Consider the following 72,089-nt stretch of genomic DNA (forward strand, 5'->3'; position numbering starts at 1 on the left):
AATAGAACTGCCGGTTGAGGTCCCAGTGACGAAGCTTTGCCGACGAGTTAATGCGCCCGCAAAAGAATTGGCGCGCATTTGGTGCCAATTCCCAATTTGGCACCGACTCTTTGCCGGCACATTAACTTGCCGACAATAGAATTTAATAATAAAAAAATAAATACTTTTGCCAGCAAGTTACCCGCCGGTAAAACATTTAATATTAAAAATATTAAAGACTTTTGTCGGCGCACTTGTACTCGCCGACAAAAGTATTTTTTTAAAATTTATAAATAAATTTAAATTTAAAATAGAAATAATCATAAAAATAACATCAAATATATTATAAAACCGAAATTTATATTGTAATTACAAAACTACATTAAACGTCATAAACTAAATGAAAGTATTTTTAGTTCATATATAGTAATATTATGTACACTACAGACTAAAAAAAAATACAAATCGACATCAACATTGTCATCATTGTCGTCATCGTCGTCTTCACCGGGATGGGCAGTCTGTGAGGAGGACCCAGTAGCATGGCCAGGAGGCTGAAATGGTGTAATCGGTGGAATTGGAGGCATCTCGAACATGTTAAATCCTGGAACGACGTTGGCCAATTGGATCATTTTTTGTTAGAACGTACTCATAATTTGATTCTCAATGATCATCATCTGTTGTTGCGACTCGTTCCGTGCTTCCTGCTCTTCCACCATTCGATTCACTGCCTTATATTCCTCTTGAGTGACAGTGGGCTTCCCGAAAGGACCTGCCCTGGGAGTTGCTCTTTTTACCCCCGTCTTAAGCCTTGGCAACTGGCCCAGTCCTCTTAAGTAGCGTGATCGCTCACCCAACACATGTGTCATAACATGCATATCTATAGGAAATTAGGTGTGGTCAACATTGTACTAGCACGGGATATTGGTTGGCACTGGTTGAGTTTCACGAATCTCAACCATTTTGGCTTACAAAAAATTTCATGAAACTATTAGAGTTAAATAGAAATTCAAATATAAAACTAAGTTATGAAAAATATAAAATTACTTACATGCAATTGTTGTGTGTGCTCATTGCGCCATTTGTTGTTCTTGTAGTGGAACTTTGCAAAAGTATCCACAACATTGGGAAGTTCTCCCGTCTGGGGATCAGCCTATTTTTATACAAAATTGAAAATTAGAAAAATATTATAAAAAAATTTCTTATTAACAAAATATTACTTTGTTGAAAATATCTACCCCGCTCACAATGTGACCAACTATGGTCTTAGATCCCCATCCACCTTGAACATTCATCTGTCCTCAATTTTTTGCATTTTGTTCAGCTCTTGTCTGTAATTTAACGTATATTTATTGTTAGCGAATTGAGAAAAAAATTATTAAGTATATAGAAATTAAATATTAAAACTTTCAATTAATACCTATTGTTTTGGGTCTTTTTAGTACGCGATAACCTCTACCCACACCTTTGGTGTCACTATATCTAGACGTGATCTCCTGGTCGCTTCTTTCTCCCCGTATTTTTCAATATTCTCCTTCCAAGCCTTCTTCGTATTTGCTCTCCAATCACGTAATCCTTTTGACATTGATTTGGTAACATAATCCGTGAACATAAGATTATTAGTTGGCAACTCAAACTTGGTCTAAAAAAAACTAAATTCGTATATATATTGTATTTTTTGTATAATGATTTTGTTTGATCTATTACAAGAAAAAATTAAAATGTTACTGCTATTCTATCTCATATATTCTAAATGACTATATCCTCAACGTCCTCGAACTCAAACTTGTTCATAAGAATGGTATTGCGAACAAGAAACTTGATGTAATTGTTAAACTTGTTTCCATAGTCATCTACTGGGGCCCTAGTCGCCATATGAAATCTAAATTTCAATTTTCGACCTGCAGGGTGCTTGGCCAGTTCTTGTTCAATATTTTTCCCCTTATACTTTCCCCTAACTCTCTTTTTTAACCTCCACTTGAACCTGCATCAGCCATTCTACAAATACAAGCTACGAATAATTAATTAATCAAACTATTAACAAAAGAGGCATGTATTTGATTTAATTAATGGTGGGTTTAATATTACAATACTTTAAAGTCTACAAGTCATCATAATCATCATCATCATTAACAGGTACATTAATTTTATTATCATTATCACTAGTGTCTTCGTCATCACTACAAACAATGAAGTCATCTAAATCTTCACGGTTAGGCTGCTCACGACCCCTATTGGTCACTTGAATTTGGTCAACATCATCACGGACATATTCGACATCGTCCAATTGTGCAAGTTGAACGACTAAAGGGATTCCTGAAGAGCTTCTTTCTTGTATAGCCTTGGTCTCATTATCTTCCTCATCTGAAAAATCCTAGACATTGCGAAGGGTGTAAAAATTGACAAGCTTCGAATCAACTCCATTCTTCAGTTCAAGAATGTAATACATTGAATTTGCTTGGGATGCAAGTATGAATGGTTCATTTTGGTACCATTCACGGGCAACGCAAACTCTAGTGAAAAAACCATCACTTTCTATCCTGTTACCGTTTGTGTCTCACCACTTGCACCTAAAAATTATAACACTACAATCCTTCAAGTAAGTGAACTTGTACACTTGTTTGAGTACGCCATAAAAATTGTTACCATCCTCTCCAAGCACCAAAATACCACTATTTTGGGTGTTGCGATTTTCATCCCGATCCTCAACTAAGAATTTAACACCGTTAACAACACATCCAGGATAACAATAACATGTTGGATTAGAGGGATTTGCGATGGCGTACAACTCATCTGATAATTCTATAAGATTATCTACTCAGAGTTGATTGATCTATCATTCGGTAATAAATTTAATCAATACTAGAATAATAAACTGTATTTGAATAACGCAACATGCTTGAAAGCATTACTTACTCGAGACTTCAATCAACTAGAAAACTCATTCTCTTGAATTGTGTTAAAATTTTGATCACTCCTAGGTTGTAGCTCGTTCCTATGCTCACTACACACAAAATGGAGAAAATGTTAGAGAATGTCATTAGTGAAGATAACTAAATTGAGTATTCAAAAAGTATCTTACATGATATACTTCTCAACTTCATTAAATTGTTCAGAATGTATCACTCTGCCTTTAGTTTATCTTGCATTGGTAAAGTAACGATGGTCCTCTAACCAATTGGTCGCCCAACATGCTTAAATACAGAGAATTCTCTTTCAGGATTATTTGGGAGGACAACACTATTTCGATCTTGACGGTTAAATCGAGTTTCAACTTCTCAGAAGTACATTGAACAAAAGGTTAAGGCTTCATTAACGGATTCACAAATAGATCCTTCCGATCGAGATCGATTTTTGAGATATTGTTTGTACACAGACATGGCTCGTTCAATTGGATATCCACCTGAAGTGCACTGGTCCCCAAAGTATCGCTTCTTTCGGTAAGTGCATCACCGAGTGAATCATTATATCAAAAAATGCTGGTGGAAAAATAAAAAATAAAAAATCCTAAAATATATTGTATGAAACCAAAAGTCTAAGTTTAAATTAAAAAAAAAAAAGAAAAAAACTGTGAGTTTAGCTATAAAATACAAAACAATACAATAATTTTAGAAACGGTATAAAATCATGTTAAAATTATATATTATTAATGCTAAACTACAAAAAAACGTGTATATATATAAATTAGGGCCAAGATGTAAAATGATCCTAAATCTAACAATTAAGTTAATAAATGTCTCTTTTTTAAAAAAATTAACAAAATGTCCTTTTAGTTAAAAATTTGATGATAAAATTACAATTATAACCTTGAATAATTAAGTGTTTGGTATAGTTATTTTACACAATAGTATATCGTTTTTATGTGCAATAATATATTAAAAAAAACTGAAAGGTAGTATATATATATTTTGAAATAACTGAAAGGTAGTATATTAGTTTAAGATTGTAGTATATTATTTTAATGTGCTATGGTATATAATGAACGAAAGACAGAAATTAAAAAAAATATAGAATATTAGTTTAAGTTTGAGGTATAGTTATATCACTAGGAAATATTGTCTTTATGTTCATTAGTATATCATGAAGGAAAGAAAAAGAAAAAAAAAACATGTGGAATATTAAATTAAGTTTTTAGTATATATATATTCCACTATATTGGTGGTATATTAATTTTTCACTATAGTATTTATGCTTATGATTGCATAATATAGTTTTTATATGCTATTATATATCGTGGAAAAAAAATCATTTAATAGTATATTAGTTTAAGTTTATGGTATATTTATATTGGTCTAAGGTATATCGTTTGTATGTGATATGTATATCGTGAAGGATATAAAGAAAAAAAAACTATTAAATATTAATTTAGGTATGAGGTATAGTTACATTTGACTGAGGTATATTGATTTTATGTTCATTGGTATTTCATGAAGGAAAGAACAAGAAAAAAAACTTGTGGAATATTAAATTAAGTTTTTTGTATAATTTTTTTTTCACTATGCTGGTGGTATATTAATTTTTGACTATGGTATATCTACTTATGATTGAGGTATATAGTTTTTGTATGATACTGTATATTGTGGAAAACAATTCATTTAATAATATATTAGTTTAAGTTTGTGATATATGTATATTGGTTTAAGGTATATTGTTTGTATATCATACGATATATTAATAAAAAATTAAATATATGGTTAAATAACATATTAGACAACAAAAACAGCAGCAAAATCTAAAAGAATAAAATAAATAATACCTTTTATATAATGAAAAAATAGTTTACAAAAATTCAGTAGATATGTTTTGATTTATTGTTTTTTATAATTTCTATTAAAGGAATAAAACATATAATACCTTTTATATAATGAAGGGTATTTTAGGTATTAAAAAGTAAAAAAAATGACATTTGCTTAATTATTTTAAAAAAAGGGACATTAACTATCTATAGAGTTAGAAATAGGGTCATTTACTTACATTTCTCTATAAATTATCTTATATTTTATTATGTTTATTAGAATGGTTTAGATTTATTAAATATTTTAGATCTTATAATTTTTTAAATTGAATCAGATGCCGATATTTATTAGATTGGATGTAATCCTAAAAAAAAAGTAAAATTTTAATCATAACTTCCATTTATATAAATATATATATATTTATATATAAATATTAGGAAAAGATATATATATATATATATATATTTATAGGGGTAGACAATATCCAATCTAATTGAACAGAATCAATTTATTCCAATCTAATTATAAAAAATTAGATTGGATTGGATGTTAAAAGTTAGATTCTAATTGAATTGAATTGATTATTGGATGTCATTCTCAAAATTCAATTAAAAATCGATCTAATTCAATTACATTTATATATATTAAAAAATTATTTATATATTTATGTATAATAAAAAATATATATTTAAATTATATTTTTGGTGGACTTTTTTTTTGTTGAATTAGTAACATTTAATTGTTTAATATATTTATTTTTATGATATTTTGTTCTATTTCTTTACTTGGTAATGTTGTCGTTTTACTCATTTTAAATTTTTAGTTGCATTACACTTATAACAATGATATTTTTATGGAATGTTAAACTTAAATAAAAAGTGATATTTATTACATATTTTTTCTCTTTATATTTTTATGCTAATATAAAAAATTAGGTGTGTAATTAGATATCTATTTAAGAAAAACCGATCCAATCTTATTAGTAATTGGATTGGATTAGATTTTGAAGTCTAATTGGATCAGATTGTATGATAATTTTTCAAATCTAATTACTAATTGGTTGGGTGGGATGTGGAAAATGGTTGGATTGGATTGGATGTCTATACCTATATTTTGGTACTCAATGTTATGTATATATGATTTGGAGAACTAAAAACAAAATACTTTGGCACAAAGAAGTGCAAAAAGTTATAAGTTTTGTTCAATTTGCTAAATATATTGTAATTACAAGAATTTATAGTCTAAATATATATATATAAAAAAAAAAAATAGGAGACAATGATAGAACTTAGTTTGAGAACTTATGTCAAAATGGTATAGTGAAGATTTTGAGACCAAAGTAATATTGTAAAATATTGTATAGCAAAAAATAGTCATGGTGTATGTTGAAATTCCTTATGTACAATATAGAGATTGTAATATAATTGATTTATTTGCTAAAAAAAATATGTATATATATATTAGGGTATTTTCATGTACAAATAAATTTGTTTAAAAAAATATATAAAATACATAATTATACTAAATTTATTAATTTTTTTTATGAATCAGCTGTGATATTATATATTTTTCAAATTGTTAACCTTACAAACTAATTCAGCACCTATTCGACTTGAAACAAAAAAAAATATAATTATAATTGATCAATCCATTCATTATCTATGTGAGTCGCCTTTTTAAAACTAATCCCAGTAAGTCTATTTTTAAAATTAGATGTGATATACGAGAGAAGCTAGCGTCAACAAGAAAGTATGCTTCATCATTTTTCTTACTTTTGCTCTTCACACCATCTTTACCCTGAAGTTCAATTACTCTTTACACTGAAGTTCTCTATTGCAGCCATCTTTTCACACCATCAAGACAATAGGCACTTTTTGAATAGAGAAAAAATAAATGCTCTGTTGTTTGAGAACCTAACCCGCAATCTCCACAACTAGGATCAGTACAAATATTGTGTTTGTACAGAAGGTCCTTAGTTTGAAGCCTTCACAACATGGTCAGCCATAAAATAAATCTGTGTTTGGGTATGTTCCACCTTCCCCACACTTCTCTCTACTAATTCAACAACCTGTTGAGAAGGCTTAAGCAATTTGTAACCTCTAGCAATGCTATAACCAGTATTAATGAATTCTTGAGTATTAATAGCTTCCTTAAATCTTTTTTTGACAGCTACTACCTACTTCCAATATCGGCTAGCTGCACTTGGAGCGTTATAGGCCCACCAATCTTGACTTTTTATGTAAACATCACGAACCCATTTGATCCACAATCAGTAGTCTTGCTTTATGGAAATCGCCCATATATACTTTCCAATGGCTGCAATATTCCTTTTATAAACATCTTAGAAACCTAGATCCCCTTCCTTTTTAAAGGAACAAACTTTGTGCCATGCCACCCTTCCTGGACCAGAATGATCATGTAAAGATCGCTAAATTTTTAATGTAGTAAATTATTAGATAGTTAGGGTTTAATTATGGAATTAAGTTATTAAGTATAATTTATGCATTTATGGAGATTTATTTGGATTCAGAATGTGTTAATTATGTTATGTATGAAATTTCTTGTTTTCTGTAATTATTCTCAGTTGCATTGGAACGCGACGTTGGGCCTTTAGAGAGTCACGTCTTCATATGGTTTAAGATTTTATTGGTAGCAGGGCAACATGATTAGACGTTGGTACTGTTGGAAAATTGTCGGGGTTTGGAAATGACTAAATTATTGTTAGATAGGATGTATGTCTTGATGTGTGTGAGGGGCAAAATGGTCTTTTTTTCCTTGAAATTCTATTGTCCTTCTGTGGTTTATTTAAGACTAATAATCTGATTTTCTTTTAATAAAAGATTTAAGTTTTGATAATTAGACATTTATCCTTTTCATGAAAAATCTAGAAACTCTCTCTCTCTCTCTCTCACATCAATTCTCCCTTTCTTTCGAAGCATCAAGAAACCAGTTAGGGTTGTAGATTTTTTAGCTCATTTCAGTGAATCCTAGCAGAATTTGAGTGCTTCACATCAAGGTATAACCTCTTAGTCTCTCTTATCTTGATTTTCTTAAGCTCAAGGTAGGTTTTAGTGTGTGATTTTCTAGGTTGGGGTTTTGTGTTGAGAATTAATATTTGAACTTGTATTCTGAGGTTAGATTGAGGTTGTTCGAGTTGAAATATGTTAGATTGATTGCTCTCTAATGGTGTTTTGGATTTCTTAGTTATTTGTTGGGTTCTATTGCTTGAAATGAGTCTATTATGGTATACACAAGTGTTTTGGAGATTATTGGAAAGTTTGGGGTTGATTTAAGGCGTTGAGAGCATTTTTGGTGCTTCTTGCACTAAACCGGTAAACCAGTTCAGTGGGACCTGTAGGAGCTGGTCGACTGGTTGGTCCCCAAGAAATCCCACTGAACTGGAATTCCGATTAAAGAACTAGTCTATCGGTTGGGACAATTTTGTAAACCCTAGTTTTTCTTATTTTTGCAATATTTAGGGTATTACCATGCTATTCATCGATAGGGAAATCTCTAGTTTTGATTTTAAGTCTTCGAAAAGCGCGTTAACATGTTTCTCATCAAATTTACAAATATTATGATATAGGATCCTGTAAAGCGTCAAGCTGCTGTTCCACTCAGGCTGACTGGCATACCTGAACTCAAAAATAAGGTAAGATTAGCATAAAATATTTATATGTGCGAATGAATGCATGTAATCATTATTTACACTTCTAACACTGGAATAGTGGTAAGAATAAGTGTGTTAGTACAATGCAAGATATTATGGGTAGTTACAGTGTTACCAACACGAGTACAAATGGGTACTGAGTGCATGTGGTACAACACCTAGTAGCTCTTGGAAGTATAATATGGCCCTACTATCACTAGTACGGAGTAGGTACTTCTATGCATGTGGTATAGAGGTCATACTTTTGTTGAGAACTTTCTTAACCATTTGGTGAGCTTTGCATTTAGGCCCAAGAAGGCCAAGGTGCAAGCTGATATTGCATTATATACATAATTTATGCATATCTTACTGAGTCTTTCGACTCATCAATTTGCTACCTTTTGTAGGTAAGGGAAAGAATAAAGTGGAGGAGTAGTGAGTTGGGGTTCAGCAAGGATTGTACCTATTGCGACAGTGTAACCTGGAGGGTTTTGATCTTATTGTCTTTCGAGTCACCCTTTTGATATCGCCACGCGGCTTGTAAATAAATGTTATGTAAAAATATAAGATATATTTATTTTCATAATGGTTTTTAACTCGGGATCCCGACTTATGAGCTTGTATAAGTATAATTATATATGTTTAATAATAGTTAAATTTCTTGAAAACTAAAATTAATTAGTTTTTAAATACGTTTGTGAAAATTTTGGTATCAGAGTCACTGAGTTATTCACCGAAGATCGTCAAGATATGTATAATCAAGACCAGTGTCGAGATTAACTCATGGTTCTGTAAGCTTTTACCTTTTAGCAAACTATTTAAATTATATTATTATTATGTGTGAAACATTGTTTGAATCCAAAATGGGTCTTTGAAATATTTTGACCGCTGTCTAACCTACATGCCTTGTGGGTTCGCAGGCTAAGTCCTAGATTATGGACGCCAAGCAAAACGTTGAAGAACAGGGTGAAATGGTTGAGACCGGAGGTGGTCGGTGTGGTAGAAACTCCAAAAACTCTCGTGGATGCAGTAGAGGTTGTGGTCGTGCTCAAAGAGGTGGCGAAGAGAATCCACCTCAAGCTCTGTTTAATTGGGAGCATAGGTTTGTAGAGATGCAAGCCCAAATTATTCACCAAGAGGAAGAGATTTAGAGGCTTAGATAGCGAGATGCTCCATTGGTGCCTCCCCCACAACCACCTACTATTGTGGTTCTTGCAGTGCCAGCAGAACAGCCTGTAGCTGGCAACCATATGGAGCCTCTGTATGAGCGGTTCTGAAAATAAGCACCTGTAATATTTTTGGGGGGTCTTGATGTCTTGAAGGCAGAACAATGGTTGACGGTTATTGAGAGAATCTTGAACTTAATGGGAGTTACTTGAAATGACAGGGTGGCGTGTGCCACTTTTCAGTTTCAAGAAGACGCTTTTGTGTGGTGGGAAATGGTGTCCCTCGCTCGAGACGTCACCAGAATGTCTTGGGAAGAATTCCGGGATCTGTTTAATGCGAAGTAATATATGAGGCAGTTTGCAGTGCCAAATGAATGGAATTTGTTAATTTGGTTTAGGGCGAGAACATGTCAGTCACGGATTACACAACTAAATTTGATCGTTTGGCCAATCTGGCTTCCGGAATAGTACCTACAAATTTTAGCAAAAAAGAAAAATATTTGGCAGGGTTGAATTCTAAGATCAGGCATGATCTAATTATCTCCACCAACGAAACTTTAACCTATGCTGAAATGGTTGACAAGGCACTTCGAGTAGAAAGTGCGGTAAAGTTTTTGTAAGAAACTTGAGAGATATCCCTATTGCTGGTGGGACCACTACTCTCCCTATTTTTGGTCCAGGTAAGGAGAGTGGTCATTCTACCATTAATCAGAGGAAGAGAACTTTTCTAGCTACCGGAAGTTCAGGTTAAAGTAAGAAGTTTTGTGGAAATCAGGAAAAAGGAGGACGTCGAACTTACTCCTACCCTGAGTGTCCGTGCTGCAAGAAGCATCACCCTGGGGTGTGTAATCGAAGTGCTTGTTTTCAGTGTGGATCAGTTGGACACCTCAAGAAAGATTGTCCTCAATTTAAGAAGGGGGAACCTAAGCTAGAAGCCAAGCCTACTCCAGCACGGGTCTTTACTATCACCCAAGTTGACGTTGCAACCAGTCCTTTGGTAGTTACAGGTCAGCTTATTCTCAATGGCTTCACTTGTACTGTTTTATTTGATTCTGGAGCTACATGCTCTTATGTTGCATCAAGGGTACTTAGTCAGTTGGGTAAGCCTAGTGATGTCTTTGAAATGGGGTTTGGAATCCTGCTACCTAATGCTGAGTTGATTATCTCTAGAAAATGGGTTAGATATGTGCTAATCAGAATTGAGGGCAGAGAACTAAGTGCTGACTTAGCAGAGTTACCTTTGGCCGAGTTTGATACTATACTTGGAATGGATTTTCTGTCTAAATACTCTGCTAGGATTGATTGCAAATGGAAAATGGTAACTTTCAACTGGAAAATGAGGAACCATTTGTCGGATCAGTTTAATGTTTTCCTAGAATTTCAACTCTGAAGGCTAGGGATTTACTACGTAGTGGGTGTGTAGGATTTCTAGCGGTTGTGATTGATTCTAATAGACCCGTGATACTCAAATCGAAGAAGTTCAAAGTGGTTAAGGAGTTTCGTGATGTGTTTCCCGAGGAATGATCAGGGTTACCACCACAGTGGGAAATAGATTTTATTACTGACCTTGTACCTGGGGCAAAACCTGTTTCAAAGGCACCCTATTGTATGGCTCCGAAGGAACTGAAAGAGCTGAAGATACAACTTCAGGGGATGTTGGATCTAGGGTTTACATGGCCTAGTGTATCGCCCTGGGGAGCTCCAATTTTATTTGTAAAGAAGAAAGATGGGTCTCTTCGAATGTGTATTGACTCGGTAGCAGTGAAACGCGACGTTGGGCCTTTACAGAGTCATGTCTTCATATGGTTTAAGATTTTATTAGTAGTGGGGCAACATGATTAGATGTTGGTAGTGTCGAGAAATTGTTAGGGTTTGGAAATGACCAAATTACTCTTAGATAGCATGCATGTTTTGATGTGTGTGATGGGCAAAATTGTCTTTTTTCCTTAAAATCCTTTTGTCCTTTTGTGGTTTATTTAAGAGTAATAATCTAATTTTCTTTTAATAAAAGATTTAAGTTTTGATAATTAGAAATTTACCCTTTTCATGTAAAATCTAGAAACTCTCTCTCTCTCTCTCTCTCTCTCTCTCTCTCTCTCTCTCTCTCTCTCTCTCTCTCTCTCTCTCTCTCTCTCTCTCTCTCTCTCTCTCTCTCACACACACACACACACAGTATCAAGAAATCAGCTAGGGCTTGTAGATTTTTCAGCTCATTTCAGTGAATCCTAGCAGAATTTGAGTGCTTCACATCAAGGTATAACCTCTTAGTCTCTCTTATCTTGATTTTCTTAAGCTCAATCTAGGTTTTAGTGTGTGATTTTCTAGGTTGGGGTTCTGTGTTGAGAATTAATGTTTGAACTTGTGTTCTAAGGTTAGATTGAGGTTGTTTGAGTTGAAATTTGTTAGATTGGTTGGTTGTGGTAATGTTCGAGCAAGGTTTGAGTTTAATAACTCAAACTTTGCTCTCTAATGATGTTTTGGATTTTTGAGTTAACTGTTGGGTTCTGTTACTTGAAATGAGTCTATAATTGTATATACATGTGTTCTGGAGATTATTGGAAAGTTTGCGGTTGATTTAAGGTGTTAGGAGAATTTCGGTGGTTCCTGCACTGAACTGGTCGACCGGTTCAGTGGGACCTATAGGAACTGGTCGACCGGTTGGTCCCCAGGAAATCCCACCAAACTGGAATTCCAGTTGGGGAACCGGTCTACCAGTTGGGACCATTCTGTAAACCCTAGTTTTTCCCCTTTCGGTAATATTTAGAGTATTACCATGCTATTCATCGATAGGGAAATCTCTAATTTTGATTTTAAGTCCCCAAAAAGCGTGTTAGCATGTCTCTCATCAAATTTACAAATATTGTGATATAAAGCCCTGTAAAGCGTTGAGCTGTTGTTCGACTGTAGCTGACCGGCACACCTAAACTCAAAAATAAGGTAAGATTAGCATAAAGTATTTATATGTACGAATGATTGCATGTTATCATTTTTTACACTTCTAACGCTGGAATAGTGGTAAGAATAATTGTGTTAGTATAGTGTAAGACTTTAATGGGTAGTTATGGTGTTACCAACACGAGTACAAATGGGTATTGAGTGCATGTGGTACAACACCTAGTAGCTCTTGGAAGTACAATATGGCCATACCATCACTAGTATGGAGTCGGTACTTCAGTGCATGTTGTACAGAGGTCATACTTTCGTTGAGAACGTTCTTAACCATTTGGTGAGCTTTACATTTAGGCCCAGGAGGGCCTAGGTGCAAGCTGTTATATCATTATATATACATAATTTATGCATATCTTACTGAGTCTGTCGACTCATCAGTTTTCTACCTTATGTAGGTAAGGGAAAGGCTAAAGTGGAGGAGCAGTGAGTTGGGGTTCGACAAGGATTGTACATATCACGACAGTGCAACCTAGAGGATTTTGATCTTATTGTCTTTTGAGTCACCCTTTTGATATCACCAAGTGCCTTGTAAAAAAATGATATGTTAAAATATAGGATATATTTATTTTCATAATGATTTTTAACTCGGGATCCCGAATTTTGATCTTTTTTAAGTATAATTATATATGTTTAATAATAACTAAATTTCTTAAAAACTAAAATTAATTAGTTTTTGAATACGGGTGTTACAAATCAGCCACCCCTTTTCATAAAAAAGCTCTACAAACAGAGTTAACTTTTTTCAAAAGAAACTTTGGTAGCAACATAATCTGAGATATGTAAGTATGGAGAGAAATAAGCACTGAGTTAATGAGGGTTGCCCTCCATGCAAAAGATATGTTCCTCGAACTCAAAGTTTTGATTTTAAGAACCATTTTATCCACCAATATTTCACAATCAACCTTAGCAATTTTCTTTTCACTTATTAAGAGACCCAAGTATTTGATAGGCAACTCTCTTTGGTAGCTAGAAACATCAAGGATTCACTGCACCTCATTACTATCCATACCACAACAATAGACGCAGACTCGTATACATTAGGAAATAGACCAGAAGTTTGCCAAAAAAGTTTAAGTCTTTGAAGTAAGTAGTATACCGATTTGAAATTGCATGGTAAAATAGAATACATCATCCGTAAAACTCAAATGATTCAAAGCAAAATTAAAGGAACAATCATGAAATTTGAAATCCTTCTTGGGTCCTCCTTTCTTCATTATTCGGGAGAAGTATTTCATTTCCAAAATCAAGATAAGAGGTGAAAGAGGGTCACCCTGCCTTATGCCTCTTTTAGCCTAAAAAAATCATGCATTAAGCCATTAAATATTAATGTGAATTAGGGAGTAGTGATACATACCATAATGAGTCAAATTATTGCTTGCAGGAATTGAAGACCTTTTAGGATTTCCTCCATGAAGCTCCATTTAACAATATCGTATGCCTTTCTCAAATCAAGTTTGATCTAAAATTCACTTTAGAGCTCTTCCTTCCATAATGTCGAACTATATCTTGACACATCATGATGTTATGGACAATGTGTCGTCCGTGGATGAACCTACCTTGATTTTGAGCTATAAAGTTAGGAAGAATAAGTCACAAACAAGAACAAATCATTTTCATTGCCACTTTATAGAGCATATTGCAACAACGTGACAATACAACTCGCATGTCCCTCAAATATAGTTTTGTCATTTGACAGAGAACTGCCATCACAAAAAATATGAGTATAGTCTTGTAACACCCTAATCTATAGGGACGCCACGTGTAAGATTTTATAAACTATTTTAATACTAATGGATTAATTAATTATTAAAAACTGTGATAATATTAAAAACTTGACCAAAGTAAAACACTATAAATGGACATTATAACGACATAAAAAGCGTGTTCTGGGAATCCCTCTTATTGCTAAAGAAATATATACGACAATTATTTAAACACAAAATCAAAGTACACAGTAGATACAACCAGCCCAAAACAACTCCTGGCAACTCGGCGAGCAGGCCGGTGAGGTCAATATGTACATTGCTGGAGAAGACTCTAACTTCATGGTTGATCAAGCTTTTATTTTCCTTTACCTGCACCACATAGCACCCGTGAGTCACAAGGACTCAGCAAGAAAAGCAATAATAATAATCAGATATTTTATTATTCGAATATTGTCATTTATATACAATAAGAATCAAACCATCACACATTGCTCATAAGATGAAATCCAAATCACTACTGGCATCTGCCACGAATAAACATGAGTATACAAATATTTGGTAATACAAAACCATTATACCAATAAAGGAATTCATATTCATTTAATCATATAAATAATATATATATTACCTCATAAAGCAACCATCTTCATAACATCACGTTGCCTAATCAGGCAAGTCGATGCTTTAATTTGATAATCTTGTATTGCATCGCCTAATCAGGCAAGCCCGTGTCATAGCCTGGCACCCATATGTCGCATAACTGCATCACCTAATCAAGTGAGCCTGTGCCAAAAACCTGCACCCATATATCATATAATTGCATCACCTAATCAGGTGAGCCCGTGCCATAATCTGGCACCAATATATCGCATCGTCTAATTAGACGAGCTTTTACCTACACCCGGTACTTATCATATGTCACTGACGCCCGTACTTACGCCCAGTACGTCGCTAGGAAAATTGCATCACCTAATTAGGTGAGCCTATACCTACACTCGGTACTCATCATATAACACTGACGCCCGTACTTACGCCCAGTACGTCACCAGGAAAATCGCATCACCTAATCAGGTGAGCCCATACCTACACTTGGTACTCATCATATATCACTGACGCCCGTACTTACGCCCAATACGTCGCTAGGAAAATTGCATCACCTAATCAGCTTAGTCCATATATCACATGCGTAATATTATCACATTATCGTTACTCAACCGATTAGTCTTTATATTATATAACAATATTAATTATATCTCAATATTAATCAATTCATAACAATACTAATTGTATTACATACAACGTACTATACAGTACAATATACTTTTCTTACCTTAAATCCAGGTTCATACATTTCAGCCAACCCAAGTGGAGAACTATTCCCGATGATCTCGACCCTATGTCACAACAACGATAAACCAATAAGTGTTTATCCCAAAACACTGCTTAATATTCACATAAGACAATCTACGATTTTCTACCAAACTCCGTGGTATAAATACACTAAAATAAAACTTATATTTTGGCTCTAAAACATACACCATATTGTAGATCTCGTTGCAAGCTTCGAAACGGTATATAGAACGTCCAAAACGGACACTCGAGTCAAAAGTTATGACAAAAATACGATTTCTGATATCCTAGGAATTTCTAAAAACTATGAAATACGAAAATCTCAATTTTTGCACTCACCGAAACACTACCAAAACTTATCCAAATCACTCCAAACTTCACAGGGCACATATATGCCATAAATATTACCATCCTTACGTAACAAAAATTAAAATCGAGCCCTTAAATAAAAAACGCCATTAACGTTCGGACTAAACTTTAAAAAGTTCCAAACTCGATTTCTAACAAAAAATCATCTCAAATTCAACAAGTAAACATATAGACTAGCCCTATATGTAAAGTCTTTTTTTGGCAAGTTAGTTGACAAAATAATTTTCTTTTATGGTAAGATTGTTTTGCATTCATACCCGATTTCTTACCTTGTATATTCGGTTTTTAGTTGCTCTTTTCTATGTTAGGAAAGATGCACTTTTCAGCTGGACTTTCCTTTGTTTGGAAATTTCTTGTAAGAGAAGCAATTCTCTTATGGAAAGTTGGTTTTTTAAGGAAACTTTGATTATTGCCTTTTCCTTATTGATCTCGATTGTATCTTGATACAATCAGAATATCTAATCTGTTTTTGGTAGGAATCAAGAATTAATAGAGGATCGGACCCGATTATAGCAAGTTTCCTGTTTCTGGTCTGATTTGCTGCGTCAGGATCGTGTTTTTCTTTGGAAAGTTTTGTACATCTGTAGATTCGATCATGTAGCTGTCTCTAGGCTTTCTATGTTCTATAAATAGAGCCTAGAGAGCAACCATTCGAATCAGCTCTTCCATTATTCATTTTTTGCACTTATCTTATTTGAGAGAAGAGAGTTTCTTTGTTTTGTGAGAACCTAGTTGTTCATCTAGGTTCTAGTAGTTTATTTCTGTTCTTACTCTGTCCTAGAGTTTGTGAAGAACGACTTGATTGAACAAGAGATTGGTCTTCGGGAGAAGACTTGATAAAGCCTTACTTCGGGAGGAAGTAAGCACTTTGGTCTTCGGGAGGAAGTAAGCACTCACACTTCAAAGACGAAGGGAGTTCGGGCTTGAAGGTGTTTCAGAAGTCAGATTCATAAACTGGATTACAAAGGATTGCGGCAATACTTTAGAGGGAGTCTAAACTTGTTTAAGTCAATTGTCTTTGTAATTTTGATACTTTATTAATTGATTTCATTCTCTGGGCGTGGCCATGTGGACTAGGAGTGTTCGGGAGAACACTGATACCACGTACAAATCTCTTGTGTCAAGTTATTTAAATTTCTGCAAACATTTTTATATTCTATCTGTTCTGTTTTGTCGCTGCAAAACTGGTTTCTGCAGTAACAAAATTACATTCTGCTTCTGCAAGCGTATACAGTTTTATATTTTCATATAGAGTAATTTGCGGCAAAAATACTTAAGTTTTCTCCCGAGTAGCAGATAAATACCTAAGTCGTATTTTTGGCGGTAAAAATACCTTCTGTCACACTTTTGGAACTTCCGTAGGTACCTCTCCGTTATGTGCCAAATTAGTGTCCACGTGTCACTCATTCATTGGCCCATGTCATTAACTTTTTTATTTTTTATTTAAAAAATCTAAAAATTCATTTAAAATCTAATAAAATAAAAAAAAAAAATATCTAGAAATTCATATTTTAACTAATTAAAATTAAAAATCATTAATTGTATTTTTAAATTTCTAATTAACCCCTGATTAAACATATTAGATTAACAAAGTCTATGAACAATGAACTGATTGAACATAAACCTACAATTAATAAAATCCCACAAAAATATGGGTATGAACAATGAACAAGAACATAGAACAAACCCATCAAAAAAAATATGAATAACACATATTAAAATTCATATTCATCTTCAAACTCTAACAATCACATACATAATTAATACTTTATTTGTAGTTTTTCAAAAATCTCAAAAAAGGATATACTTTCCCAGAAATCTCTCTCTCTCTCTCTCTCTCTCTCTCTCTCTCTCTCTCTCTCTCTCTCTCTCTCTCTCTCTCTCTCTCTCTCTCTCTCTCTCTCTCTCTCTCTCTCTCTCTCTCTCTCTCTCTCTCTCTCTCTCTCTCTCTTTTATCTGAATCTAAAGAACCCCAAAACAAGGCAGCAACAACAACAAAAACTTTCCAAAACCAGAAGAGAACCCAGAAAAAAACTAGGAAATACAAATCCAGAAATCTCAAAAAATCATTTTTTTGCTTCTTCTTTTTCCTGCATTTTTCCAACAGCCAAACATATTTACAAGATGAAAATAAATTGGGAGGAGAGATTTCTACTGGCCTCGATTTGCTTTCATCAGATCTCGTCCTCCGTCTTCGGTGCTCCGCCGATCTCTTGAAGTCCTCCATCTTCTTCAACCCTTCGACAGTGGCCAAACCTTGATCCCAACTCTTTCAAGTCTGTCGTTTATGGCTAGAACATGTCATCTTCCTCGCTGGATCAAATCTAAGGCCCCCTTCATCTTTCCCTTTCTTTCTTTTACTCGATCTCTCTCTCCTCTCAATCTCAGATCTGTTTCAATCTCTTACTCTCTCTCTCCTCTCAATCTCAGATCTGTTTTGATCTCTCTCTCTGCATTTTCTCGATCTCCCTCTCTCTCTCTCCTCTCAATCTCAGATCTGTTTTGATCTCTCTCTCTGCATTTTCTCGATCTCCCTCTCTCTCTCTCCTCTCAATCTCAATCGTTCTTGGTTTGGTCACACTCTCTCTCTTTTCTCGATCTCTCTCTCCTCTCAATCTCTCAATCGTATTCTTTTTTTTTTTTTAAAAAAAAAAAAAAACCAATCCTATATTCAATCGTATTCTTTTTAGTTTTTTTAAAAAATTTAATTTAATAAAAATACTTAAGTTTTATGTGTATTTTAATTTTGTAATTTTTTTAATTTAAAAAATAAGTTTTATTTTTATTAAAACATTTTAAATATATATTTTTTATTTTTAAATGATTTTTAAATAAGTTTTAATAAATTTTAAAATGAAAAATAAAAATTAATGATGTGGACTAATAAAAGGATGACACGTGGACAGTTACCTAGAAGAAAACGGAGAGATACCTACGGAAGTTCCAGAAGTGTGACGGAAGGTATTTTTACCGCCAAAAATATGACTTAGGTATTTATCAGCTACTCGAGATAAAACTTAGGTATTTTTGCCGCAAATTACTCTTTCATATATATTATTGACATTTGCAAAAACTCGATTTTTCACCATAGTTACCAAAGAACAATTCTACGAAGTCAGAATCTCCATAACCTTTTTAAATCATAAAGCCCCTATATAAAACCAATCATTTTTAGCTTAAAACGTAATTAAACCATACCTTAAGCTTTTCCTCTTCAAGGATTTGCTATCCGTCTACTACTGGAGCTTAGATCGCTAAATTTCAGGTTGAAAATCAAAGAAAATAGATATATAGAGAGAAAGTTTTGTGAAAGGAGGGAGAACGAGGGTTTCGTTCTTCGTTCTTCTCTTCGGATATCTTAAAACTTATAATATATATATCAAACGAACGAAAGTTTCGTTTTATATGTATAATAATAATATAATAATATATTAATAATATAATAATAATATTAATAAAAACTTTATTATTAATAGTTATTTTATTATTTCTTAGCCACCAAGAAATTTCTATTTCTAGGGTATTTGGCCAACTTCGAGTATCCTAAAATACTCCGATATTTCTAAAATCAACTTATCCTAATAATCCCATCAATAATTCTAACTAAAACCGTCGTGACATTTTTGGCCTCCAATTGGGTCTCCAAGGTCGCCAAACCTAAAAATATTTTTATTTCACAAATAACTCATACTATATCCACGTATTTCAAATAAATCTCCATAATTAATAAATTACGCTTATATATCCACTTATTGAGTCTTCAGGGTCGTCGAACCTGAAAATATTTTTATTCCACATATAGCTCATATTACATTCACAACACATGCTATATAAAATCTTCGTAATTAACAAATTATGATTATTTACTCACTTATAGCAAAATTTAAATTTTATACTGAAATAAATTAGTAGGATCATAATCCCACTTATTACCTGATTAACTCATAATATAAATATAAACCCTAATTATTTACCATTAGACTTATTGGGATATTACAAGTCTCATAAATAACTGATACATGGACCCGGTTCCCAATGAAAAAGGATGGCGTGCCAATAAATAGCTCCAGTAGAGCTGACCTCGCATGATATAAACTTGCGAGAAGGTGCGACCGAGACAGTGTCTAGTCGCACACTATGCCCAGCATAGTCGAAAGATAAGCAGGACTAAGAAAAATTAGTATAGGTCGTGCATATATCGATTATATGCGACGAGTAAGTACATCTCTCATGCGACACGTAAAGACGACTTCTTTATATAGGTTTGGTTCGAAAGACTAGTGTGTTCGAAAACTCGATAGGAACCCACACACTACTACAAAAACCCCTTTAGAGGCGGTTTATCCATTTCAGCGTCGGTTTTGGCAAAATTCGCTACCGACGCTGATCAGGGCGACACTAAAGGGTTACTAAACAACTGACGCCATATGTACCCTATGGCGTCGGTTATTAGCTAGGAACTCACAAACATTCATTAATTAACCAAGTAGGCCCGAACGCCCGTTATGTGGGCAGAACACCCCAGAGCCCACGAGCTCGTGTGTTTGGAATATGGAAAGTTAAACTGCAACTTGACATGTCGCACACGTTTAGGCAATTAATCAAGAACGGACGAAATTGTTCTTACATTTATTCTTTAAACATTTGTATTAATTAAATTATGTAATTAATGTAATAAACAGTCCTATCTAACCGGTTATGTCAGTTAAAAGATACTTGCTTTCTATATAAATGAGTGATTTAAATCAAATAAATTAAGCTGAAACTATTTACAAAAGTAGACTAAGAAGACCGAGCCTTAATTGAACCACTATGCATTTTTGTGTTATTTAGTGTTTACTCTTTGTTTTGTCTATTTCGTGGTTAATTCTTTGAGTATTCATCATTGTAGGTGAATACTCGCATATCTACTAGTGTATATTCTTATTTTGCTTGAATAGTCGCTGCTATTTTTAGTGTTGTCTAATTTTCTTCAGCAACATTAAATATCTATTAAAAATATCAAAAATATATCAATGACATCAAATATTCTTTAAATTATCCCCCATCACATTGGAGATACTCTTGTAACACAAGTCTCATTTCTAACTTTTACTCGGGACTTAACACAATGAGAGAAGGGGAATTTATGAAGATTATTGATGATTATATGAGTACTTGTTATTATAATTACAGTTTAAGATTTATGATTGTATGACGTGTTATTATAATTACAGTTTTAGTTACATTATTCAGTATAAATTTAAAATTTAAAATTCTTTCCCAATTCCCATAATACAGCACTGCCATATGCAAATCATATAAATATAGATTTATATATACACCTGTATACAAAAAAAAGGTCATATCTTTATCTAGTGGCAATACAAAATGATGAATAAATAACACACTGATGTTTATATAGTATAGCACTCTTTGTATTTCTAATACTTATCGTTATTTTCGATAAACGTCATTTTCTTCCTAAATAAACTTATAATTATAATTTTCAAACAAACATAATATTTTCTTAAGTAATCTCAATAATGATAGATTGGTTAGTCTAAAAAGCCTTCTTACGTATAATATTCAATTTTAAATGCCCACTATTATTAAATTAGTAAAATTGAATGAAAGTGGTTAAAAAAAATCTTTAAATCCAACAATTTTAAGAGAATTTTTGACGGCTAGAAAAATTCAGAAGACATATTTTAGTATATATCAAAGTTAAGGAAGTAAAATTCTTAATTAGCTTGTTATTATTAGTACAACTAAATATCAAGTAATTTAATAGAATAACTTTTTAAGAATATCTCTAACTAATTATATAGCTTCACAAAAAGTGATAGTAGACATCACTAGTATACAATATCAATATTCATATACTATATGTGAAACATATAATATAAAATATTGTGATTGGGTACTAATTATACTTAGTTATCGATATTTCTTAAAAATTATTTTATTAAACTATATGAGACATGATATTCAATTATATTAATAACAGTGTTAGGCAGGAGGTACATTTTAACATTTTTCCATAATATATAATTGTCTACAAAACTATTTTACTCGGTTTGACCAAATCGAAAAATCTTAAATATATGAGAGAAAATAAAATAAACTACAAAATAAAATTGACCAAGACTTTACATTGGTATATAATTATTATATACATGCACAACAAGAACCTTACATTAGGAAAATATGAGCCAATAAAGAAAGCATTATTTGGATTTTGAAGCTCCTTTGAACATTTCCATTTTTGGAAAATAACTATTGCTAAATAGCAACTATTGTCAAGCTCCGAGTATAATTTGCATATATAACAGAGAAAGAGATAAATAATGATGATGCAGCTCCTAATCAGTTTATTAATGGTTTCGACTTAAAATATACAGTTTATTAAAAGAAATTTTTAAAATAGAACAGTTATATAATTATATCTTTTTTACTATGTTTTGTATTTTTTACCATTAAAAATTAATAGTTTGATCAATACTAAATTTTACCCTATTTTACTAAAAAAATATTAATTTTAATATTATAATTTTCTATTTTTTTTTTTGAAAAAATTATTACAAGACCTGATAAAAGTACTAAATTAATTAAAAAAAAAAAATTACGTAAAAACTTAAATTTTTCTTAAAAATAATATTTTCAAACTTTGTTTTATTATACACAAATATTAAAAGATTGCCGAACCAAAATAATTTAAAATCCAATAAATAATTTAAAAAAATTAAAATTTTATGAAAAAAAAAAAAAATCAAGCCCATTTATATTTACAAATTCATATTTTAAAAATAAAGAAAATAATTAGAAATTCAATAAATATATATTTTTAAAATAGAAATAAAACTAAAAAAAAAATATGTTATATTTACTTAAATAAATTTAAATTTTTGAAAATAAAAAACGAAATAGACTCAAACTACTTGTTCTCGTAAATTTTTAATGTACTTTTTATATCTAAATAAATTTTTTAATAAAAATAATTAATTGTTTAAATCGCTTAAATGGTTTTTAAAATTTTAATTTCTTTTTTAATTTTTTTAATAATTAAAAATAATTTTTTAAGGATTTAAATTAAAATTTTAAAATATATAAAAAAAGAAAAAAAGTTAAATCTTTCTCGTTTTTATTTAGAAGAATTACGAATAAATAATTATCAAAGTTTAAATAATAAAGCTTGGAAATAAATGTCATTTTCTTCATAAATAAACGGGTAAATACTATTTTAGACTCTTTGTTTTGTAAAAGTTATCGATTGGACCCTGTGTTTTGTTAAATGACAAAATAGACTCTGTATTTTCCAAAATAGTAAAAATAGGATCCTCAGCTTAATTTTTGACAACTTTTTTTTTTAATATAATCAACTTGAAAACAATTCCTTATACGAACAGATACAAAAAATGTAAATAATTTGGTCATAATACTTTTAGATCGGATTATAATTAAATTTTATTTTGACAAAAAATCAATTCAGGATCTTATTTATACCGTTTTCGAAAATACAAGGTCCATTTTGTCATTTAACAAAACAGAGGGTCCAATTAATAACTTTTGCAAAATACAGGGTCTAAAATGGTATTTACCCTAAATAAACTTATAATTATAATTTTAACCAACAAAGTATTTCCTTAAAATTAATCTCAATAATGATAGTTATATACATATTTTTTTTTTTTTTTGAAAGGAAAACACTTTATTCAGCAAATAAAGAACTACAAATGGTCAGGCTTCTCTGCAATTAAAAAGGCAGCAGCACAAGGGTAAAACCTCTGACCAAAAAGAATTACATCTGTGAGTAATAGCCCACTTAGCTAAAGAGTGAGCAACATTATTACAATCTCTATTAACAAATTTAATTCCCACACAACCATCTAAAAGAATAGTAGAAAAAATTTCCAACAAAGGCACCCCCCAATCTGCCCGAGGAGCTTCCTTTGACTGAAGTTGTTTTATAGCAGTAAGGTTATTAGAGCTAACAAAAAACGGTCTAGCCTCCAATCTTTGCACCAGGTTCAAACCCAATATGATAGCCAAGACTTCAGCCAGTAAAACCGAGACACAGCCGGCCTGAAAGCAAGCTTCCGCAGCTACTAAACGGCCACAATTGTCCCTTATAACAACAGCTACACCACTTCCCTGGTGACCTTGACATAACCCTGCATCATAGTTCATCATATAAGTGCCGGTTGGAGGAGCCAGCCATCCATTAATCCCCTTCACTTTCTTTACTTCTCTGTTCTCGGTGGCCCTCTACAGAGCGTTATCAATGTAATCAAGAGCCCAAGGAGTCCAACTTTCCAAAGAAGTAATCTTATTTTGGAAAATGCGTTTATTTCTTTGGCTCCAAACCAGCCAACTCAACCCCAGAAATGTTTCAAATTCCTGTTTAGAGCAGTTTTTCCCATAAACATGAGAAAGTCTACCAGGTCCGTCATCAAACCGAGGCCTTTAGGGAAGAGATGCCAGAACCCCGCGTCTCTCCAAACACTCTTCAGCCGAGGGCAGTTCCACAATGCGTGGCCAATGGTCTCATAATGGCTCCAACAACCCAAACAAGTCCTATCTATCTTGATGCCTCTCTTCACTAGTTCACTCTTTGAAGGAGCCTAGTTATGACAAACTCTCCAAATGAAATTCTTCATCTTCGGAGTTAAGTTCGAGTGCCATACCTCCTTCCACCATTTCCTCAAAATCATTTTGTTAGAAGTCTCCGCTCCCTGTTTCTCAATTTGTGTCAGGATATACTTACTAGCAACCGTGTAATCACCATTAACTGTATAATGCCAAATTAGTTCATTCTCACCACGACCTCTTCGAGTTTGGATCCCCAAAATCAAAGGAATGTCGTCTTCATGCATCTTCTCCTCAATAGTCTCTAGCTTCCATTCACCAGTTTCATTAATGAGAGAATTCACATAAGTATTAGGAGGAACCAAAGCCGGGGCTCAGAGAAGGAAAGGGCCTCCTCTAGGAATCCAGCAATCCTCATTTATTCTAACTTTACTACCATCTGTCACACGCCACGGCATCACCTTTGAAAGAAGCTCACGGCCCCATAGAATGCCTCTCCAAACATTAGAACACCAAGTACCAAGGCCAGCCTCCAAGAATTCAGAATTCGCATAATAAAGAGCCTTTAACACCTGAGTAAACAAGTTGTCCGAAGTTGTAACAAGTTTCCAACCTTGCTTTTCAAGCAGGGCTTGGTTGAAGTCTTCCGAATTTCTAAACCCCATACCCCCAGACCATTTATCTATGGATAACTTCTCCCAATCACCCCAATGGATTTGATGCTTAGCTGTTGTAGAACCCCACCAAAACCGAGCTATAAGAGCTTGAATCTCTCGAATCAGACCCTTAGTTATTCTAAAACAGCTCATGATATAGACCGGGATAGCTTGGATAACTGATTTGATTAACACCTCTCAACTGGCTTGGGAGAAAAGACCCATCTTCCATCCTTGTAGTTTTTCCCAGACCTTATTACGAATCAAACCGAAAGCTTCCTTCTTATTTCTTCCAACAAAAGCGGGGAGGCCGAGATACTTTATATAGTTTTCTATAAAAGTAACCCCCAGAGAAGCAGCAAGTCTTTGTCCTTCCGTACTCCTAATCTTCCGACCAACACATAAGTTAGATTTGATAAAGTTGATGCATTGGCCGGACATAGCGGAATAAATCCGAATCACCTCCGCAAGAGCTCTCCCCTCTTCTATCGTTGCATCCAAAAAATATTATACTATCATCGGCAAACAGGAGGTGTGTCAACCTTCTCTCCATATGACCAAACCGGAGCCCATGAATTTTGTTGGCTCGGCTTGCTTCATTAAGTAAGCAAGACAACCCTTCTGAGAAAATGAGAAACAAGAACGGAGATAAAAGATCCCCTTGAGGCAACCCTCTCTTCGGTATGATGTGGCCCTGAGCCTCTCCATTTAGCAAAACAGAGAAAGTAACCGTCTTCACACAGCCCATAACCTTACCAATCCATCTCTCAACATATCCCAAACACTTCATCATTTCTTCGAGAAAATCCTATTCAACACGGTCATAAGCTTTAGACATGTCCAGCTTAAGGGCCATCTTCCTTCCATTCCCAAACTGACCCTTCTTTAAACAATGGAGACTTTCAAAACCAAGAATGGCATTATCTTGAATCTGTCTCCCTTTAATGAATGCACTCTGATTCTCAAATATCACTTTATCCATGCTTAGTTTCATCCTATTAGCAAGACATTTGGAGATCACCTTATAAACAACATTGCATAAACTTAAGGGCTTGTAATCTCCCACCATAGTCGGGTCCTTCACTTTGGGGATAACGCATAAAAGTGTGTCATTTAGAAAGTTGCAGTCCCTATAATTATTCAATACCTCCAAGCAAGTAGTTATGACCTCATGGCCCACTTCCTTCCAATGATTATGGTAAAACAACCCCGGCAGGCCGTCTTTCCCCGGTGCTTTGAGGGGGTGAATCTGATCGATAGTATCTTTAACCTCCTCTTTTGTGAACTCGTCCAGAAGTATAGCATTGTCTTAAAAGGATAACCGGTTTGGAACACACCGGTTTAGTATGTCTGACAAGTTCGGATTAGGCCCTGAAGAGGAAAAAAGATTCGAATAAAAGCGAACCAAGATGTCTTCAATCTCGCTGTCCTTTTTGCACCACCTCCTTTGTTCATCAAATAAACCGCTGATCGTGTTTTTGTTTTTCCGTTGAGAGGCCTTGTGATGGAAGTATTTAGTATTACGGTCCCCGTGAGCAAGCCAAAGAGCTCGGCTTCTTTGTTTCCATAAAATCTCCTCCTTGGCCTCAACAACATTTCGATCTCTCTCAATCCTCCTTCGGTTCTTCCAATCCGTCTCCCCAACTGAAGAAGAAAGTTTTTTCAGTTCCTCTTTGAGTTTCTTAGTTCTAGCCCTTAGCTCCGCCTTTTTATCCTTATTCCAATCCTTAAGGATCTCCCCACAAAGATTGATACGCCCTCGTAGCCCTTGAGGAGATCCCCAATTGGAGCCATCAAGCCAAACTGATTCAACAAGCTTTCCACAATCCTCCTCCTCGGCCCACGCTTGTTCGTAATGAAACCGAGATCTCCATTTAGGCACCGTATTAGAGAGATTTTGAACATTGTTAAAGCTGAGAATCAAGGGACGATGGTCCGAGTTCCACCAAGGAAGGAGGGTGACTGTTGACGCAAAGAATCTTCTAAACCAATCCGGGTTAGCCAACACCCTATCCAACTTCTCAAAAACCAGATTGTTTTGACGCCCATTACACCAAGTAAACTCTCCCTCTTCCATCCTAATTTCCTTGAAGTTACAATAAGAAATGGCCTTTTGAAAGTCACGCATCTGAGAGTCTTGTTTCAAACAACCCCTTTTCTTTTCTTTGACCTTAACAATCTCATTATAGTCACCTCCACAAATCCAAGCTCCCCGAATCATATCTCAGAGTCTCTCTAAGAGTTACCAAAAGTACTTCCTACCACCTGGATCAGGACTTCCATAGAACCTAGTAAATCTCCAAGTAAAGCCCAGACCATTTTCCACAATAGCGTCTATGTGAAAAACAGTAAAGGACTTAACACTCACCTCAAAGGGCTCTTTCCACAAGAGGGCTAAACCTCCACTTTTGCCTTCGGCAGCCACCACAAAACAACTATCAAAACCCAGCACAACTCTAATTCTCTCCATCACAGCTTCATTAAGTCTAGTTTCGGATAAGAAAATCATCCCGGGATGATGATCTTTCACATGGGAACAAAGAGTCTTCAATGTCCAGGGGTTCCCAAGCCCCTGAACATTCCAAAATATGATATTCATTGTTCTCGGCGACCCAGCTCCACCAGGTGCGCCGTTTCCAAGATCACCCCAGAGACCAAATCTGAAATGCTAGAAATGTACCCTGGTACCTTCTCCTTCACAGTTTGCTCAATGTGCTCAGCCTTTCTTTCCTGGTAGCCAAAGATGGAGGTTTGAGCTTAGTGTCAATTTTTTATTCTTCTTAGTGTTGGGTTTTGTGTCCTAAATAAAATCCTTTACAATCTGGTTAGTTATCAATATAAGATTTTTGAAGTGATTTATGTTTGCATGAATTTTACATGCTTATGGTTTAATATGTTTATTATGTTTATACACAAAATCAGTTAAGTCCAGATCATATGTTTATTCACAATTACAGTATTGTCAACACAGTGGAATGTGATTGTGATTATATGATTCAAAAGACTAAGTCCCTGTTTCATCAGTTTTTTGGATTTACAATGATGTGATAATCAGCGATGATGTGTACTTACACTTGGAGTAAGTGTTATGTTCTTTCCAGGACATTGGTAAAGTATACTAGTTTCGAATGTATGGAGTATACATTGGACTGGACCGATATTGAACTTAGTTAAGATATTATAAACTTACCGTTGTATCTTTCCAAGTCAATATCGGTAGTTGATCTTAAGATTAAAAGAATCTAAATCCTGATATGCTTAGGCTCAACTCAGGAGTGCTATTCATGTTCTTTGATTTATTAGTTAAGCCTACTTTTGGGTCAGGGTGATACGTATATTTTGGGAACATGATAGTATGATTGAGTGGGAGTGCTGAACATAAATATGGAATCTATAGCTTCTACTGGTGTATAGAAGTCAAGTGATGATTCCCTTCGAGCTTAGCTAAATAGAAGTAAATGGATGAGCTCTTGTTTAAGTGACTAATTCTTAGATCACTAAACATCATTTACAGGTAGCTAAGTGTTTTAAGGGGCAAATTACGTTGAGGGGTGTAAACGGTAAAATTATCCCATCTCGGTGTAAATCATCTATGTAGAGGATCTTTGATCACAATAAGATTATAACAATGGTTAAATGAGATATCATATCTATATCGTGGAACATATAATATGCTCTATATAAGTCTGAGAGTGCAATTCTAAGTTCTAAGAGTGGATTCAACGAGGAATTAATAAGTAGGGATTTACTTAGTAAATTCGGTTCACTTATTGGAAGCTCAGCATATAGATCCATGGTCCCCATTCTAGTTGAGACTATACTGCTTGTAAGACTCAATAATTGATTTGTGATTAATCAATTATAATTCTAAAGTTAAACTATGTCTAATTTGTGAATTTTCACTAAGCAGGGGTGAAATTGTAAAGAAAAGAGATTCTGGGTTTATTTATTAATTAAGAGACTCTATATGTCTAATTAAAAATTAATTAAATGAAAATATTATTAAATAATCTATTTTAGTTATTAAATAATTAGTTTTGGCATTTAAAGGTTAGAATTGGAAAATTGGCATTTTTGAGTAAATAGAAATAAAAATTGTGAAAACTGCAAAATCCAAGTGAGGCCCAATAACACCTATGGCCGGCCACTTAGTGAGCTTTTTTCAATTAATATTTTCATTATTTTAATGCCAAATAATTACTAACCTAAACCTAGTAGTTGCCTATAAATAGAAAGTGATGGCTCAGTCAAATAACAAGTTTAACAAGTTTTTCAAGCCTTTGTCAGAAAATCGCTTTTTCAGAAAAACTGAGCCTTCCACTTCTCTCTCTATAGCCGACCCTATACCTCTCTCTTTTCCTCTTCTCAATTTTGAAACCTTAGTGATAGAGTAGTGCCCACACACAGCAAGTGGTACCTCAATCATAGATTGGAAGACTGTGAAGGATCACACACAAAGAGAAGGACATTCGGGCTCAAATCTTGATAATACTCTGCGACAGAAAGGATACAAGGGTTAGAGATCTGAGTGGAAGGAGACATTATTCCGCTGCATCAATGTAAGGTTTTCTTAACTTTATATGTGTTTAATTATCGTTTTAGAAAGTTCATATTTAGGGTGTTAAACAACATACTTGTGAGTAAATCTAAGATCCTGGTAAAATAAATTCCAAACCTTCTTCTTCCTTCCTCCTTTCTGGCCAGAGTTATCTCCCCCTAATTCATTTTCAAAAGTGATTGGTATTGGGTTTTTTGCCCTAAATAAAACCCATTTCAATATAATCAGATTTACTTATTAATAAAGATCAAAAATAATATTTAATGTTGCATGGTTCACATGATTTATTTCATGATTATATATATAATGTATGAATTCTATTTAAGTCCAGAACATATGAATTTGTTAATGATTATAGTGTTGTCGGCACAGTGGAATATAATCTTGATTATATGTTCGAAAGTTTATTCCCTGATTTGTCAGAACACTGGATTTAGACTGGCATGGTATAATCAGCGATAGGTATTCTTACACCTTGGATAAGTGTTATGTCCTTTCCAGGGCATTGACAAAGTTTAACAATATCGGATGTATGGAGTATACATCGGAAGGGACCGATATTGAACTTTGATTAGATATATTAAAATTTACCGTAATATCTATTCAATTCAATATCACCCATTGATCCTAGATCAAATGATCTTAATCCTGATATGGTTAGGTTCGATCTCAAGAGTATTATACATGTTCTTTGATTTGTTAGTTAAGCCTACTTTTGAACAGTCAGGGTGATACGTACATTTTGGGAACATGATAGTATAATTGAGTGGGAACGCTAACATAAATATGGAGTCTATAACTTCTATAAGAATTTGGCTAAACAGAGATAAATGGTGGAGATCTCATTTAACTTCGCTGAAATATCATTTATACGGAGCTAAGTGTTTTAAGGATAAAATACATTGAAGGTGTAACGGTAACTTAGTGCCTATTCAATGTAGATCATCTATTAGAGGGTCATTAATCAAATGAGGATTATAACAATGGATAACTAATGACGTATCTATATCGTGGAACATATAGAGCATTCTATATGACTGAGAGTGCAATTCCAAGTTCTAAGCGTGGATTCAATAAGGAATTAATAAGTTAGGGAATTTACTTGGTAAATTCGGTTCGGCTTATTGGAAGCTCGGTTATATAGGGCCATGGTCCCCATACTAGTTGAGACCATACTACTTGTAAGACTCAGTTAATTAATTTTAATTAATCAATTATAATTCTAAAGTTAGACTATGTCTAGTTTATGAATTTTCACTAAGCAAGGGCGAAATTGTAAAGAAAAGAGATTCTAGGTTTATTTATTGATTAAAAGACTTTATATGTCTAATTAATAAATATATTAAATGACAATATTATTTAATAATTAATTTTTTAGTTATTAAATAATAGGAATTGGCATTTAAGTGGTTAAAATGGAAAATTGGCGTTTTTGAGAAATTGGGATGGAAAAATGACAAAATGGCAAAATTGCAAAGTGGGCCCAATCCAACATCCTATGGCCGGCCACACTAAGCATTTACCATTTATTTTTCTATTATTTTAATGCCAAATAAATATAACCTAAACCTAGGTAGTTACCTATAAATAGGTAGTGATGGCTTCAGGAAAAAGATGATGCATCTCATTCCTTCAGAGAAAATCTTCTAGCCGCCACCTTCTCTCTTCTTTTCTTCTTCAATTTCGAAATCCTTGAGTGATAGAGTAGTGCCCACACACATCAAGTGGTATCTCAATCATAGTGTGTAAGACTGTAGGAGATTCCAAACAACAAGAAGGAGAATCAGCATCAAAGGAAGGAGAAAAAGAGATCAAGGTTCAGATCTTGATGATGCTCTGCTACAGAAAGGAATCAAGGGCTAGAGATCTGAACGGAAGGAGTCATTATATTCCGTTGCACCCAATGTAAGGTTTCCTAAACTTTATATGTGTTTATTTCATTGTTTTAGAATTCATATTAGGATGTTAATGAAACATACATGGTAGTAAATCTAGATCCTGGTAAAATATTTCCAACAATTGGGATGTCAATCCACTCTCCCCCTTCGTTTGAAATACCCAATTCCGAACTCGCCTATATGCCAGAAACTTCCCTATGGCCTCTTTTCCCAGATTCATGCTCCAACCCATCACCACTATTCATAAACTCCCAATAATCCGCCCTTCTCTTAATACCTGACCCTCCTTCATTCTCAAAATCGCTCTCTACCCGTTGGACATCAATCCTATCCATTAGATTCACAAAATCAAAAGGCAAAGGAGGGTTAGAAGCCAGTACCTCAACTCTCAGGGAATTTTGGTTTGTGATTCTTGGAACAAGATCGATCCCCTGATCTACACCGATTGTGCGCCCAGAATTCAAGATCGAGAAGTCACCTACTGGTTCCTTAAAACTCTTCCTCAATTCGCCACTCCCAATTTCGTCCCTTAAAGATCGACTATGAGTCATTCCAACGCCCCCTGCCTCTTCAAGTGGCATTTTCTCCCTATGCCTCAGATGTCTCTATTCAACTTTCAACCACGCACCATAGGCCGCTGAACTTTTACTCTCACCATCAGAAATTTTCTCAGGTTTCTTTGCACATGTCCTGAAGTCGTGACCTACTCGCCCGCAGCTGAAGCACATAAAGGGTAATCGTTCATACCTGAACGGCAACCAAACCCGCCCCCTAGAACTCGGAAAAAGAAACCCCGAACAAATAGGTTTATCAATCGAACTCCATACTTTGAACCAGAAAAAACCATTCAAAGTAATCTTAGTTACTTCTTCTTTTTGGATTTCAATGACCTCGCTCGCCATTGATGCTAACCGTAGCATATTGTTCCGAGTTATTGATTTCGTAGGAAGATTTAACACCCTCCCCGTCAAAAGAAAGCGGGTCAATTCGTCCTCCCACTTCGTCGAAATCTTTGAGAATCGTTGAAGAATCAATACTCCATTGTTCAACAGCCATGGTGACTTATTCACAATACTTTTCAAATCATTTTCATTCTTGAAAGAGAAAATCATAAACGTAGCTTCAGTTGTGACCCTTTTGATCTTCACTCCCCAATCCACTTCCGCTAAGCCCCAGACTCTTCCCAGGATAGTCCGAATGAGGGATCTGTTCATGTTCTTGTTAGAGCAAAACCTGCCCATGAGGCACGATTTCCCCACCTGTGATTTCTCTTGCTTCATTAACTTCCCATCCATCTTCGTCTTCGACTCTTAGGTTCCCTGTTCGATCAAGAAGATCTTCCATAGTCAGATCAGGCGTTTGAGGCATTCCTACAGAGAAAGCTCTTCTCCAAGAGAGAGCAAAAAAATCGGAATTTTTATTCCACGGTATATATATTTATATATATATATATATATATATTTTTTTTTTTAACATCAATAATGATAGATTGGATAGTAAAGGTCATCTTACGTATAATATTCAATTTTGAATAGCCCACGCTCTATGTCATCGTATTCCAAGAAATTATAAAGAAAATGTATATAGATTGCAGAGATACAAATAATAAAATGGTCACATGGTAGCAGGTATAATTAGTATCGAATTTTAGTATAATAATAAGAGAAATGCTAAAGGGTACCAGTGGTGCCTATCACCCTCCTATGTGTCAATATCGCTATTGGTCCAACTAAGTATCGGGTCCCATATAATTCAATATAATAACTTTTAGGGAGTATCGCTAGCCAACCGCAGCGCAACATGTCGAGAAGGTGCTAGACACCACTGGTACCTAATAATAATGCTCAATAAATAAATATTACTAACCAATTATAATTACAAATTGTACATAATTGATGGTAGGCCCCACTATTTCCCATATATTATCGTCTACAGAACTATAAATTTCACTCGGTTTTGACTAAAATTTCTTTGACCAAATTGAAAAGTCTTAAATATATAAGAAAGGAAATAAAATAAATTGCAAAATAAAATTGACCAAGACTCTATATAACATGCACACAACAAGACCTTACATTAGGAAAATATGAACCAATAAAGAAAGCATTATTTGGATTTCGAAGCTCCTTTTAACATTTCCACTTTTAGAAAATTAATATTGCTAAATAGCACTATTGGCAAGCTCCGAGTAAAATTTGCATATATAACATTAGAGGAGAGAAAGAGATAATGATGATGCAGCTACTAATCAGTTTGTTAATGGTTTCGGCCATTATTACAATCGTCCCAACATCAGTAGAATCAGCTAGAATCCGCCATTACAAATGGGATGTAAAGAACGAATTCAAATCTCCCGATTGCTTCAAAAAACTGGTCATCACTATCAATGGCAGAAGCCCCGGCCCCACTATTTTGGCTCAACAGGGTGACACCATCATCGTTGAGCTTAAAAATAGCTTGATTACAGAAAATTTGGCCATCCATTGGCATGGAATCAGACAGGTATATATACACTTCTTTATTAGTATTATATAATTTTGTACAAAACAAGGCAAGGATTTAACTCAGCATTGAAATCTTAGAATTGGGTTTTGGCTGGGTTTGAATATATAGTTGTTTATTTTTAATGATCTGTGTGCAGATTGGTTCACCATGGTTTGATGGAACCGAAGGAGTTACTCAGTGCCCAATACAGCCTGGAGAAACCTTCAAGTATCAATTCGTAGTTGACAGGGTAACTAATTGTTTTTATTTTTTTTAAAACATATAATCCAATAATGAATTAAGAAAGCTTTATTAACTTCTCATTTTTTTTATTATGTAGCCTGGGACATATTTATATCATGCCCATTATGGGATGCAAAGAGATGCAGGGCTATATGGGTCAATTCGAGTAGCACTTCCAGATGGAGAGTTAGAACCCTTTGCTTATGATTACGATAGAAGTGTTATATTAAATGATTGGTATCATAAAAGCACAAATGAATTATCTACTGGCTTATCCTCCATACCTTTCCAATGGGTTGGTGAACCTCAGGTACTCCAATTACTATATTCTTCATCCATAAATATATAAAATGATCATTACGACAACTTTTCTAATTGGGGTTACTTTTCTTTGCAGTCACTTCTAATACAAGGAAGAGGAAAATTCGATTGCTCTAGTTTGACTTCTCCAAGTTCAACAGATCCTAAAGTCTGTAACTCATCAAATCCTGAGTGCTCTCCTTATGTCCTTACTGTAATCCCAGGAAAGACCTATAGACTCAGGGTGTCCAGTTTAACTTCTCTATCTGCCCTCAGTTTCCAAATTGAGGTAACTTTTTTTTTTATTTAATTTATTTTGGTTTCATTTTTGGAGCATATTTTAGTTGAACCGTTATTAAAATCATGGTTTTCCTTTTAATATTTGCAGGGTCACAATATGACAGTTGTAGAAGCAGATGGGCACTATGTGGAGCCCTTTGTGGTAAAAAATCTCTTCATATACTCCGGCGAAACATACTCTGTCCTAATAAAAACAGATCAAAACCCAACAAGAAACTATTGGATGCAGACAAACATAGTAAGCCGGTCTTCAAACACATCCGCCGGCTTAGCCATTCTCAACTACTACCCAAACCATCCCAAGAGGAGCCCACCTTCGAGCCCATCTGAAGGCCCAAAGTGGGACGATGTTGATCCACGTTTGGCCCAAAGTCTCTCCATTAAGGCCCGTAAAGGAATGGGCCGGGCCCCACCCCAGACCTCAGACAGAGTCATTGTTCTCTTGAACACTCAGAATGAAGTCAATGGATTCCGAAGATGGTCCGTAAATAATGTCTCCTTCCAACACCCAAAAACACCGTACCTCATTTCGCTGAAACACAAATTAACAGGCCAATTCGATGAAAAACCACCTCCAGATGGGTACGATTTCGCCAATTACAACATCTATGTGAAGCAAAATAACTCTAATGCGACGACGAGTAATGGGATCTACAGGCTCAAGTTCAATACGACTGTGGATATTATTCTACAGAACGCCAATACCATGAACCCGAACAACAGTGAGACCCACCCATGGCATCTCCACGGCCATGATTTCTGGGTTCTCGGATACGGGTCTGGTAAGTTTGACATCGACAATGACCCGAAGAAGTACAATTTGGTTGACCCGATTGAAAAGAATACGGTACCCGTTCATCCATATGGGTGGACGGCTCTGAGGTTTGTGGCTAATAACCCGGGAACTTGGGCTTTCCATTGCCATATTGAGTCTCATTTCTACATGGGTATGGGAATAGTTTTGGAGGAAGGGATTGAAAGGGTTGGAAAATTGCCTTCGTCGATATTGGGGTGTGGTGCTAGCAAGGATCTCCGAGTACCATGATAATGTCTAAATTTGATCAACAAAAAAGTTCAAAATTGAGATGAAAAATCACCAGATATTCTTTATTGTAGTTAGTTGTTAAATGTATAATTACACATCTATTCATAGATGATCAACGACTACAATTTCTTTTTTTTTTTGGTTTGAGAGAGGCAACGATGATTCTCTTGAGCAAAGAAAACTTTAGGCAAGAAGTTACTAAATATAAATATAAAGTTTAATTTTTAGCAATAATAATAATTTTGAATTGTAGGTACCTAGTAATTATTAAGTGTTAAGTAAATTTTTTAGTTCAAGTCATTAAATTTTTATTTTTTTAAAAAAATTAATTTAAATATATTAATAAAAAAATTACACGTGGATAATGACTTAACGGTGAGTACCTACCGAGTTCCAAAAATATAATTTAAGGGGGCGTTTGGTATGAGGTGTTCAAAATAATTTGATTATAGGGAATATTATGAAGGAGAATATGATTATAGAGAAATGTGTAAACTGTCTTTGGCTTGGTTGAGTACAAGAATCTTATATATTATTTTAAAAAATTAAAATTAAAATATTTTTTTAATGTGTCTATATAATGTTAATTATACATAAAAATAAAATAATTATTCATTAAAGAAATATATTTATTAATTAAAAAATATTAATTTTTATTGTACTTTTTATTAATTAAAATGAATATTTTTATTTATCACTATGTTATTTATTTTTGTTCGCTATGTCATTTATGTACACCATTCTCATAAAATTTATATATAATCCATATATATGTTATTGCTAATATCATAATAAAAAAAAAGATCATTTATAAAAAAACCGATCTTACAGACTAAATATATATATATATATATCATAATATTTTGTTTATAATAAATTGTAATAATTTATTTATTAATTTAAAAATATTATTCAAATTAATATAATGGAAGGGAATAATGAATCCCACCCTTTTTTAATGTATCAACATTACCTTCTTCAAGGGTATTTATATTACCAAGGGAATGACATTTCAAGATTAAACCCTCCAAACAAACAAGGTAATGTTTAACATTACTATTCCCTTGCTAACATTAACTCATTCCAAACACCCCCTAAGTATTATATTCTTCAAAATTTAAATTAAATATTTATTTACAACTGGTAGTTAAACTTAAATATTTATGCCGTAAATTACCTTTTTTCATATTTGGAAATACACCATATTTTTTTAAGGAGAATGCATTAGAGGGGTGTTCATAATAATCCAATCCATAATGCGTCGATTATATCGAATTGAAAAATCTATTGCGAGTTAATTCACACATAAAAATAATCAATTCAATCTAGTAAATGGTTTGCGATGGGAAATAGGAAATGGCTTTGTAATGATTCATGGATTTATGGGCATAATAAATTTCCACCTATCTTGTATACAACAGAGTTGAATGTGGCTTATTTTATTACTGCTTAAAGGGGATGAAATTTAGATTTGCTTAAATGTTCATTTTGCTCAAACTGATGTCGAACGCATACTTACAATATCACTGCATTTCTTCCCATCACAAGATCGATTGATTTGGCACAATACTATTGCCGGTATTTACACTGCCAACTAAAGTCTTCACTTGGCTGCTGATTTAGATGAAGCTAATAACTACCCTCCCTCTACAAATTATAGAGATTGGTGAAAAACCTTGTAGAATAAAAATTTTCTACAAAAGAAATTTTTTTGTATGGAGGGTTATCCAAAGTGCATTACCTGTGGCTGCTGCTCTCCATCGCAAGAAGATAATTAATTCAGCTGTTTGTTCAATGTGTATGGAAATTAATTGGGCATGCCTTATTTAGTTATAGATATGCAATGTCTGTTTGAAAATAATCAAAATTCACTGTTGACTTCAACAGAGCTCAAAATATGTGTATAATAGTGATTATTTGATTAATTTGTCATCTCTACATTCTAAATCTGATATGGAGTTGATTATTTGCCTCATGTGCAATTTCGGACGGAATGAAATCAGGTTTTACATGGAGGCACAAGGTGAGATAGTGCTTATGTGGTTAATTTTTCTATCACTTATATGGATCATTTTCTAGTTGCTCAAGTAAGTACACATAAACCAATTGAGACTACCGAAAGTCTACCCTCTCATTCTCGACCCCTAGAGGGGATCCCATGGAGACCACCTCACTCACAAGATTTAAAAGTGAACGTGGATGCTCCAATAAATCATGAAACAAAAGTTCTTTATGTTGGCACAATAATTAGGAATTGTTATACCAAAATTAAAAATAATGACACTGGAATGAATTACCGATAGAAAATTCTAGCTGAGTCGCGAATAATGTCGCTTTTTTTAAGACGTTTCGCGGCTCTGCCCGAAGTGTGCATGACATTCTAGCAACCATGGCGTCTCCAGGATAAAATTGCCTCTGTATACGTACGATATGTTCTGCACCGAACTATATCGCTCTATTACACCCTAAATTTTACTTTGAGAAAAATCGTAAGGAAGACAAAAAAAAAAAAATTAATGTTGAAAAAGATGTATATTCTTCCGTTGTTTCGATACGACTTATATAGGAAAGTCAATCCAAGAATAAACGGTAAGAAAATGGTAATATTATCGTGGAGGAGGACTTGGATCATGCCAGTAAAAAGCAGATCATTGACTGATCGCGTTTTACTACTTCTGATAACGTTAAAATTAATAGATAAATAAATAAAAAATAAATCTTTATCTAATTAAAAAAAAATCTTTAAAAAAAATTAAGTGACACCTCACCCATCTCGCCCGAACGGATAGCAACGTGCGTGTGTGGTGGTCCAATGTGTAAGTCCTCACCCATGCGCACAAAACTAGGTACCCCTTAGGGCCATACCCAATTCTCAAACATGTACTATTTATACACTTCTAATGAAGTGTTCCTATCCCATGTGGGACTCCAATCATTCACACACTTCACCCATGTGGGACTCCAATCATTCACACACTTCACTTTTCAATTTTAATATAATTTCACAAACCATGAAAGTTGTGTAGCTGCAGGTTTATTAAAGTCAGTAAAATGATATTTCAGGTGGGAAGAGATGACAGGAAAGGCTCTTTTTCATGACCTCAATTATAGAGTCTGATTACCCATATTGAAACTAATGTTTGCATGTTTCCATTGTTTTACTTGCTGTTATTGTTGTTCATATTAAGAGAAATACTAATCGAGTTGCTCATGTTTTAGCAAAATATATTTTAAAGTTGGATGGAGACATTTGTTGAATGGGAGAATTTCCTCATACTTTCGAATTTATAATAACAGTGAATTTTTTCAAAAAAAAAAACCTTAAATTTGTTGTTGGAGACAATGATAATTTGTTTTATTTTATTTTGGAGAATTGAAAAAAAAAATATATTATATTTTTAATATTTAATATTCAACTAATTTTAGTGATTTGAAAAAATATATATATAAATATATATTAAATAAATTCATTCTCCAAAAATCACCCAAGTGACGTAGCATTAGGGAAAGTGACACGTGGTGTTCAATTAAATGATTGGTCAAAATATAATGACCTAAGTGTCGGAGAGATTAAATGGGAGATACGGAAGTACAATGTAATGATCGCGTTTATAAAATATAGATTAGAAAGGCAATTAACATTAATTAATTATATTTTATGATTATATGTGATTATTTTATATTGTGGATCCTATTTTCAAAAAAAAATAGGCATTAGAGATATAATTTCTCACTCGTAGTTCGCTTCCTTATGGGGAATCTCAGTGCTTGCTGCTTGCTGAGTAGTGGTGTGGCTACTAGGAGTGGTAATGTTACTTTGCATGTTCATGGTTGATTGCTTGCTTGAACTTATAAATTCCTTCTAAAACAAAATTCTTAGTAGAGAAATCTAACTGTAGTTGGGGAACTCAAATTGTGGTTCTCAATGAAAGTATTAAATGTTGACCCTGAAAAGTAACCAACATCAGCTCACTAGATTGGCGAGATTATTAATAAGTTTTAAGTAAATAATTTAGTGACACACACAAAATTTATAGTAGTTCACTCTCCGTGTCACGATGGTAGTGGAGCTACGTCTACTTCAAGTTTTTATTTCTCACAAGAATTACAGAAAAAGACTAAGTGTTTAAGCTCTAGTTTCTAGAGAGAGATGCTATAACCTTGTGGGTAGTTTCTGGAATATGAAAAATGAGTTTATGGAGCTCTCCTTTTATAAGTGAAGAAGACCCACAAAAGTAGGAGAAAAATTAATATGGTTTTGACCGTTGATTATGATCTAACGGTAAAAATTAGCTCTTGGTGATGATGGCCATTTTCAAAGCCCGATAGGTCTCGCTACGGGTAACCCAAAGCTTACTTTTGTAACTCTCTTGAGGGTGAATTTCGACGATGATAGCTTCAGAATTACGTCTGGAGTGTGAAATATGATTTGATAGAGCATTTAAGTGTTGGAATTTATTTTACCAGGATCTTAGATCTACTCACAAGTATGTTGTTTAAACACCCTAAATATGAACTTTCTAAAACGATAAATTAAACACATATAAAGTTAAGAAAACCTTACATTGATGCAGCGGAATTAATGTCTCCTTCCACTCAGATCTATAACCCTTGTATCCTTTCTGTAGCAGAGTATAATCAAGATCTGAGCCCGAATGTCCTTCTTCTTCAAGTTTGATCCTTCACAGTCTTCCAATCTATGATTGAGTTACTGCTTGCTTGCTGTGTGTGGGCACTTACTCTTTCACTAGGGTTCGAAATTGATGAAGGGAAAAGAAGAGAGAGGGTTTCGGCCAGGTATAGAAAGTGAGGAAGGCTCAGTATTTCTGAAGAGAGAAATTTCTGTCAGAAAGCTAATGAAAACTTGTGAAAGCTTGTGTTGTGACTGAGCCATCACTTTCTATTTATAGGCAACTACTAGGTTTAGGTTAGGAATTATTTGGAATTAAAATAATGAAAATATTAATTTGAAAAAACTCATTAAGTGGCCGGCCATGGTGTTGTATTGGGCCCCACTTGATTTTGCAGTTTTATCAAATTTTATCTCTATTTTCTCAAAAACGCCAATTTTTCAATTCTAACCTTTTAAATGCCAAAACTAATTATTTAATAACTAAAATAGATTATTAAATAATATTGTCATTTAATTTAATTATTAATTAGACATATAAAGTCCATTAATAAATAAATAAACCTAGAAACTCTTTTCTTTACAATTTCACCCCTGCTTAGTGAAAATTCATAAAATTAGACATAGTCTAACTTTAGAATTATAATTGATCAATCACGAATCAATTAATGAGTCTTACAAGCAGAATATTCTCAACTAGAATGGAGACCATGGATCTATATGCTGAGCTTCCAATAAGTGAACCAAATTTACCAAGTAAATTCCTACTTATTAATTCTTCGTTGAATCCACTCTTAGAACTTAGAATTGCACTCTCAGACTTATATAGAGCATATTGTATGTTCCACGATATCAATATGCTATCTCATTTAACCATTGTTATAATCTTATTGTGATTTAAAGATCCTCTATATAGATGATCTACATCGAGATGGGATTTTTTTACCGTTCTCACCCCTCAATGTATTTTTCCCCTTAAAACACTTAGCTACCTGTAAATGGTGTTTAGTGATCTAATAATTAGTCAGTTAAACAAGAGCTCATCCATTTACTTCTATTTGCTAAGCTCGAAGGGAATCATCACTTGACTTCTATACACCAGTAGAAGCTATAGATTCCATATTTATGTTCAGCACTCCCACTCAATCATACTATCATGTTCCCAAAATATACGTATCACCCTGACCTAAAAGTAGGCTTAACTAATAAATCAAAGAACATGAATAGAACTCCTGAGTCAAGCCTAAGCATATCAGGATTTAGATTCTTTTAATCTTAAGATCAACTACTGATATTGACTTGGAAAGATATATATATAACGGTAAGTTTATAATATCTTAACTTAGTTGCAATATCGGTCTAGTCCAATGTATACTCCATACATTCGAAACTAGTATACTTTACTAATGTCCTGGAAAGAACATAACACTTACTCCAAGTGTAAGTACACATCATCGCTGATTATCACATTAGTGTAAACCCAATAACACTGATGAAACAGGGACTAAGTCTTTTGATTCATATGATCACAATCACATTCCATTGTGTTGACGATACTGTAATTGTGAATAAACATATGATCTGGATTTAACTGATTCTGTGTGTGTGAATGTAATAAACATATTAAACATATTAAACTATTAGCATGTAAAATTCATGCAAACATCAATCACTTCTAATTTCTTATATTGATAACTAATCAGATTGTAAAGAGTTTTATTTAGGGCATAAAACCCAACATTAAGTAGCTTCAAAATGCAAGTTTAATCGTGTCAATGGATCAAAATTGAGTGAGTTATGGCTATTTTACTAAAGACAATTCATGACCCAACGCCCAGTTTGACATTCAGCGCCCAGGTTGACATCCCAGCACCCAAGTTGACATATGACATCAAACTAGACACTGGGTAAGTGTAAAACATCCAAGGGATGTACTTTAAGGTGTCTAAGTGATATTTTGACATCACTTAGTTATTTTTTGTATTTCGGCGAAGCTGGTCACCGGTTCTTGGAGATATTGCTATTCTGCAGAAATGAGAGACTTAAAACTCTTTATTTCCGAGTGAGTCAGAAATGAAAAATAAAAAGTTGGGAATTTAACCTCTCTAACTTCATCGATCTTTGTTATTGTGAAAAACTAGACGGACGATCAAAACGACATTAGAAATGCATTGCTCACCATCATAAATGTGATACCAAGCTTTCCCTTCTCTTGGCTCTGGTACCAATGTCACGGGCCGACTATTTGGACACTCCTAAGTAGGCGGAATGTGTGGCACTTGGTGGCACACCAAGCAAGCAAGTCAACCTAAACGTATCTGCATGCAAACAAGTTCAATAGTTAGGCATGATACATGTCTCACACATGTATAGTGCAAATAAGAAGCATGAGCAAGCAAATATAAGTCATCCCCAAGGACCAATCTCACACAACCCACAAGTAGACATATAGACAAACGACACATAATGGCCTAACAAAGACAACAAACAGTCATCATATAGGCAACATAGAAGCATACACAAAAAGTATGGATAAACATCATTTTATTATTATATGACTTTGATAGGGCAAAGGAGTATACAACTAGACCCCTATCATGCTAGTGATAAGGTGTTTCATAAGTCACCAAGTCACCCCTAAAGAGTGTAATGGGATTTCAAGGGATTTCTAAGAGCATATGATCTTAGCTCTCCATACATATGTGAATGAAATTACAAAAGAAAAGCTAATGACAAAAGTCTCCCCACCCCAATAGGGAAATTTGATTTTCTATATTTAAAAAACCTTAATATTTTATTCTTAAACCAATACATTTCAAACTAAAAAATATATGAAACTTTTATCTAAAACCCAAAAATACCCCTCTCATAACTCAGCCCCATTTTTTCCCAACCCGCATATGCATCGGACACCCCCATCGGCCCCGTCGGACCCAGCCCCCTCTCTCTTCCTCTCTCTCAAGCCGAAAAAAAGCAGGGTCCGATGGTCGGACCATGGGGTCCGATGGGTCATCGGACCCATCAGACCCCATGGTCCGACCATCGGACCCTGGTTTTTTTTTTGGTTTGAGAGAGAGGAAGAGAGAGGGGGGCTGGGACCAAGAGAGGGGGTTGGGGTCGGAGGTGGTGGAGGTGAGCCGTGGAGGTGGTGATGTGTTTGGGTGGTCCGAGAGAGGGGGGCTGGGTTGGAGGTGGTGGTGCGGTGATTTGTTGCAGGCCGACTGGGTCTTTGGTCGGTCGGTAGGTCGACCGGGGCTGCGTGGAGGGTTGGGGAAGTCGGTGGGTGGGTGGGTGATGATGGTTGAGGGTTGGGGGCGATTTGTTGGTGGGTGGGTGAAGAGATGCTGAGAGTGAGAGAGAGATAGATGCAAGAGAGAGAGGGGTGAGATTTGAATGAAGGGGGTAATTTGGGAATATAGCTGTTGCCCCTGATTTTGCCCAATATACGTGGACCAACCAGATAAGGACACGTGGATCAAGCAGTTCGAAATATTTGCTAAGTCTTTATGCCATAAGGTAACGTTCAGGACGTAGGTCCCGGAGAAGGCACATGGGACTCAATATGCTCCCGGAAGCTCATATAACGCTAAGGCATCTCCGCGAGGTGTCAGGTTTCTCCTGAGCAATCAAGTCGCATTAAATGCCGCATGGGAGGAAGCGTGTTGGGACTGCTACACGCAATAAAGTCTGACGGCACAACCTCCAACCAGCAGCGCCACAGTAATGATCATTTAAGTCTAGTGACGGCTACACTGTGAAGAGTCACGTCAATCAAAAGGCAATAAGGACATTCCACATAAAAACCCTACAGCACCTAGGGATTTGACCATGCATTACCCATGGTATATTCATTGGGATTACCCAACTTTATGGATACTTACAGATACACTTGTAAGGACAATTCTAGGGATTACCCCACCAAAAACACTATAAATACCCCCTCAAAGCTCATTAAATGGGATCGGGAATCTTGGGCTGCATATGAGCAAGTAGAGTAAATACTCACCAAGAACTTTCTCTGTATTTATAAGGGTGAAATTCTCCCAAGTATATTCTCTGTATTAAATACATCCATAAATAACAAAGACTCGTGGACTAAGGCTCATTAACGCCCCAACCACGTAAAAATCCTTATCTCACTTTCTTACAGCTCAATAATTTTATAATATTTTATAAGTTGCCGAAAATCTCGATCAACATTTTGGTGCTTTCATTGAGAGCTGAAGAAAGCCACTGTAGATAAACACTTGACTTCACAAACATGGTGGAGACTAGAAGTACTCGTCAGCCTCGCCCTCTTGAAGACGCTCATGACCCGAATGAGGAAGATGTAGCCTCAAGAGCAGCAGAGGGGTCCGAGGAAGAGGAAATAATCCCCGATGAAGACTACGAGGGAAACCTCGACGAGTATGCCTATGACGAAGGTAGTTACTCAAAACTGGTACTTCTCAGACAAAAAGCTATCGATCACGAAGCCGAGATCGAAGCTCAGAAAGCGCAAAACCAGAAAATGCAAGAAGTAATGCTGGCCATGCAAACATGGAGGCAGCTGGCATTCACGTGCACCCCAAGGCAATGACCGCTGGACTTGACAAGGAGCCAGCGACGTCTTCGCCTAGTTCCCAACAGCAGAAATCTAGGGAGCCTAGCCCTATAAGATACCCTGCTGAAGGGAACCAAACAAAAAACCCTACTTCTACCCCAGGGCGAAAGAAAAAGGCGCAGGATCCGCGAAAGGTCCGCTCAGATTTCCCTAAAGGGAAAGGTCCGCAGAGGGGCAAGCCCCAAAAAGGGAGCTTTGGCCCTCAGGATCGAGGGGACCGAAAAGCGTTTCCGTGCACCAAGAACCCGGGGGTAGAGGGAGAAGAGGACGAGAGGTGTCCTCCCGTTGATCTGAGAAATCAAATCAACGGGAACCAAGGTGATCTCCGAGATCACCTTGACCAAAAAAGATACGGACCCGCGGTCTCCACGGGTACGTTAAATGAAGGAATTATGGCGGAACTCGCCATACTTCGAAAAGACATTGCCCGAGTCTCCCAGAGACAGAAAGGAGATGACTCCGACTCAGACAGCGAGGATCGGGAGCCCTGTGCTAAGCACATCTTAGAGGCGGAGCTCCCTAAGAACTTCAAGATGCCCGAAATGGCAGCTTATACCGAGAACTCTGATCCTAGCGATCACTTATCACGGTTCAACCGTGTCATGACGGTCATGAGGGTCAGCAATGATGCCAAATGTCTGTGCTTCCCACTTACCCTAAGTGGGTCCGCGGAGGAATGGTTCAAAAAACTGGAACCAGGATCCGTGGGCTGTTGGAACAAACTACAAACCAACTTCCGGAGACAGTTTGTCGCCGCAAGAAAGGTCAATCTGGAGGTCAGTGCCTTGACTAATATCAAGCAACTGCCCACCGAGACCTTGAAGAATTACATAAAGAGGTTCCGAGAGGAAGCCTCGAAAACCAAGAAAGTTGACGACGGACAACAGCTTGCACTTCTCCAAGCAGGCATCCGCACTGGGACTCCTTTCTGGAATGAATTGCAGCAAGAAGGAGCTGCTAGCCTTCAGGACTTCCAGAAGAGAGTCCAAGAATATATCAACCTCGAAGAAGCCCAAATCGTGGCTTACGGAGGATACTATCCCACCGGGATAGCAGGGTACATGCCCGCAGTATCGCCCTCGGGCACTGCCCCGACCGCCACTCCACAAGCAAGTGACATACAATTCTCTGCTACCCCCGGATATAGCCAGGGCCAAGCCTTGGCACCAGTATCATCCCATTTCGGCAACCCGTCCGGAGTGAATGGACAAGCTCCTTCACACTCTGCTCCGGCTGCTAGTCTGGCAGGCCCTTCCCAGGGTTCGAGGAGTAAAAGATCCTCCAAGGGCAGCACCCGGACGGGAGAGAAGCGCCAGAAAATGGGGTACACCCCCCAGTATACTCAATACACGGAGCTGTCGGACTCCCAAAAGCGTGTGTACTTTGCTACTAGGCAAAATACACACTACTGGAGACCACAACCGTTGTACAAAGATAGCTCCCGGAGAGATCCGAGCAAGAGATGCGAGTACCACAACGACATCGGTCATAGCACCAATGAATGTAAAAATCTCAAGGACGAGATTGAAAACCTAATCCGATTAGGCCACCTCTACGAGTGGATCAAAAATAGGTTGCCCCACCTCAATCCGGGCCAGGAACCTGTGGGTATGCCTCAGGGAACACCGGGGGGTACAGCAGGGGCATTGGCTCCAGCTGCTCCCACGGGCGACGCCCAGCACATCCCCGATCTGCCGCCCCGACCTAATGGGAGGGTAGCCATGATCTTCGGAGGTCCCCATATCGGAGGAACTACTCGCAGGGAGCTTAAGCGATACGCAGGGGCCGCGAAACACAATGAGGTGTGGGAAGTTACTCAACTCCCAGCTCAAAGGCCCCGGTTGATGGATCAACCCATCACGTTCACGGAAGAAGACGCCAAGACGGTGCGCTTCCCTCATCATGATCCTTTGGTCATAGAGACCCCCATCGCGAATAAAGTGGTGGCCAGAATCTTAATTGACAATGGAAGTTCTGTGAACCTACTCTTCAAAGATGCCTTCACCGCGATAGGCTTGACGGACCGAGACCTCTCACCTAGTGGGTCCCAGCTCACAGGTTTTAACGGGATGACACTTATCCCAATGGGAAAAGTAAGGCTCCCAGTCACCCTGTGCCCGGACACCCCCCAGAGCACATTTAAATACTGCACTTTCGTAGTGGTGGACTGTCCGACAGCCTACAACGCGATCCTCGGCCGACCGGCCTTGGTAGACTTTGGCGCAGTCACATCGATTCGGCACCTGTGCCTGAAGTTCCCTACCCGGGAGGCCGGAATCGGAACTATGAGGGGAAACCAGGGGGAAGAAAGACAATATTACAATGTCCCAACCCACCTGCCCGTGCTAATGGTCCAGGAGTCAGCTGAGCCAAAAGTGGCTGAAGAGGATGAATTGGACCCCCGTGTGGGGTCCGAAAGAATTGTGGAACCAATAGAGGACGTTGAGGAAGTATCAGTGTGCGACCTCGACTCCACCAAAGTACTCCGGCTAGGGAAGAACCTAGATCCGGAGGAAAAAGAAAAAATAATAAAAACACTGAAGGGCGCCATCAACATCTTTGCATGGCGCCAAGAAGACATGACTGGCATAAGCCCTCATGTCATCACCCACGTACTCAACGTCAATCCGGACATGCCCCCCGTCCAGCAAAAGCGACGCCCGCTCGACTCAATGAAAGCCGAAGCTCTAGAGAAAGAGGTGGACAAACTTTTGACTAACGGCATGATCTGCGACGTATACTATCCGGAGTGGTTGGCCAATCCGGTCCTGGTGCTCAAGCCGAACGAAACTTGGCAAGTTTGTATAGATTTCAAATATCTAAACAAAGCTTGTCCAAAGGACTGCTTCCCGCTGCCCAGGATCGACCAGATGGTAGATGCCACTTCTGGATTCAAACTGTTATCCTTCATGGACGCCTATGCTGGGTACAATCAAATAAAAATGCATACGGCAAACCAGGAGTGCACTAGCTTCAGGACCGATAAGGGGGTATACTGTTACTTAGACATGCCCTTCGGACTGAAAAACACCGGAGCAACCTATCAAAGAATGGTTAACCGGATGTTTAAAGGCCTCCTGGGGCAAAACATGGAGGTTTATGTAGACGACATGCTCGTCAAATCCAAAGCATGCAACAGCCATGCAAGCGACTTAGAAGAATGCTTCGAAGTGGTCCGGAGATACGGTATGAAGCTCAACCCAAAGAAATGCACCTTTGGGGTCAAATCAGGAAAGTTCTTGGGCTTCATCGTCAGTCAAAGGGGGATTGAGGCAAATCTGGAAAAAATCTAGGCTCTCCTGAGCATGCCATCCCCCAAAAAGCATAAAGATGTGCAGAGCCTGACTGGAAAAGTAGCTGCTTTAAGCCGCTTCATCTCACGGTCCACGGACAAGTGCATACCCTTCTTCAACGTGTTAAAGAAGTGCCAAAAGTTCGAATGGTCGGACGAGTGCGAGGAGGCATTCAAAAAGCTAAAAGAGCACATGGCCAATCCTCCTATCTTATCAAAACCCGTTCTTGGAGAAGACCTATTTCTTTATTTGGTTGTCTCTGAACACGCGGTCAGCGCTGCCCTAGTCCGGGAAGAAGAGAAAACTCAGCATCCCGTGTACTATGTCAGCAAGCGCATGATAGGGGCCAAAACAAGATACCCAGTCATTGAAAAGCTGGTTTCCTGCCTCCTGATGTCGTCAAGGAAATTGAGGCCATACTTCCAAGCACATCCGATCAAGGTACTGACCAATCACCCGCTCCGGCAAGTCCTCCAAAAACCTGAAGCATCCGGAAGGCTCCTCAAGTGGGCAATGGAGCTAAGTCAATTTGACTTGCACTACATGCCCCGAATCTCTATAAAAGGCCAAGCCTTGGCGGACTTCATCACTGAATGCAACGAAGCCGAGGCAACCGCGAATGTGCCGGCACCGCCAATACCCACATGGAGAGTATTTGTAGACGGAGCCTCCAATGAAAACGGTTCCGGAGCTGGAGTGGCTATGATATCACCAACCGGACTGCGACTCCAGGCGGCCCTACGGTTTGACTTCGCAGCTTCAAACAATGAGGCCGAATATGAAGCCCTAATAGCAGGGCTGAAATTAGCAAAAGATGTAGGAGCCAAAAGAGTGGAAGTCTATAGTGATTCCCAACTGGTCGTAAACCAGGTATCCGGAGAATACCAAACACGCGGCGAACGAATGGCCGCGTACGTAACAATAGTCCGGGAGCTGCTCCACGAGTTCACGGACTACAAAATAGAAAGAATCCCCCGGGAAAAGAATGCTCATGAGGACTGTCTGGCTAAGTTAGCCTCAGATAGCGAAATTGAAGAGCTGGGGGTAGTACCAGTGGAACGCTTGGCAGAGCCAAGCATCAAAATAAAAGAGACCACGATAACGGTTGGGCAAGAACCCAGCTGGATGGTCCCCATCATAAAATACATAACAAAAGGTGAGTTGCCCCAAGAAAGGGCACTGTCTTGGAAGATTCAGTATCAGGCTCATCGTTATGTAATGATGGATCAAATTCTCTACCGAAGAGGACTCGGCATGCCTTATTTAAGGTGTGTATCGGACCCTGAAGCTAGACAAATCATGCTAGAGGTCCACGAAGGGTTTTGTGGAGATCATACGGGAGGACCCAGTCTCTCAAAGAAAATACTGAGACAAGGGTACTTCTGGCCAACAATGAAAAAAGATTGCATAAACTACGTCCAAAAGTGTGATTCGTGTCAAAGGTTCGCGAACATACCGAGAGCTCCTCCAAATGAAATCACCCTGATGACTAGTCCCTAGCCCTTCGCGGTATGGGGAATAGATCTTATTGGGTCCCTGCCAACAGGAAAAGGAGGAGTAAAGTATGCAATAGTAGCAGTAGACTACTTCACCAAATGGACGGAGGCTGAGCCCATGAAGACAATAACTGCTAAAAAAGCACTGGACTTTGTTATTAAAAACATAGTGTGTCGATATGGCTTGCCTCACAAAATAGTCTCTGACAATGGAAAGCGATTCGATTGTGAGGAATTTACTGACTTCTGCAACCAACACAGAGTAGTGAAAAGCTTCTCCGCAGTGGCCAGACCTCAAACAAACGGTGAAGCGGAAGCAGTCAATAAAATCCTAAAGGTCACCTTGAAGAAAAAGCTGCTGGCCTGCAAAAACAACTGGCCTGAAGAGTTGCCAAGAGTGTTATGGGCCTACCGGACGACCCCCAGAACCACGACCGGTCACTCGCCTTTTTCAATGGCGTACGGTTGTGAAGCGATGGTCCCGGTAGATGTTGGGTTTTATGCCCTAAATAAAACTCATTTCAATATAATCAGATTTACTTATTAATATAGATCAGAAATAACATTTAATGTTGCATGGTTCACATGATTTATTTCATGATTATATGTACATAATGTATAAATTCATCTGAAACCCTTTTCACATACTTGATCCTGTTTATTGTGTCGTCAACACATTGGAAAGTAAACATGACTATGTGAATAAAGTTTCCTAGATTTATCAGACATAGGGTTTTACTGATATGATAATCTACAACAAGAGTTTACTTGTATTTGGAGAAATGCTATGTTCTTTCCAGAGCATTGGTTAAAGTAAAGCTCAGGTTGGATGCATGGAGTATGCATCGGAAGGGACCGATATTGAACTTTGACTTAGATTTATTAAACTTACCGTAATATCTATTCAAGTCAATATCGCCTAGTTGATCCTAGATCAAATGATCTTAATCCTGATATGATTAGGCTCAATCTTGAAAGGCTATTCGTGTTCTTTGATTTGTTAGTTAAGCCTACTTTTAGGTCAGGGTGATACGTACATTTTGGGAACACGGTAGTGCAATTGAGTGGGAGCGCTAGCATAAACATGGAATCTATAGCTTCTATCTGGCGAATAGTAAGCAAAGGATGATCTCCTTCGAGCTTGACCAAACGAACATAAATGGTGGAGTACTCAGTTCACATTAGCTGAAATATCATTTATACGGGGTCAAGTGTTTTAAGGAATAAATACATTGTAGGGTGTAACGGTAATTTAATCCCTTTACAGTGTAGATCATTCATATAGAGGATCATTGATCACATTAGGATTATAACAATGGATAACTAATGATGTGTCTATATGGTGGAACATATAGAGCATTCTATATACTGAGAGTGCAATTCTGAGTTCTATGCGTGGATTCAACGAAGAATTAATAAGTTAGTGAATTTTAGTGCTAAATTCTTGATCTACTTATTGGAAGCTCGGTTATATAGACCCATGGTCCCCCCACTAGTTGAGATAATATTGCTTGTAAGACTCATGTAATTGGTTTTGATTAATCAATTATAATTCACAAATTAGACTATGTCTATTTGTGAATTTTTCACTAAGTAAGGGCGAAATTGTAAAGAAAGAGTTTATAGGGGCATATTTGTTAATTATGATACTTTGTATGGTTCAATTAATGAATATGATAAATGACAATATTATTTAATAATTATTTATAGTTATTAAATAGTTAGAATTGGCATTTAAATGATTGAATTAGGAAATTGGCATTTTTGAGAAAATCAGATACAAAAGTGGTAAAATTGCAAAATTGCAAAAATCAAGGCCCAGTCCACCTAGCATAGGGCCGGCCACTTGTGTTATCTTTTTTAAATGATTTTTTCATTATTTTAATGCCATATAATTCAAATCAAACCCTAGTGGAATGCTATAAATAGATAGTGAAGGCTTCAGGAAAATTACACTTAAATTTTCTATTTTTCCTTCAGAGAAAAACCTGAGCCTTCTCTCTCCCTATCTTTAGCTGTCACTTCTTCTCTTCCCTCTTGAGAATTTCGAAATCCTTAGTGTATGAGTAGTGCCCACACACATCAAGTGATACCTCAATCATAGTGAGGAAGATCGTGAAGAAAGATCATCAGCAAAGGAGTTTCAGCATCAAAGATTCAGAGAAAGAGATCCAGGTTCAGATATTGATAATGCTCTGCTACAGAAAGGAATCAAGGGCTAGAGATCTGAACGGAAGGAGTCATTATAATTCCGCTGCACCCAATGTAAGGTTTCTTAAACTTTATATGTGTTTAATTTATCGTTTTAGAAAGTTCATATTTAGGATGTTAATAAACATACTTGTGAGTAGATCTAAGATCCTGGTAAAATAATATCCAACAACTGGCCTCAGAGCCATGGTAATTGATTTACTTACATGTAATTTGGACTTTAAAACGATTGTTTGTATGTTCTTTGGATGGTATCATGTTGTATTGAGTGTTATTTGATGATTGATTGATGTTTGTGAAATTTTCGTGAAAAATAATTGTGATTTCGTTTCTAGAATTATTTTTATTGGATAGTATGGAAAAAATTAAGCAAGTTAGCCTTTTACAGAACTCAATTTGGATTTTATTTGAATTAGTTATGATTTTTTGAAGATTTGACAAAATCGGAAATTTGTCTTGATAGTTTTCTGCGATCGCAGAACTGTCCGTACAGTTTCGAATTTTTCCTATTTTCTTCAATTTTTCATACTTTTTCATGGAATTAGCTTCCAATTTTTTGTATGGTTTTGTATATATACTATTATTATTCCTAATTCAATTCTAATTATCATTTTGAATTAATTTAATTTTTTTTTTAATTTAATTCAAGATATTAGTGTAATTTGAATTTGAATAGAATTAGTATTTATCTTTTTGCTTAAAAATCTATCTTATTTTTAAATTTGATTATATTTTTTTTAAAATTTAAGGTCAGATATTTTAAGATATTTATAATATCTTTTAAGATATTTATAATATCTTTTAAGATATTTAAAAATATCTTATCTTTTAAGATATTTATAATATCTTTTAAAGATATTTATAATATCTTTTAAGATATTTTAAAAATACCTTATCTTTTAAGATATTTTAAAAATATCTTATCTTTTAAGATTTTTTAATTAAATCTTTTTAGATATTTTGACCTTATTTAAATTTAAAATAAGATATTTATAATCATGTAATTTTAAATAGATATAAGATAAAAAGTAGGTTTAATTTTTTAAATTTTTTTTTAAATTTTCGAAATTTTTTTTAATTCCGAAATTATTTTTTTTTTCCGAATATTAAATTTTTATTTAATTATTTATTTATTCGAAATTTATTATAAAAAAAAAAAAAATTAAATAAATCCTACTTCCAACTATCCATTAACCTCATTGCGGGAGTATGTGTTTTAACTTATGTGTAAGTTTTCAAAACCTATTATTACTTGATTGCAAATAGCCATGGTTACCTTTTGCCAGATCTAATGATCTGATGGCTCCCTTGGTCAAGATAATAATTTGTAACAGGTATAATTTACAATCTTCTTTCATCTGTGTATGACCTAGCAACATGATAGGACCCATCCAAAGTGTGCCTGTGTGAGCCTATGTGTTTAATTTTATTATAGATGCATATAGGTTAATGTTGCTAAAATAAATTATCATAGTTATTGATAGAATTTATTTAGGCCCATTTAGTTATTGGGCTTATTCAATTAATAACAGTTGTTCTTATTAAGGTTAAATTCCTCTCTTTTGGGCCTTGTGTGAGAGTTGGGAGCCATAGAAGTGGGTACGACATACTGAACCCAGCACCCCCTCACACAAACCACCCCAATTGTGAAGGCCCATTTGCCTGATTTGAATAACTGTACTAGGTTAATTACACTAGTTTAACCTAATAAAAATTGATTAGCAACATAATTAATTTCATTTATTTTGAAATTAATTTAAGAAAAATATAGTTTAAAGAATTTTTTTATTCTAAGCTAAACTATATGTATTTTCTTGTATTTAATTAAATATAGAATTATAACCATCTAGATTCTTTCTGGAGCTTAATTTAAATTTTTCATTAAATATTCCTATTTAAGTTGATATTTAGTTATCTACAACTAACCAACTTAAATCTGAATATCTTTTGAATTTCAAAATTTCAAAATTAAGTTGAGGAATTTTAGGCATTGGTTATTAAGATTCTTTAGATATTTTTTTTTAAGTTAATATCTTTTCAAATATTAACTTAAAATGGAATATTTTCAAATTAAGTGGTTACAACTTAATTTTTGATATTTAATTAAATTTAAATTTGAAAATATTTAAGTTCTAGATTTTTCTAGTACAACTTAAATTAGATATTTTTTCAAATTTTGTGGAAAAGATACTTAGTCAAATAAGATATTTTCTAGATAGTTATTTATAGACTACTTATTATTTCTAATATTAAATAGGAAAATATTATAAATTGTGAAATTAATTATTTATTAATTAATTTTGGTACAATTTATTTTAAATATATTTTTTCCTAGTATTAAACTAGAGATTAATAATTAAGCCTTCTCTACACTTAATTATTTATTTCTTGAATTTAATACATTTAATTAATTTGAAAATTAAATATCTAAGTTGATTTTTATCATCATACTTAAATATTTCTTTTTCATGACATTTAATTAAATAGAAAATTATTTTTAGTTGAAATTTATTTTTTTTCAACTAAATTTAAATAATTTTCAAAATATATTTTTTCTTTATTTTATTAATCAATTTTCGAAATTGTATTTCTTAAATGCTAGAATTTCGAATTTTATCTTGAAAAATAGATTAAGTTGTAAATTAATTATTTATTTTAATTAATTCTTGGATCAACTTAAATCAATGATTTTTTCATTTATTGATTAATTTAAAATAAATTGAATTAAAGTGTATTATTAGAAATTGAATTAATTAGTCAAAGGAAAATCTAGATAGATGATATTTTTGCTTGAAGTATTTTTCTAGTGTATTTAATTAAATAGAAAATTAATATTTAAGTTGATTTTCATCATCATACTTAAATATTTGAAATTTTTCTTATATATTTAATTAAATAGAAAAATTATATTTTTTGTTGTAAATTAATTTTATTAATTAATTTTGGGCCAACATCAAATTAGAATAATTTTTCCAGGATTTATTTTTTATTTTAACATGCATTTTTGAAAATTGTATCCTTGAATACTTTAATTTTTCGAAATGCAATATATATTTATAGAAAATTAAATTTGAGTTGTAAATTAATTTAAATTAATTTTGTAACAACTTAAATATTTTTTCTAAATATTTATTGGAAATTATTACTAAGATGGAAATAATTCATGATTATTTTCATATCCATCTAAGTAAAATTTATAAATATTAAATTAAAATTTATATTTAGAATTTTTCATTCTAAATTAGAAATTTTAATTAAATAAATATATATTGAAAATAAATAGAATAAATAAAGAGAATCAAAGAAAATACAACTCACTTTAAATAATGAGCTTGATTATTATTAAGATATTCGATCTCCATTGTGGGTTTTACACCGCGTTTGTTTTAGTGAGTAATCTTCCCTAATGGAGGAACGTTCATTAGCAATTTCGCACCGTTTAACCTCGCATGATAAGTAGTTTGTAAGTGTTTTGTATGGTATAGATCACCCTAATGGTGGCGACCATACTTGACTTGCAAATTATGAAACAATGGTGGAAGCTCATAAGATAGAATTGCCTTGACTCTCGCCTAAACGGGACAACGCTGAATTCCAATCTTGATCGAATAAAAGGTTGCTAGAATGGTTATCATTTTAGACGAGCTGACAACTCTATTCAATGAATGGTAGCTTTGACTCTCGCCTAAACGGGACACTGATATCAGTTTGTTGAAAACCTTGGAAATTATTTAGGATTGTAAGCTTTAGTATTTTCACTTGTCATTCCTACTTGCTATATGTTTATAATTTCTGAATTGTGTATGAATTTATATTGAACCATGTTATTTTCTGTTATTAAGTTGTAGTTTAATTTCGAATCTTCATTGTTGGTCTAACTTGGCTTGTTTATCTAATGAGATAAATCCCTAGTGGATTTTCACCATTAGACATTCATAATAGTGTTAGATCTCGAAAGATAAATATTGTATATGCGACATCTAGCTGTTCATCAATTGATGACACCTTAAACTAGTATTTTTACGATATGAAACAAGAAGATTGTATAAATAAGATTACTTTGACTTTCGCTAATCGAAGCATCGTTGGATTCTTATTTTAAACGAAATTATCCTAATTCCTCTTAGCTTATTCATTTCGAATTAGCTCAATAACATATCATTGGATGAATGGTCTATAAATCATTTCATGTCATTATATATTTTCTCTTAAGAAATTAAATGACCCATATGATTATAATCCCGAAATTCTATTCCCAATTGATATAAATCCTCAATCTTAGAAATCTCCTACTTGTATGGGCAAATCTGACTTAGAGTTTATATTAGTAGTGGTGGTCCAAGATAGAATTACTCATAATATTTGGTATAAATTTAAGTCTTTGACTTTAATTTTCGAATCCAAACAGAAATTTTCTTATATTTCTAATTCCAGATACAATACAGTTACACTTTCTCAAGTGTTTAATATCCATCTTTTATTAATGGATTCAAACTGTATGGAATATGAGTTAGATATTCTGTGACCAGGATCCACTTGCACTATTCTAAGAACTCTTTGATGTAACTAAACCTATGTCATCAATAGACACTACCATTTTTTTTAATCTATGGCATTTGTATCTTGTTCATAGTGGATTTGACAAGATCAATCTCTGCAAAGAGTTAATATGCCTATATCCACTGAAAAGTAGTTCATCTCATTCGCAGATGGATGTACATTCAGGGGTGGATATGAGTTTTTCGTTGAATTCTTAAAACGATAACTCTAGATTATACCTTTTAGCAAAGAAATTTGAAATGTTTGAAAAATTTCATTAATTTCTAGCAATGGTTAAAACCATTAAGGTAAGTGGTTAAAGATCTTGCGAACTGATAGGGGTGGAGAAATAGTTAGTTGATATGCAGTTCAAAGATCATTAATTTGATTTTTGAATTATATCCAAACTTACCTCCCCAGAAATTTCGAGTTGCATGTTGATGATTAGTTACTAGTCGCTGCCTAAATCCTTCTATGGTAATACAATTTCAGAATGATGTAATGGTTGTATACTTAATGTAAATCATTACTAGATTCATGATGACCTAATCAAAATCTTAAGAAAAGCTAGAACTGTTAACCATGGTTTGTTAGCTATTCTAAGTGATTAGGGGTGGACCATCCCATTGTCAATAGATAAGAAAGTGTTTGTTCAAACAAATACTACTTTTCTAAGAAAATGACTAAGTCTGAAAAACAAGTAGCAAATAAAGGAGATATTTAATTCTTGATTCCAAAAGTGTTCTATCATCTTATATAATATATGATGATCCCACTGCCTCTGTTGTCTTGTCACAACCAAAGAGGTTAATACCATTTAGTTTTTCTTCGACATAATTCACGGTACCTTGTCGTAGTGGGAGAGTTTCTAGGAACTCACCTGCTTATGACTTGGGAGACACTAGTGATTAAAATCCATTGTGAGTTTAAACAAGTAATGGATTGTCAAGATAAGAAACTAAGAAGAAAGCCAATAGAACTATGGTTTAATCCATTCACATGGAGTAACCTAAAGTTTTCTATTACAAGGACATAAAAGGAAATTTTCGTTTATAAGTCTATTCAATGGACTTAACAAAACTTCCTGTTCCTAGTATTATAGGTTTGAGTTTATCTAAACCTATGGCTTGTGGTATACCTGGTAATTACTTACTCTAATGCAAGCAACTTATTTTAGCAAGATGCTGAAGCATTTTCTTTCTAATGGCAATCTATAGAAGCTTCACAACTTCTTAGGTATAGATTTTATTTATCTAAGGAAAAGTCTCAACTATTCCAGAAAAGATAAAGCCATGAAAGACTTTCTTATATCAACAGTGAGAGGTCCTAGATATGCTTTTGTATGCCTTAGACCAGACACCTGCTGTTGAGTGGGAGTAATGAGTAGGTATCAGATTAATCCAGGAGAAGAACATTGGAAGACAATCAAGTAAATTTTAAGATTAAGAAGAGGAACTATATGTTAGTCTATAAGGGTTTGTTTAAAACTCTTAGACTACACCATATCAGATTTCGAAATTTGCCTATGTGCTAGTAAATCTTTCTGATAAGATGGTGGTTACTCTGGGGGTGGAATAGTGATTTTGGAGAAGTGTAAAAACCTATCTGAAGTCTCTAGCTCTACCAGAAAGGGACTGAATGTTAAGGTTGCAGGAAAGGTACTTATTCAGTCTAAGGAAAGTTCTATACATCTTTGGCACCATTCCAAATTGCCTTAAACTACTAGTGTTAATTTTCTGATTAACCAAAAGTAGTTGCCAAAGGTATAGAATCCAGTATCCCAAGAGAGTAGACATATAGAGAGGAATTTCACATTATCAATGATTTTGTGATTAAAGGAAGAGTAATAGTGGAGAAAAGGTTGTGTTTAATTCAACCTTTCAGATCCTATTACGAGGAGTTTACTACTACTACACTTGATTTGTATATCAAGGTGTTGAGATTATTTGAAACGCACTTTTTGTTTTATATTAGTGCAAGTGGGAGTTTGTTGGGTTTTATGCCCTAAATAAAACTCATTTCAATATAATCAGATTTACTTATTAATATAGATCAGAAATAACATTTAATGTTGCATGGTTCACATGATTTATTTCATGATTATATGTACATAATGTATAAATTCATCTGAAACCCTTTTCACATACTTGATCCTGTTTATTGTGTCGTCAACACATTGGAAAGTAAACATGACTATGTGAATAAAGTTTCCTAGATTTATCAGACATAGGGTTTTACTGATATGATAATCTACAACAAGAGTTTACTTGTATTTGGAGAAATGCTATGTTCTTTCCAGAGCATTGGTTAAAGTAAAGCTCAGGTTGGATGCATGGAGTATGCATCGGAAGGGACCGATATTGAACTTTGACTTAGATTTATTAAACTTACCGTAATATCTATTCAAGTCAATATCGCCTAGTTGATCCTAGATCAAATGATCTTAATCCTGATATGATTAGGCTCAATCTTGAAAGGCTATTCGTGTTCTTTGATTTGTTAGTTAAGCCTACTTTTAGGTCAGGGTGATACGTACATTTTGGGAACACGGTAGTGCAATTGAGTGGGAGCGCTAGCATAAACATGGAATCTATAGCTTCTATCTGGCGAATAGTAAGCAAAGGATGATCTCCTTCGAGCTTGACCAAACGAACATAAATGGTGGAGTACTCATTTCACATTAGCTGAAATATCATTTATACGGGGTCAAGTGTTTTAAGGAATAAATACATTGTAGGGTGTAACGGTAATTTAATCCCTTTACAGTGTAGATCATTCATATAGAGGATCATTGATCACATTAGGATTATAACAATGGATAACTAATGATGTGTCTATATGGTGGAACATATAGAGCATTCTATATACTGAGAGTGCAATTCTGAGTTCTATGCGTGGATTCAACGAAGAATTAATAAGTTAGTGAATTTTAGTGCTAAATTCTTGATCTACTTATTGGAAGCTCGGTTATATAGACCCATGGTCCCCCCACTAGTTGAGATAATATTGCTTGTAAGACTCATGTAATTGGTTTTGATTAATCAATTATAATTCACAAATTAGACTATGTCTATTTGTGAATTTTTCACTAAGTAAGGGCGAAATTGTAAAGAAAGAGTTTATAGGGGCATATTTGTTAATTATGATACTTTGTATGGTTCAATTAATGAATATGATAAATGACAATATTATTTAATAATTATTTATAGTTATTAAATAGTTAGAATTGGCATTTAAATGATTGAATTAGGAAATTGGCATTTTTGAGAAAATCAGATACAAAAGTGGTAAAATTGCAAAATTGCAAAAATCAAGGCCCAGTCCACCTAGCATAGGGCCGGCCACTTGTGTTATCTTTTTTAAATGATTTTTTCATTATTTTAATGCCATATAATTCAAATCAAACCCTAGTGGAATGCTATAAATAGATAGTGAAGGCTTCAGGAAAATTACACTTAAATTTTCTATTTTTCCTTCAGAGAAAAACCTGAGCCTTCTCTCTCCCTATCTTTAGCTGTCACTTCTTCTCTTCCCTCTTGAGAATTTCGAAATCCTTAGTGTATGAGTAGTGCCCACACACATCAAGTGATACCTCAATCATAGTGAGGAAGATCGTGAAGAAAGATCATCAGCAAAGGAGTTTCAGCATCAAAGATTCAGAGAAAGAGATCCAGGTTCAGATATTGATAATGCTCTGCTACAGAAAGGAATCAAGGGCTAGAGATCTGAACGGAAGGAGTCATTATAATTCCGCTGCACCCAATGTAAGGTTTCTTAAACTTTATATGTGTTTAATTTATCGTTTTAGAAAGTTCATATTTAGGATGTTAATAAACATACTTGTGAGTAGATCTAAGATCCTGGTAAAATAATATCCAACAGTAGAAACGTTATTCCCATCCCACAGGAGGACGACTTACGATCCAGCCACGAATCAAGCTTTGCTTTAAGAGGCTTTGGATCAAGTCGAAGAACTCCAGGATGAGTCTCAAATACGGATGGCAGCTTATCAAAAGAAGGTGACCAAGTATTTTAACTCTAAGGTTAAAAACAGAAAATTTGCTATTGGGGATATGGTCCTAAGAAGAGTCTTCCCAGCCACCCAGGAACCCGGAGTGGGGGTACTGTTGGATATTATTTTACCAGGATCTTAGATCTACTCACAAGTATGTTTATTAACATCCTAAATATGAACTTTCTAAAACGATAAATTAAACACATATAAAGTTTAAGAAACCTTACATTGGGTGCAGCGGAATTATAATGACTCCTTCCGTTCAGATCTCTAACCCTTGATTCCTTTCTGTAGCAGAGTATTATCAAGATCTGAACCTGGATCTTCTTCTCTGAATTCTTGATGCTGAATCTCCTTTGCTGTTGATCTTTCTTCACAATCTTCCTCACTATGATTGAGGTATGGCTTGATGTGTGTGGGCACTACTCTAATCACTAAGAGAGGTTCGAAATTTTGAGGAAGAAAAGAGAGAGAGAGTGGCGGCTAGAGAAGAGAGTGGAGGCTCAGGTTTTTCTGATTCAGAAAGTGTAATTTTCCTGAAGCCTTCACTATCTATTTATAGCATTCCTTCTAGGGTTTGACTTGAATTATATGGCATTAAAATAATGAAAAAATCATTTAAAAAAGATAACATAAGTGGCCGGCCCTAGGCTAGGTGGACTGGGCCTTGATTTTTGCAATTTTGCAATTTTACCACTTTTGTATCTGATTTTCTCAAAAATGCCAATTTCCTAATTCAATCATTTAAATGCCAATTCTAACTATTTAATAACTATAAATAATTATTAAATAATATTGTCATTTATCATATTTATTAATTGCACCATACAAAGTATCACAATTAACAAATATGCCCCTGTTAACTCTTTCTTTACAATTTCGCCCTTACTTAGTGAAAATTTCACAAATAGACATAGTCTAATTTGTGAATTATAATTGATTAATCAAAACCAATTACATGAGTCTTACAAGCAATATTATCTCAACTAGTGGGGGGACCATGGGTCTATATAACTGAGCTTCCAATAAGTAGATCAAGAATTTAGCACTAAAATTCACTAACTTATTAATTCTTCGTTGAATCCACGCATAGAACTTAGAATTGCACTCTCAGTATATAGAATGCTCTATATGTTCCACCATATAGACACATCATTAGTTATCCATTGTTATAATCCTAATTTGATCAATGATCCTCTATATGAATGATCTACATAGTAAAGGGATTAAATTACCGTAACACCCTACCATGTATTTTATCCTTAAAACACTTGACCCCGTATAAATGATATTTCAGCTTATGTGAAATGAGATCTCCACCATTTATTTTCGTTTGGCCAAGCTCGAAGGAAATCATCCTTTGCTTACTATTTGCCAGATAGAAGCTATAGATTCCATGTTTATGCTAGCGCTCCCACTCAATTGCACTACCGTGTTCCCAAAATGTACGTATCACCCTGACCTAAAAGTAGGCTTAACTAACAAATCAAAGAACACGAATAGCCTTTCAAGATTGAGCCTAATCATAACAGGATTAAGATCATTTGATCTAGGATCAACTTGGCGATATTGACTTGAATAGATTTTACGGTAACTTTAATTAAATCTAATTCAAAGTTCAATATCGGTCCCTTCCGATGCATACTCCATGCATCCAACCTGAGCTTTACTTTAACCAATGTTCTGGAAAGAACATAGTATTTCTCCAAATACAAGTAAACTCTTGTTGTAGATTATCATATCAGTAAAACCCTGTGTCTGATAAATCTAGGAAACTTTATTCACATAGTCATGTTTACTTTCCAATGTGATGACAGCACAATAAACATGATCAAGTATGTGAAAAGGGTTTAAGATGAATTTATAAATCAATTAGACAAGCAATTGATAAAGTGAGCCAAAACATACACAAATGAATGAAAAATACTTCTGTTTCTTTATTGATGTTGAATAAAATAGATTACATTGAAACGGAGTTTTATTTAGGGCATAAAACCTAACAAACTCCCACTTGCACTAATATAAAACTAATTAGTACATATCAATTAATCCTAAATTCTGACGGTGCTTTTCAAAGGCTGTCACGGCCAAGACTTTGGTAAATGGATCAGCTAGGTTGTCCTCTGTGTCAACTTTCTCAACTAGTACGTCCCCTCTTGCCACGTATTCTCTGATAATGTGATACTTCCTTTCAATGTGTTTGCTTCTCTTGTGGCTTCGAGGTTCTTTACTGTTTGCTATTGCTCCATTGTTATCACAGAGTAGTACCAGAGGCTTTTCCATTCCAGGAACAACTCCTATGCTGGTGAAGAACTTTCTTAGCCAGACAAGTTCTTTTGCAGCTTCAGCCGTCGCTATGTATTCGGCTTCCATAGTTGAGTCCGATATTGCGGTTTGTTTAGCACTTCTCCAAACCACTGCTCCACCCCCAAGAGTAAACACCATCCCAGATGTTGATTTCCTGTCTTCAAGACTTGCTCGGAAATGCGAATCGGTGTAGCCTATGGGATTTAAAGCACCACCCTTGTAGACTAACACAAGATTCCTTGTACTCTTTAAGTATTTCGGAATATACTTAATCGCATTCCAATGTTCTTGTCTGGATTAGATCGATACTGCTCACGATTCCAACGGCATAACAGATGTCAGGTCTAGTGCATAACATTGCATACATTAGACTTCCAACTGCAGAGGCATAGGGAATTTTCGCCATGTCCTCTATCTCTTGAGGATCGATCGGTGATCGTTCCTTAGATAGACGAATACCATATCTACGAAGGCATGTTTGCCCCATTGGTGTTGCTCATGGAGAATCTCTCTAAGACTTTGTCTATGTAGGTCGTTTGAGAGAGAGCAAGAGATCTCGTTCTTCCGGTTTCTTATAATCTGAATACCAAGAACATAGGCTGCTTCACCCAAATCTTTCATATCGAATTGAGTGTTGAGCCATTCCTTAATGTGAGTCATTTTCTTGACATTGTTTCCAATGATCAAAATGTCATCAACATAAAGGACCAGGAATACTACTATTTGGTCTTCCTTGAGTTGGTAAACACAAGGTTCATCTTCATTCTGAAGAAAGCCGTAGGTTTTGATGATTTCATCAAACCTCTTGTTCCATGAGCGAGAAGCTTGCTTGAGTCCATAGATAGACCTGTTTAACTTGCAAACTTTCTTTTCTTGCCCAGGAAGAACATAACCTTCTGGTTGCTCCATATAGATGGTTTCTTCAAGTACCCCATTAAGGAAGGCCGTCTTGACATCCATTTGCCGTATTTCATAATCGAAAGCGGCGGCTATGGAGAGAAGAATTCGGATGGATTTGAGCATGGCAACGGGACTAAAAGTTTCCTCATAGTCCACGCCTTCTCTTTGGGTATAACCCTTGGCTACAAGTCTAGCTTTGAAAGTTTCGACTTCGCCTCCGGCTCCTCTTTTCTTCTTGTAAACCCACTTGCATCCTATCGGATGATAGTCGTCGAGTGCGTCTACATATTCCCGGACTTTGTTCTTTTTCATGGAATCCATTTACGAATCCATTCCGCCTGACCATCGTTTCCGTTGCGGACTAGCCATTGCCTCGTTTATAGGTTAATGGATCGTCATCAATACCGTCACCTACGACCATATTGATTTCACCATCCAAGCCATAACGAGCGAGGTTTTGTTGAAACTCTCCCACTACGACGAGGTATGGTTGTCTTCCGAACGAAACTTTAGTAGTAGATTTCTCGGTTGTTCAACCGAGGGAGTGGGATCGTCTTCTTCACGAGTGGAAGAGGACGGAACATTGGAAGGACTTATATCTGATAGCAATTCCTCTAGAACAACTTTACTTTTCGGTTTGTAGTCTTTAATATAGTTCTCTTCAAGGAAAGTAGCATTTGTAGAAACAAACACTTTATTATCCTTGTGACTATAAAATAGTCCACCCCTAGTCTCTTTAGAATTTCCAACAAACATGCATACTTCGGTACGTGATTCAAGTTTGCCTTCTTTCTTTCTTAAGACATGAGCAAAATGGCACCCCCAAATTCGTAATGGCGCAAACTAGGTGTTCGACCATTCCAAAGTTCGACGGGTGTCTTAGGGACCGCTTTAGATGGAACAACATTTAAAATGTCATTTGCCATCCGTATAGCATATCCCAGGAAGGACGTAGACAGAGTTGAATAACTCGGCATAGACCTAACCATTTCCAAAAGAGTGCGATTTCTTCTTTACGCAACTCCATTTTGTTGTGGAGTAGTGGGCAGTGTATTGGGATTCAATTCCAAGTTCAATTAAATGATCTTTGAACTCGCATATCCATATATTCTCCACCCCTATCGATTCGCAAGATCTTTAATGATTTACCTAATTGGTTTTGGGCCAAAGCATGAAATTCTTGAAACTTTTCAAACGTTTCAGATTTCTTTTGCATTAGGTAAAGAAAACTATATCTAGAGAAATCGTCAATGAAAGTGACAAAATACTCATAACCACCTCGGGCTTTGACATTCAAAGGTCCGCGTACATCGGAATGCACTAACCACAGAGGGATTTTGGCACGCTCTCCCTTTGCGAGAGAAAGAACGTTTAGTCATTTTTCCTTCTAGGCAGGACTCGCATACTGGCAGTTCACCTAGGACGACATTTTTTAATGGACCGTCTTTGGTGAGCCTATTGAGTCTATCAAAGCCTATATGACCTAAACGTAAATGCCATAGATAAGTTTGATCATCATTATCAATCTCTTTTCTTTTTAGGTTTCTAGGTCTAGCTACACTGAAAAGTTCACTATTTAGTGAGATTTGAGTACTCGGTCTTAAAACATAAAGCCCTTGTTCCATTATAGCAACACATATTTGAAATCCATTACGAGAAATTGAACAATTTGTACTCGAAAAATTCAATATATAAGATTGTGTTTGCAAACATGAGACACTAATCAAGTTTCTACTAAAGTTTGGAATAAATAAAACATTTTCTAAAATTAAAAATCTTTGTTGAAACTTGATGCGGGCTTTTCCTCTAGCTTTGACCGATACTAATTCGCCATTGCCAACTTTAAGCTGTAACTCTCCTGGAAGTAGATTTTCCCAGGTTTCAAGCAACTGCAGTGAAGAACATACATGGTTAGTAGACCCAGAATCAACAATCCAGATGGATTTGTCGTTCTCTAAAACACATGATTCAAAGACAAAAGCATTACCTTCGTTTGAATTGTTTAGAAGCACGGGACATCGTTCTTCATGATGACCACTTTCCATTACAATTCGAACATAGAAGATTATGTCTCGATAATTGTACTTGAAGAAGCGGTTTTGCTAGATCCTTCATACCTAGTCCTTTTCCTTTGATTGTTGATTGCAAACCCGGGGGACCCATTGCAATCAAGTTCCGTTCATGGGCTCGTAATTCTGTTTCGAGCTTGTCCATGTCGGAGGAGTTAGAATTGTTGATCATATAAGAGATAACAAATTCATTATACTCCGGAGGAAGACTATTAAGGATAAGTTGGACCCATTGTTCTCTTGATAAATCAATTCCCAGTAGATTTGCCTTTTGGAATTTCAGATTCATCATCAACAGGTGCGAGTTAATGCAACTACCAGGATGCATTTTCACACTATAGAGTTCTTTTGCTAAGATAGTAACTAAGAGAGGATCGGGGTGTGGGTTATTCATAATGACACTACAACACATCAATAAAACAGAAGTAAGGTTTTGGCTCATAAATTCATACACAATTTAGAAAATAACAAGTAATTACATATGTTATAGAAATACTAAATCTAACATAGTTTATTTTCCAAGGTATTTCAACAACCGACACGATTAATCCCGTTTAGGCGAGAGTCAAAGCATCATTCATTGAATAGAGTTGTCAGCTCATCTAAAATGATAAACATTCTAGCAACCTTTTATTCGATCAAGATTTGAATTCAGCGTTGTCCCGTTTAGGCGAGAGTCAAGGCAATTCTATCTTATGAGCTTCCACCATTGTTTCATAACTTGCAAGTCAAGTATGGTCGCCACCATTAGGGTGATCTATACCATACAAAACACTTACAAACTACTTATCATGCGAGGTTAAACGGTGCGAAATTGCTAATGAACGTTCCTCCATTAGGGAGGATTACTCACTAAAACAAACACGGTGTAAAACCCACAATGGAGATCGAATGTCTCTTGATTAAAAGCTCATTATTTAAAAAAAATATATATGTATTTTGTATAATCATAATATTCGATATTATAATAATGAAAAATTACAAATTAAAGTTGGTTTAATTAAAATCAACTTTAATTAATTTTCAATTATTATTTAAATTTGAAAAATAAATTCAAATAAATATCGAATAAGTTCCATAATATAATAATGAAAAATTAAAAATCAAAATTGATTTAAATAAAAAATCAACTTTAATTAATTTTCAATTATTAATTAAATTCAAAAATTTGAATTTTAAATGGAACAAATTTGAAAATATCTTGTTTAAGTTGTTTTAGAAAGAATCTAAAAAATCAACTTAAATATCTTTCAAATCAGATTTAATTAAATTCAAAATTAAGTTGTAACCACTTAATTTTGTAGATATTTTAAGTTAAATATTCAAAAAAAGATATTAACTTAAAAATATCTAAGATATTCCATTTTAAGTTAATATTTGAAAAATATCAACTTAAAAAATATCTAAAGAATCTTAATAACCAATTCCTAAAATTCCTCAACTTAATTTAAAATTTTGAATTCAAAAGATATTCAGATTTAAGTTGGTTAGTTATGTATAACTAAATATCAACTTAAATAGGAATATTTAATAAAAAATTTAAAATAAGTTCCAGAAAGAATCTAGATGGTTATAATTCTATATTTAATTAAATACAAGAAAATACATATAGTTTAGCTTAGAATATTAAATTCTTTAAACTATGATTTTCTAAATTAATTTCAAAATAAATGAAATTAATTATGTTGCTAATTCAATTTTAATTAGGTTAAACTAGTGTAATTAACCCTAGTACAGTCATTCAAATCGTGCAAATGGGCCTTCACAATTGGGGTAGTTTGTGTGAGGGGGTGCTGGGTTCAGTATGTCGTACCCACTTCTATGGCTCCCAACTCTCACACAAGGCCCAAAAGAGAGGAATTTAACCTTAATAAGAACAACTGTTATTAATTGAATAGGCCCAAAAACTAAATGGGCCTAAATAAATCCTATCAATAATTATGATAATTTATTTTAGCAACATTAACCTATATGCATCTATAATAAAATTAAACACATAGGCTCACACAGGCACACTTTGGATGGGTCCTATCATGTTGCTAGGTCATACACAGATGAAAGAAGATTGTAAATTATACACCGTTACAAATTATTATCTTGACCAAGGGAGCCATCAGATCATTAGATCTGGCAAAAGGTAACCATGGCTATTTGCAATCAAGTAATAATAGGTTTTGAAAACTTACACATAAGTTAAAACACATACTCCTGCAACAGGGTTAGCTGGATAGTTGGAAGTAGGTTTTTTTTTTTTTTTTTTTTTTTTTTTTAATAAATTTCGAATAAATAAATAATTAAATAAAAATTTAATATTAAAAAAAATTTCGGAATTAAAAAATAAATTTCGAAAATTTAAAAAAATTTAAAAAAAAATTAAACCTACTTTTTATCTTATATCTATTTAAAATTACATGATTATAATTATCTTATTTTAAATAAGGTCAAAATATCTTTTAAAATATTTATAAAAACTGACCTTAAATTAAAAAAAATAAAATATAATCAAATTTAAAAATAAGATAGGTTTTTAAGCAAAAAGATAAATACTAATCCTATTCGAATTCAAATTACACTAATATCTTGAATTAATTTAAAAAAAAAAAATTAATTCAAAATGATAATTAGAATTGAATTAGGAATAGTATTAGTATATATACAAAACCATACAAAAATTTGGAAGTTAATTCCATGAAAAGGTATGAAAAATTGAAGAAAAAGGGAAAAAACCGAAACTGTACGGACAGTTCTGCGATCGCAGAAAATTTCAGCACAGCCCCGATTTTGTCAAATCTTCAAAAAATCATAACTAATTCAAATAAAATCCAAATTGAGTTCTGTAAAAGGCTAACTTGCTTAATTTTTTCCATACTATCCAATAAAAATAATTACAGAATCGAAATCAGAATTATTTATCACGAAAATTTAACAAACATCAATCATTCATCAAATAACACTCAATACAACATGATACCATCCAAAGAACATACAAACAATCGTTTTAAAGTCCAAATTTCATGTAAGTAAATCAATTACCATGGCTCTGATACCAGTTGTTGGATATTATTTTACCAGGATCTTAGATCTACTCACAAGTATGTTTATTAACATCCTAAATATGAACTTTCTAAAACGATAAATTAAACACATATAAAGTTTAAGAAACCTTACATTGGGTGCAGCGGAATTATAATGACTCCTTCCGTTCAGATCTCTAACCCTTGATTCCTTTCTGTAGCAGAGTATTATCAAGATCTGAACCTGGATCTTCTTCTCTGAATTCTTGATGCTGAATCTCCTTTGCTGTTGATCTTTCTTCACAATCTTCCTCACTATGATTGAGGTATGGCTTGATGTGTGTGGGCACTACTCTAATCACTAAGAGAGGTTCGAAATTTTGAGGAAGAAAAGAGAGAGAGAGTGGCGGCTAGAGAAGAGAGTGGAGGCTCAGGTTTTTCTGATTCAGAAAGTGTAATTTTCCTGAAGCCTTCACTATCTATTTATAGCATTCCTTCTAGGGTTTGACTTGAATTATATGGCATTAAAATAATGAAAAAATCATTTAAAAAAGATAACATAAGTGGCCGGCCCTAGGCTAGGTGGACTGGGCCTTGATTTTTGCAATTTTGCAATTTTACCACTTTTGTATCTGATTTTCTCAAAAATGCCAATTTCCTAATTCAATCATTTAAATGCCAATTCTAACTATTTAATAACTATAAATAATTATTAAATAATATTGTCATTTATCATATTTATTAATTGCACCATACAAAGTATCACAATTAACAAATATGCCCCTGTTAACTCTTTCTTTACAATTTCGCCCTTACTTAGTGAAAATTTCACAAATAGACATAGTCTAATTTGTGAATTATAATTGATTAATCAAAACCAATTACATGAGTCTTACAAGCAATATTATCTCAACTAGTGGGGGGACCATGGGTCTATATAACCGAGCTTCCAATAAGTAGATCAAGAATTTAGCACTAAAATTCACTAACTTATTAATTCTTCGTTGAATCCACGCATAGAACTTAGAATTGCACTCTCAGTATATAGAATGCTCTATATGTTCCACCATATAGACACATCATTAGTTATCCATTGTTATAATCCTAATTTGATCAATGATCCTCTATATGAATGATCTACATAGTAAAGGGATTAAATTACCGTAACACCCTACCATGTATTTTATCCTTAAAACACTTGACCCCGTATAAATGATATTTCAGCTTATGTGAAATGAGATCTCCACCATTTATTTTCGTTTGGCCAAGCTCGAAGGAAATCATCCTTTGCTTACTATTTGCCAGATAGAAGCTATAGATTCCATGTTTATGCTAGCGCTCCCACTCAATTGCACTACCGTGTTCCCAAAATGTACGTATCACCCTGACCTAAAAGTAGGCTTAACTAACAAATCAAAGAACACGAATAGCCTTTCAAGATTGAGCCTAATCATAACAGGATTAAGATCATTTGATCTAGGATCAACTTGGCGATATTGACTTGAATAGATTTTACGGTAACTTTAATTAAATCTAATTCAAAGTTCAATATCGGTCCCTTCCGATGCATACTCCATGCATCCAACCTGAGCTTTACTTTAACCAATGTTCTGGAAAGAACATAGTATTTCTCCAAATACAAGTAAACTCTTGTTGTAGATTATCATATCAGTAAAACCCTGTGTCTGATAAATCTAGGAAACTTTATTCACATAGTCATGTTTACTTTCCAATGTGATGACAGCACAATAAACATGATCAAGTATGTGAAAAGGGTTTAAGATGAATTTATAAATCAATTAGACAAGCAATTGATAAAGTGAGCCAAAACATACACAAATGAATGAAAAATACTTCTGTTTCTTTATTGATGTTGAATAAAATAGATTACATTGAAACGGAGTTTTATTTAGGGCATAAAACCTAACAGGTACTTGGGCCAAATTGGGAAGGACCATATGAAATCGAGGACGAAATCGGCTCCGGCACTTACAAGCTAAAAAGAATGGATGGAACCATTGTGCCAAGAGCCTGGAATGCCGATCACCTCAGAAAATATTACCAATAGCCAAGAATGTAACTTAGACTTTGTTTAAAGAGTTTGTACCGTCGAAATGTATACCTCCTCCACATGTTAAATAAAACTGAGTGCCTTAAAAACAAAGTTTCTATGCCACTCAGGGGGGTACTAGGGTATACCGCACGGACAGACAGAAAACAAACTAAGTAAAATATCCTGACCCAAAGGGCAGGTAAAAAAAAAAAAGTAGTATGCACAAAAATAAAAAGCATAAGTATAAAAATCCTGATCCAGAGGACAGGTCAAAAAAGAGAAATATGTGCGTCAAAAGAGATCACATATAAATATCCTAGCCCAAAGGGCAGGTCAAGATATATACAAATGGCCCGGGGACAGGCCTTAGAAATTGTCTCCCCTTTAAATAAAAAACAGCTACATAAATGTATTGTCTCAAAGTAGCTGTATGTAAACAAATATATATAAAAAGAAAAAATAATAATAAGAGAAGTGGGTGAAATCCTGGTTGTACTGGGTTAATCTCGAGCGGCTCAATCAATGCGCAGAGGAAGACGAGGTCCGATGCGTGCTTCCACCATGGCATCAAGCTTCTTCTTCTTCTCCCGAAATTTGGCGATCATCTCCTCAGGTTTGGGGTAGAAGGTAAGCTTGATATTTTGGTCGTTGGTAGACTAAGCCATGAAGACTCCATCATCGAAGCGCTTAGGGCACCGGCCGTAGGAAACGTGAGAAAGAAGCTCAGCTCTCTTTGCCTTCTTGGAGGCTTGTTCCTTGAAGTCCCTGAGCTCCTTCAGCTCCGCGGCTAGAGCGGCCCTGGACTCTAAGTTTGCCTGGTGAGTTTCCTCTAAGGATCTCACCTTGGCAACCATCTCGTCCAAGGATTCCCTGGCCTCCCAGAGCTCCCGCTTGGCCTTTGCAGTGGCCTCACCTTCCGCCCTCAGCTCCTCTTGATGCTTGGCCTCCAGCCTGTCTCTCCGCTGGGCCTCATCCCGGATCATCGCCTCCGCCTGGGCTTCCC

General features: G+C 34.9%; 2 protein-coding genes across 2 annotated transcripts; one reads left to right on the top strand and one right to left on the bottom strand.

Annotated features, from left to right (window-relative positions):
* Positions 1-32,189: 32,189 nt before the first annotated feature.
* On the bottom strand, positions 32,190-32,879 carry LOC133036920 (uncharacterized). Its single transcript, XM_061113695.1, has one exon. The coding sequence runs from the start codon at positions 32,877-32,879 to the stop codon at positions 32,190-32,192; it is 690 nt and encodes a 229-aa protein (XP_060969678.1).
* Positions 32,880-33,658: 779 nt separating this feature from the next.
* Positions 33,659-36,217, top strand: LOC115712006 (L-ascorbate oxidase). Its single transcript, XM_030640208.2, has 5 exons — positions 33,659-34,086; positions 34,226-34,318; positions 34,409-34,621; positions 34,709-34,900; positions 35,000-36,217. The coding sequence occupies exons 1-5, from the start codon at positions 33,814-33,816 to the stop codon at positions 35,954-35,956; spliced, it is 1,728 nt and encodes a 575-aa protein (XP_030496068.2). The 5' UTR covers positions 33,659-33,813; the 3' UTR covers positions 35,957-36,217.
* Positions 36,218-72,089: the final 35,872 nt, after the last annotated feature.

This window comes from Cannabis sativa, chromosome 4 (genome assembly GCF_029168945.1).
Source record: "Cannabis sativa cultivar Pink pepper isolate KNU-18-1 chromosome 4, ASM2916894v1, whole genome shotgun sequence".
Lineage (NCBI taxonomy): Eukaryota > Viridiplantae > Streptophyta > Magnoliopsida > Rosales > Cannabaceae > Cannabis > Cannabis sativa.

Bases quoted from the DNA above. Each gene is read 5' to 3' on its own strand.
- LOC115712006 (XM_030640208.2), top strand. From the start codon at position 33,814: ATGATGATGCAGCTACTAATCAGTTTGTTAATGGTTTCGGCCATTATT. The intron at 34,087-34,225 runs GTATATATACAC...ATCTGTGTGCAG, and splicing joins ATTGGCATGGAATCAGACAG to ATTGGTTCACCATGGTTTGA. The intron at 34,319-34,408 runs GTAACTAATTGT...TTTATTATGTAG, and splicing joins ATCAATTCGTAGTTGACAGG to CCTGGGACATATTTATATCA.
- LOC133036920 (XM_061113695.1), bottom strand. From the start codon at position 32,879: ATGGATGGGAAGTTAATGAAGCAAGAGAAATCACAGGTGGGGAAATCG.